General features: G+C 42.5%; 6 protein-coding genes and 1 long non-coding RNA gene across 14 annotated transcripts; 2 read left to right on the top strand and 5 right to left on the bottom strand.

The window, feature by feature from the left end:
• Window positions 12,102–13,077, bottom strand: LOC110432392. The gene is made up of 3 exons (XR_002449841.1): window positions 13,004–13,077; window positions 12,472–12,533; window positions 12,102–12,346 (listed from the first exon to the last, which is right to left on the bottom strand). It is a non-coding gene; the product is annotated as an uncharacterized LOC110432392 (long non-coding RNA).
• On the bottom strand, window positions 13,106–18,256 carry LOC8065471 (polyadenylate-binding protein-interacting protein 8). Its single transcript, XM_021453501.1, has 7 exons — window positions 17,920–18,256; window positions 15,203–15,328; window positions 15,064–15,108; window positions 13,760–13,835; window positions 13,514–13,626; window positions 13,343–13,402; window positions 13,106–13,237 (listed from the first exon to the last, which is right to left on the bottom strand). The coding sequence occupies exons 1-7, from the start codon at window positions 18,139–18,141 to the stop codon at window positions 13,106–13,108; spliced, it is 774 nt and encodes a 257-aa protein (XP_021309176.1). The 5' UTR covers window positions 18,142–18,256.
• On the bottom strand, window positions 39,602–41,586 carry LOC8065470 (cyclin-P3-1). 2 transcript variants are annotated; one of them, XM_002459985.2, is made up of 2 exons: window positions 40,581–41,586; window positions 39,602–40,085 (listed from the first exon to the last, which is right to left on the bottom strand). In XM_002459985.2, the coding sequence occupies exon 1, from the start codon at window positions 41,497–41,499 to the stop codon at window positions 40,819–40,821; it is 681 nt and encodes a 226-aa protein (XP_002460030.2). In that variant the 5' UTR covers window positions 41,500–41,586; the 3' UTR covers window positions 39,602–40,085; window positions 40,581–40,818. The 2 variants fall into 2 exon arrangements, with proteins under 2 accessions (XP_002460030.2, XP_021309914.1); XM_021454239.1 differs by having other exon boundaries at window positions 39,602–39,978.
• LOC8071900 (cyclin-P3-1) lies at window positions 39,602–51,936 on the bottom strand. 5 transcript variants are annotated; one of them, XM_021454236.1, is made up of 2 exons: window positions 50,446–51,936; window positions 39,602–40,065 (listed from the first exon to the last, which is right to left on the bottom strand). In XM_021454236.1, exon 1 carries the CDS (start codon window positions 51,847–51,849, stop codon window positions 51,166–51,168), a length of 684 nt encoding a protein of 227 aa, XP_021309911.1. In that variant the 5' UTR covers window positions 51,850–51,936; the 3' UTR covers window positions 39,602–40,065; window positions 50,446–51,165. The 5 variants fall into 5 exon arrangements, with proteins under 5 accessions (XP_021309911.1, XP_021309910.1, XP_002460029.1 ...); XM_021454235.1 differs by having other exon boundaries at window positions 39,602–40,580; window positions 50,967–51,936; XM_002459984.2 differs by having other exon boundaries at window positions 39,602–40,656; window positions 51,008–51,936.
• On the top strand, window positions 53,720–59,811 carry LOC8071899 (probable protein phosphatase 2C 67). 2 transcript variants are annotated; one of them, XM_002462133.2, is made up of 11 exons: window positions 53,720–53,880; window positions 54,197–54,565; window positions 54,650–54,758; window positions 55,272–55,308; window positions 55,879–55,923; window positions 56,384–56,436; window positions 56,876–57,037; window positions 57,615–57,698; window positions 58,529–58,618; window positions 58,704–58,751; window positions 59,304–59,811. In XM_002462133.2, exons 2-11 carry the CDS (start codon window positions 54,219–54,221, stop codon window positions 59,409–59,411), a joined length of 1,083 nt encoding a protein of 360 aa, XP_002462178.1. In that variant the 5' UTR covers window positions 53,720–53,880; window positions 54,197–54,218; the 3' UTR covers window positions 59,412–59,811. The 2 variants fall into 2 exon arrangements, with proteins under 2 accessions (XP_002462178.1, XP_021309970.1); XM_021454295.1 differs by having other exon boundaries at window positions 53,735–54,101.
• On the top strand, window positions 62,480–64,978 carry LOC8065469 (GDP-fucose transporter 1). 2 transcript variants are annotated; one of them, XM_002462132.2, is made up of 2 exons: window positions 62,480–62,629; window positions 63,572–64,978. In XM_002462132.2, exon 2 carries the CDS (start codon window positions 63,589–63,591, stop codon window positions 64,603–64,605), a length of 1,017 nt encoding a protein of 338 aa, XP_002462177.1. In that variant the 5' UTR covers window positions 62,480–62,629; window positions 63,572–63,588; the 3' UTR covers window positions 64,606–64,978. The 2 variants fall into 2 exon arrangements, with proteins under 2 accessions (XP_002462177.1, XP_021309723.1); XM_021454048.1 differs by lacking the exon at window positions 62,480–62,629 and adding an exon at window positions 62,643–63,035.
• Window positions 65,976–69,967, bottom strand: LOC8065468 (peroxisome biogenesis protein 3-2). Its single transcript, XM_002459983.2, has 7 exons — window positions 69,779–69,967; window positions 69,495–69,659; window positions 68,688–68,887; window positions 68,439–68,569; window positions 68,122–68,249; window positions 67,346–67,585; window positions 65,976–66,706 (listed from the first exon to the last, which is right to left on the bottom strand). The coding sequence occupies exons 1-7, from the start codon at window positions 69,793–69,795 to the stop codon at window positions 66,454–66,456; spliced, it is 1,134 nt and encodes a 377-aa protein (XP_002460028.1). The 5' UTR covers window positions 69,796–69,967; the 3' UTR covers window positions 65,976–66,453.

Here is a 70,347-nt window from a genome sequence, read left to right as displayed (position 1 = left end):
TAAATCTGGGCCAGAGGATGCTAAGTCTGTTAAGCGCGCCCAGGTCACACCTAGAGACTCCTTCTCTTCCTGCTGGAAGTTTAGGACTTCTCTACAAAGACGAGCTACGTGGGAAATGGGGAAGTATGTTAAATAGAACTTGGCTTGTAGCTTCTCCCATTCTCCTCCTACACTACCTACGTAGCGAGTGTACCACCATTTGACTTTTCCCATCAAAGAGAATGGAAAGAGCTTCCACTTAAGGGTGACTCGCCACATCCCTTGGATGTGAATGTACAAACAAAGTTGTTCGAAATCATGTAGGTGGGTATAGGGATTCTCATCTCCTTCTCCCAAAAAGGGATTCTCTTGAACCATCGCTATGAGACTTGGGCGAAGCTCATAGTGACAGGCCAAAATGGCCTTGGATGAACTCGGTGGCTCCAACTCAACGGCCGATGGAGCAGCGTAATCGAACAGGGTAGTTTGATCCATTTTAAGTGTGTATAATAAGATTCTAATCAAACAAAGATAAACTAACAATTTTTATCCTAGTTAAAATAGCTATTGTTCTCCAGCAACGGCACCAGAAAGCTTGTTGGGTAGTCACAAGCAACGACGCCAGAAAGCTTGTACACCAGAAGTGGCAAACGGTTGTACCACAAGCATACGGTAGTCAATGTAGCCATCACGAGGAGTATTCCAGGTATCGTGATTTCCACGGGGAATGTGAAGTAAACTAATTAGGTTTAAGATCGCTAGGATGTGATCAAATGGTAAAGGTTGGGTATAGAGATGTCTAACTACCACTAATATCTGGTCGTGATACTCTACGTAAAGTGAGGTTTACCACCTCCTCCCTTACTGGGGGCAATGTCTGAAACGGTAGATCGAGTTAAAGAGGTTTTCCACCTCCTCCCCTACCGAGGCAGCACACTACTTAGCTCGTCTTTCACCATAGTTAACTTGCCTAACACACTAACAAGGAACTTTCTGCCTAGAGAGGACTGTTACTCGCTCTAGGTGTCTTGCAATGCGACAAGCAACCCATAGTGATAAGATTTAGTCCAGACACAACATCTACACTATCTTACTACTCTAAGCGTGGCCAATGCTTTGAGTAATTTACCAAAGTAAAATGGTGTGCACAGTAAGAAGATTTATACGCAAATAACTAGACCAAGAACTAGACTAGAATATTAAATGCTATAAAGACTCGAATGTAAGACTTACAAGAAGTCTTGCATCCGCTGAGGCGCACCTTAGAGAAGACTCCTGATAGGTCAGGACTCCTCCTTGGAACTCCTCACTCTCTTCCCTTTATTCTCACTCTAAAGCTACAAAGTGTGGTCTTTCTTCCTAAGATACATGTCTAATGTGAAGGACTAGGGGGTATTTATAGGGGGAGATGGAGTAGGGGCTACTCCATTGCCACGCCATCGATCCAGGAGACTTCTATCATGCGCCGTAGGATCAAACCGACCTCTAAACCACCATTGCATCAAGGGCTGAAGAATTCCAACACATGTTTAGTATGTTGGATGTCGGTAAGAGCAAACTGACCTTGGGCGCCACATGCAGGGGTCACCCAATCCCTAGCTCTAACAGGTGGGCCCACCCAAGCCTTCGAGAAGACTGCCAATGTTAGTGGAGTGAAGTGGATGTGTGGGTCCCATAATATGAGGATCGGTCGATCCCACTTTGTTGTGGTGGTGCCACAGGCTTCCTTCTCCTGTTGTTCCCACTTGTCATCTAGAGTGTCATTTGTTGATTTGCTTCAATTATTGTGTTGTGGGCCCATTGATCCTTGTACTTTGCTCCTTGATCATTGATTTGAGTTGTACATGTAATTGAAAGGTTAGGACTTAGCTTGGGGAGTTTGGCATTGAGAGTGCCAGCTTGGCACTGGCGACGCCCATAGGGTTACGGTCGGGCGACCCCCTCATTGTGGGGCCAGGGTGTAAGCCTTGCTCCATTTCTCTTGATCTATACTTCTATGATGTTGAAATTTGTGTAGCGAACTTGTAGTCTTGCTACTTCTTTCACTTTGAGCTCTAAGATCCCGGAAAGTACCTGATTGAACACCTGCATCCATAATGACATGTACATGTGAAACCATGTTATTTGTACCTATGTCACTACTTGTCTAGTGGATTTTTCCCCTAGTATGAGTGAAATATTGATAGTTATGATGGTGAAAAACAAAGCATAAATACTGTCAACAATGCTATAGTGACGTAATGACCTATCGTCATACTAAATACGTCAAAAAGTGACACATCTCTTGTAGTGCTCCATTGGCACACCTTGAGCTCCCAAGTTACTTCATTGTTTTTCCCATCAATCCTTGAGAGAAAAGGTGCCAAAACTTGATTAGAGAGCAGCTCCATTGATTCCCCAACTCTAAAGAGTATTTGGTTTATGTTTTGGCCGGTGCTCCTTGCCAAGCTTGTGGCAGCCTCGGGAGGTTTGTAACCATCTCCTGCAGTGAGTAAAATCACCCCTCACTCAAAGAGCTCACCCTCTTGACTATAGAATGCGGTAGGGTTGAAAAGCCCTAGGCTCAGTGGCAAACCTCAACAACGTGGACCTAGGCAAGCCTTATTGGCGAGCTAAACCATGGGATAAATCATTGTGTCACTTGTGCTTGTTGAGCTTCACTTGTTCTTGTGGTGATTTGTAGGGTTTGAGCTTGATCTAATTGTGTGTGGTGTTCCTACCAATTTCTGCACTTGATATGTGATCTACTAACTTGCAGGAAGCTAAGTAATTTACCCGATCTAAATTTTGCTGAGGAGTTTTAGATCTATGGGCTAACCTCATTTGTAGGTGTGGCAATGTCGCAGGGGCAGATCGACAATGCCGTGGTGGAATTTGACATTTTCCTAAGCTAATTTTTTAAGCCTATTCATCCCCCTCTAGGCACTCTGGAGATCCTACAGCTTAGCAATGCATTCGGTGTCTGTGGCGGATCTGGCCTCAAAGAAGCGCTCGATCAGCGGTTCCGGTCTGGCTACGGAGGAGCATGCCGGCGGTGGATTCGGCATGGAGGAGCACTCCAGCAGGGAGGAGTGCACCAGTTCTGGGTTTGGGGAGTGGCGACGCTTAGGGCCAGGCTACATGCTTTTTTCTTTTCTTTTTGTTTTTTTATTGATTTACCGAGGTGGGCATTTGACTCCCCGTTGACGATCCTTAATGCTCACATTTAACCGTCAACTAATCATGGAAAAGGATCCAAATGCAACCAACACCCAGACTTAGGGTTTTATCTGATAGAATTCCCCGAGTTTTGGTGTTTGTCTATTTCTACAGGGGGTTATCAGGAAATACGGAGGAAAGGCCCACACGTCGGGTTTACATAGAGATATTAACGTGCCGCGCAATTTTCTATCATCTAGAAGACTCCAGAAGCCACGGGAATGAACGGGAAGCCAAGAGGGCTCAGGGACAGGGCGCCCGCCCTACTCCCTTGGGCGCCCGCCCAGCTACAGTGTCCAATTCGGACCCGTTTCGCGGACCACGCTCCACCGACCTAAAGGATCAAGGAAAACCGTGCGATTAATTTCGGTTTGATCCGACGGCCCAGATTCATCTGAAAAGACTATATAAGCAAGGCCCCCTGGCCCCTAGAGATCATACCTCTTCTACAGAATCAAAGCTAGGGTTTCAATTCTTCATCCAAGTAGAGAGGATCCCTCTAGTTCCTCTAGTTCTAGTTCTAGTTCCTCTAGTTCTAGTTCTAGTTAGTTCTAGTTGTAATCTAGAAAATAGGGAGAGAGAAGAGGAGAGCGGAGGAGGAGCCGGATCTGTTGGATCTTCCTCAACATTATACTTCTGCAGCAACTGGTTCGTTCTTCATCATTCTCCAAGTTCTTCAATTCATAATTCCTGAGTTCTTTAATTAATTTTATTTACATTCAAGTTATTTATTGGATTCCCACTTGCATCAAGTGCTCTAATCTTTATAACGCTATAGTAGTAATTAATAGATTAGACGTGGTGTTTAGTCTTGCAATTACCTGGAATTGCACCCAATCCTGCGGATTGTTGTGGTAGCCATAGGGTAGTGACAGCCCTAACGGTCGACGTATTCCACCTCGTTCGGATCGGTGTTTGTAGGACCGTAGTCAGACCTTCCTAGCCCCCTTCTCATCTCTTTCTGTGGTTAGTGCTCTGATGTCCCGAAATAGATAATCTTGAAGTAATTCTTGATTCTTAGATCAACTAGAGAACTCTCAGGAAACTTTCTCTCTTCCCACCAAAAATAATTATATAGTTATCCTTGGGCGATCTTGGATCTTAATTAGTACACTCACGTTCTCTGTGGAAAATCGATACTCTGGAATACTCCCAGGTGAAAGCTACATCGGTATCCATGCGCTTGCGGATTTTTCTGTTTGCGTTTAAAATACCCAACAGGCTTTCTGGCGCCGTTGCCGGGGAACGGTAGCTGTGCTAGTTTCGAACCAAGTCGTCCGTGTATCCTTTTTCTTTTCCTTTTTTACCACACTCACCTTACCATTTTCGCCACACCACATGGATTTCACTCTAAGCATTAATGAGCATGGAATTTATTTCATAGCCACTTCATTTACTCCATGCTCATATGCAACATCTTCCCAATCTTTTGGTCTCTCCAACATCACCACATTCGAGATCTCCAACCCCCTCATCCTTTATATTTTTAAAAACTTTAAAAGGGCGGTTGTCGATACATATGTCTATAATAAATATTGCAGATCTCGTTGAGTTGATCTTGATATAGGTCAGCGTTGGAGGGGAAACCACTTCGCAGGCATAAATTGATGGTTTCCCAAGGACAAGCTTAGTGTCCTAAAATAAGCACTGATCAGATCGCAACATGAGCTTTTAATTATTTACAACATTACCTTGTGTATTGAGCATATAAGGATAATTGTAAAAAAATCCCTTTGGGTATTCTTGTCATTAACCTTTCCAGGATTGGAGCAAGAAGATCGGATGAATGACAAGCACAGGGTATGTCCAACCAATCATCATACAACATTGAATTAAATTCATCCAAACTTGAATTTTGCAAAATTCAAGCTTGGGGGAGTACTTTACATAAAAATATCATTTGCCATGTTGCTATGTTGGTTATCCCTACCTTTGGGACATGCTCAATTTGTTAAATACTAATCATTTTACTTCATCTCCACTTGAGTAGATCTCTATAAATGCTCTCATGCTACCTTTATTTGCTTTAGTATATGTCTAGGTTTGGAGCAGTTTCATTTATCTCTTAATTAAGCATGGTGCTTAGTTTAGGAATGATGATCTTACTTCCAAGGGATTTTAAATTAAGCATGGTGCTTAGGTTAAAATGCCCTCCAAAATCAAATTAGACATGGTGTCTAGGTTGATTTTTGAGCCGATAGTATGCTATAATAGATATGGGATATTTTGTTGGACTAACCTCTGCAGGAAAACTTTCAATATCGACCTGGGTAGTCCTGAGATAAACTCACATTGGAGACAAAGAGAGAGACACACGAAGATTAACAATTTACACAAGGAAGGCATAGCTCACAAGAGATGATCCATGGAGGGTGCTACAAACACGATGCACAACCGCTAAGAAAGGAAAGCTTCCACAAGGTGATACTGTACCATCACTCTTCAAGAAAGGTAACATCTTAAGGTACTTGACTATCATTTTTTTAAAGTTTCTCCTTGGTTCTAGCGTTCACATGAATAAAGAGACAAACATGTATGATTTATAACTCTAAATTAACCAACCCAATCAATTCAACATGTTTAGTCCTTCCACCTTTGTGATTCTACACTCCTAATCATATGAGCTAAAATGTTGCACACTCAATCTTTGGAAGATATAAAAAACATAAGTATAGATAGATTATCTTCCCATTTGGTTGAGCGATCTGATCTGACAAATGCTTTAAATGCTACACTCATGATCTTATTATCCTTCAACTTTGTCTTGCTCACTATGCTTAAGGTTAGAGAAGAACAAATACACTTTTGGTTCTGTTGGTGTTTTCCACCAACAGGGCCCATGCACTTGATCTCTGCCTTGTCTCTATGAGCAGGTACACTACGAGCAAAATATGAAGGAGTTTTACAACTCCTAGACTCCACCAAGTGAAGAACCTCGATCTACGAACACAAACACACTAGAGATACTGGACACTCAGGCAATCACTGCCCTGAGATGCTTGAGGATGTAACTACTGGAGTAACCCCGTTGTGGAAGTAATTACTGACCTTCTGCCGGTCAAGAGAGGCGATCCAGGACGCACCGTCATCCCGATCTCCATCGGCATGGTGAACTTCCCAGAAGCACTCTGCGACTTTGGCTCCAGCGTCAATATTATGCCCAAGCTTGCAGATCGGACACTAAGTTTCCCAAAGGGAATATTGAAGAACCTCTGCATCCGAGTTGGTACCTTGTACGCCCCAGCAGACTTCGTGGTGATAGAGACTAGTACTGATGAGAGAGCACCCATCATCCTAGGGAGGCCATTCCTGAACAACTCAGGAGCTGTCATCTACGCTAGTGCTACCAAGATCAGTTTCTACATTAAAGGGAGAAAGGAGACGTTTTCCTTCAAGAACAAGACTACATAAATCCCAAAGCAATCCCGACATGAACCAAGGAAGAGGACCAACTGGAGGAACTGGAACAAGCAAATGTGGACCGAGTCAGCTAAGATGGTCACTGTAGTTCAAGGAGGTCAAGATCGTCGACTTAAGTCACCGTTCCTGACCAAAAAGGATTTTTAGGTTATTGACATGGGAAAAGACAAGTACGATCCACCCATCATCCTTGGGAGACCATTCCTCAGCACCGCTAAAACAATCATCTACATTGAAACTGGAGAAGTCCATATGCACTTCCCCTCTGAGAAGACGACGCAACCGCAACCAGAGGAGGCAAATCATCAAGGACAGATAGCAGACTATGAAGGAGAAGTTGTAAGGTCTGAAGACATACAGCTTGAACAGAACTGTCCTGAGGAGACCGTAGCACCAAGTCAGGTGTGGAGAGAGAAGATAGTTATACACGAAGAGGAGGCGCCGCCAGAACCACCGACTACGCAATCCAGTGAATCTCAGGACGACTGAGAAAACGGAGAGTCCCGTTCAGAGGACTTAAAAACACCGAACGTCTTGCCAAGAGGTAAACTTCGTAGTTATCCTTTTTTCTTTCAATTAGTTAAAATAGTTTTCTTAGTTAATCAGGTTCATATCATCTTGAAAAGAAAATAAAAATGTTAAAAATAGTAAGCCCCATGTGAGTATGCTCATGGCATAAAACCCATGAGTACATTCACTGTGGTGGCGTAAAAATAAAATAAATATATTCTTGTCCTATAAAAATAAAATTATAAAAATAAATTTATGATCCTACTAAAGAGAGTAACATTTATTGAGGAGGCTCAACATGATAAAGGCTAGATATTTATGCTAACACTTAACCAGTTCCACAAAGCTTTGTTGTCTATTTGAGATCCACAGGATTCAAGGATCAAAGAAAACTAGCAGACGGAGGACATTCTAATCGCTGTCAAGGTGCTGCCGACTTTCAAATACACCTCTGCCACCTGCTAGCTACATCAGAAGAAATTGTGTCAAAATCCAGCTTGGGGGAGAGCAACCCCCATTTATCCAGCTAAGTATTCTACTCACGTTTATACTTTACTCAAATAATAAAAAGATGCATAATCATGAAAACCCAAATAAAGATTTATTCTTATATATATATATATATATATATATCTTTGCTTAGTTTGCTAAATAAATAAATAAAGTTTGCTATGAACCCTCATGATAAGCTCTCACATGGAAATGATGAATAGTTGCTCTGCCATGACTAGTTCTCAAAATTGAAATCTCTCTCAAATTTAGGCATGACTGTTATTAATTAAGATTTGCTCTAAACCTAAACTTGTGGGAAGAGTACTTGATATGGAAAAGTTGAGCTGCTATTTATCTGTTCCTAGAGATGCTAGAATTCTGAAGAATTTTATCTTTAAAAATCTTTAAAATATCACGTGACGAGTTCCTGTATGATCAGAGTTTAAATTCCTACCACAGCTATATATACATGCTTGCTAGACTTTGAGCCACACATTTACTTTTTACTGCTTATGAGCATTGAGTGTGGTCAAGCTGTGTAGACCCTTAGGAGCTTGTCATGTGGTTAAAATCAAGATTCACTTGCACGTTCACTCACACATGCTGCTTCTACTCCGGAAGTACGCATCCACATATATCCACCCATTTCCATCTCCAGAACCACCCAAAAATATTCTACTCCTAATCCGGGAGAGAATAGCCAAAAACATTCTCCTATTTCTGTTTTCCCCTGTGAAATAAATGCTCAAGTTATTTCGGTTAGTACCACCTGCTATATTATTTTAGGAGATGAGTGCTCTAAAAAAAGAGGAGAAAAAAATATACGAGGAAATAAAAAGGGGCAAGTGCCCGGAACCTCGAAAGAAAAGAAAAAGTGAGACGAGAGGTAAAAATGGACAAGTGTTCGACAGTAGAATTAGGGGTACAAGATACCCACATGAGAGAAAAGAAAAAGAAAATATAGAGTATCTCATTCTCCTCAAAAAGTTTCAAAAGAGTAAGAAAGGTATGTATCCCTCAAAAGAGCACAAGTAGAATTAGACTTTCACCATTGTTATCATCATCATACACCATTCATTCGCCACACATGCACATCTTGGTTTGACTTATTGACTTGTTCTTCGGGATCCATGGTTTGACTATGCAATAAATGTCTTGTAAGTATGTATTAGCTGTCTCCCACCTATGAGCTCCAGATATCAAAAACCTTATTAGAGTAGGATGAGAGAGAAGGCAATGTCACTATGCCTCATACCAAAAATACCACATACTTTGAGAGAAGGCATACACCATTACTGCCTTGGTAAGGATCCAAAAATACCACAAAAGAGAGACTAGAGAGAGTCATACAAGGAATCTCTAAGTTTTATTTAAAAATCTACAAAAACTCCAGAGCTATAGTTAATCGAAGAACAAGAGACATGGCGCTTGACTAGACCGTTCTATCTTTTAACTGCTCAAGACACAAGTGACGGTTGCAAGCCCTATGGTGGAAGGTAATATGAGTAGGTTTAAATCTTAACAGTTTACCCTAACCCAGAGATGAGATCTTGTTTGAACGCATGTGTACCTTTAAGGAATGAAACCACTGCAGAAACTCTTGAGTTCATCTTTGCTCAGGGACGAGCAAAGGTTAAGCTTGGGGGAGCTTGTTGACGATCCTTAATGCTCACATTTAACCGTCAACTAATCATGAAAAAGGATCCAAATGCAACCAACACCCAGACTTAGGGTTTTATCCGATAGAATTCCCCGAGTTTTGGTGTTTGTCTATTTCTGCAGGGGGTTATCAGGAAATACGGAGGAAAGGCCCACACGTCGGGTTTACATAGAGATATTAACGTGCCGCGTAATTTTCTATCATCTAGAAGACTCTAGAAGCCACGGAAATGAACGGGAAGCCGAGAGGGCTCAGGGATAGGGCGCCCGCCCTACTCCCTTGGGCGCCCGCCCAGCTACAGTGTCCAATTCGGACCCGTTTCGCGGACCACGCTCCATCGACCTAAAGGATCAAGGAAAACCATGCGATTAATTTCGGTTTGATCCGACGGCCCAGATTCATCTGAAAACACTATATAAGCAAGGCCCCCTGGCCCCTAGAGATCATACCTCTTCTACAGAATCAAAGCTAGGGTTTCAATTCTTCATGCAAGTAGAGAGGATCCCTCTAGTTCCTCTAGTTCTAGTTCTAGTTCTAGTTCTAGTTAGTTCTAGTTGTAATCTAGAAAATAGGGAGAGAGAAGAGGAGAGCGGAGGAGGAGCCAGATCTGTCGGATCTTCCTCAACATTATACTTCTGCAGCAACTGGTTCGTTCTTCATCATTCTCCAAGTTCTTCAATTCATAATTCCTGAGTTCTTTAATTACTTTTATTTACATTCAAGTTATTTATTGGATTCCCACTTGCATCAAGTGCTCTAGTCTTTATAACGCTATAGTAGTAATTAATAGATTAGACGTGGTGTTTAGTCTTGCAATTACCTAGAATTGCACCCAATCCTGCGGATTGTTGTGGTAGCCATAGGGTAGTGATAGCCCTAACGGTCGACGTATTCCACCTCGCTCGGATCGGTGTTTGTAAGACCGTAGTCAGACCTTCCTAGCCCCCTTCTCATCTCTTTCTGTGGTTAGTGCTCTGATGTCCCGAAATAGATAATCTTGAAGTAATTCTTGATTCTTAGATCAACTAGAGAACTCTTAGGAAACTTCCTCTCTTCCCACCAAAAATAATTATATAGTTATCCTTGGGCGATCTTGGATCTTAATTAGTACACTCACGTTCTCTGTGGAAAATCGATACTCTGGAATACTTTCGGGTAAAAGCTACATCGGTATCCGTACGCTTGCGGATTTTTCTGTTTGCGTTTAAAATACCCAACACTCACCACGATAAGTAATGATTAACCATGACCTTTAGATAGTGGCAGACGTTTTGCCTGCCTGGGTTAACTCATTTCGCCCGTCTCGGTTAAAGTTTCTGTAGCAGCAGTGTCAAGCATTATTTTTCGGTGTGGCACCAAAAAGCTCCGGTGTGCTTTGCTTCCTTGACTCTCAAACTCGTGTACTATGTTGAAACTCTGGTACATCTCTTTAGTTCGGCAATATGTAGAGAACCAGTGATTTCTATAGGTTTTCAGTAAGAAAAAAAAAACCCTTATTAGATTCTCCTATGCAAAGCTCCAGCCATGCTTTTGAAATTTGGTGCCACTAACTCGGTTACTATTTGACTCCGGTGCATGCACTCTGGTGATGCATTGGAGTACGGACTTCCACTATTAAAACTTTTCAAATCTGCTAACTCAAGTTGAACTCCTATAAGATGATCATCACCTTTAGTCGTCCTTAGTATTTTAAAAAAACATTTTGAAAGGTTTGTGCTTTACTTTTCAAATTGGCACTCAATTCTAAATGTAATTAATTTGTTAGACCACACAAGTGACACATGTCTATTGTAATGCAAGTTTTTTCTCATAATAGTACAACTATCTATCCTATCAATCTAGCTATTTCACATCCTCTAATCACCTTGACCGGCTAAAACTAACCCTATTGTTAAACCTTTTTCCCTGAAGTTCTTACCATACTTCCTTGCCATCTTGACCAGGACATCCATGTAACTCGAAGCATCCATGTCGACTAAAATTTTGACCTTCACATATAACATGACATGTTGGTCTACATGATAATCAGTGATTATGTTACCTAACCAACTACAATCATATCTTTATGTTCTTTTACATGCTTATCCATCTAAACCTCGTGCGCCAAGTTGATGAGGGACCTCGGGTTGGATCATCTCTCAACCAGTCATCCCAGCCCACTCCTAACTTTGGGGGGGGGGCAACTATGGCCTTAGTGAGTATAGGTCCATTTATTCATCAGTCATCAAAGTTATATCTTGCTGATTTAGCAAATTTGATGTTACCCTAATTTCATGGAGGCCAAATAAACCGCCAAGGAACTGGTTCATGAGGCCTATAGCTAGCTGCTACGGAAATTGAGTTTCATTTTGCTCTACCCTTCTCAAACCACTAATAGTGTCATTATAGCCTGCTACTACCCACTATAGGCTGCACTTTCGTCTCTAGTGGTCATAGCGGCACCTCTCCCAGAGCTGCTATAGCACCACTAAAATACTTCACCTGCAGGGGTAAAGCCACCCTTGGGCATTGCTGTAAGAGAGAAGACCTTCTCACATCTCACATAGGCCAAGAAAACCCTCGAATCTTGCCCACCCTGACACTCTGGGGCACCATTGTCCAGTGAGAATCGGGTTTGGTCTTTTGACATGTGCTTTGGTCATAGGACAAATGTAACTCCAGCCAGAAGTTTAATCTCACGAGAAGTCGAACTCATAACCTGAGGAGTGTTTTGCCGAGGCCACCTAACTAGTTCAAGTAGGCACCCTAGTAGACCATTATTTAAAACAATGGTTAGACCTTTCCATAGCTAGATGTTTTAGTATATACATATATATAGTATATATGATAATGTTCTGAAATATTGTTCCTCTTTCTGGGTATTAAGTTAAACCAAAAGTCTAAAGAGTGCACATGACTCATGAGTCAACCACACGCAACTGATAATCAGTAGATAACACACCATGGTGGAGCTACTATATGCCACCCTCTGGTAACAGTTTCCGCACTCCAGCTTAATAGCTACAGTATCCACCAATGGTCGTCCCTTCCAGCGCAGTTGGGCTCCCAAAGCAATAGTTCCTTATTGGGCTCTTGGATGGGCACATCCTGCAAAAACCAGCAAGTAGCACAGAATAGCCAATCAACAATCTGGCACATATGCAATAGCAGTGTGAATGTGTTCCTAAGGAGAAACAAAGCAAAAACATGAAAGGTAGCTAGAGGAGCAAAACCTGATAGGAATGCCATCCACGTAAATGCCGCCGGACATAAGAGCAGCAATAGCACCATCAACCTGTAGTTAAAACACATGTTGAAAAATCATCAACCTGGTAGTTAAAACACGCATGTAGGAAATTTGCACCAACGCTAATTATAGTCTTACATATATGCACGTAGAGGAACCAAAATGACTCAGGAAGAAAATCATTTATATCTGCAAGTTTTAATGGGTCGGAGGTGTTGGGAGGTGTTTAATAGCTTATAATATTAAACTATTGGTGTGGATGCATGGTAACAAACTAACATCAGTTGTATCTTGATTAATCTCATATTATAATGACTATAAACAATTTTAAAAAGGATCCATACATAATCATAGCATACTGGCTCACAGCAGAGAGCATAGGAAACAAACTGAGTAAAGAATACAAACAGAAACCCATAAGCGAGTCATGTAGGTTGTACTATTGTCATTAGTTCATAAAGTAAATTCGGTGCAGAAAAAAGTTTAACTGAGATGAACTTTGAGACTATATTAGGTACCTCAGCAAACTCAATAAAAGCTATGTTTGTGGAGCGCTCTCCATTATCCAGAAGCTTAAGGCGGCAAACCTGTGATGCATTGAAATATAGATTCTAAATAATTCATTTGTATAATCCTTGAAGATAAACACAGAAAGGGTACGTGGCATTTGCAGAATTGATAAATGAGGTAACGAATTGCTGTGCCTTGCCAAAATACGCCTCACAAAAAGCTTTCAGATTACTACTTGTGACCTGTAAAAATTAACAAGGAATAAGTAAATATAAGAATTGAAGATAAAAATAATGGGCATGTGAATCCTAATTTAGGTGAAACTAATGAAAATCTAGCATACATACAATTTTGCTGATACTGGTGCAATATATAGTCCTCAAGCACGTCTCCCACTCGGCTTCAGACTATACATACAGAAGAGTAAAACAAGTAACATTATCGATCCGTACATTATTAGGCATTGCAACATCTTTAGGGTGTAAATCGAAGCTTGGCAAGAAAACCTTATGACTAACCTGAGGAAGGAACTTGGGGTTAATAGGGCAGATTGCAGTCCTTGAGCGTGAAACGCTCACAGCAGATATGCCAATAATGGATCCATCAAGATCTAATGACGCAAGTGCTTCGTCTGAAACGTTTCGAAACATTATGACTTCTGGATTTTGCTTTACAAATAAATTGTTTGTGCTAACCAAAGATTGATACTTTTTATGAATAATACCAAATTATGACAAATTTTGAGTCAGAAATGGGTAACTAACCTTCGTGTCGAAGCTCTACAAATCCAAACCTGAGACCACCAGAAGTAGGGTGTCCACAAATGCGGCAATCCACCACCTGTTGGCAAAACATGTATAGTATTCTGTCATGAGATGTACAGGGGACACAAATTCTCCATATTTTACAACTTCTGTGTGGTCAATAATAATAATACTGATTGCATATTAATTCTCTTTCTTAAAGTACTACTCGGTGGCTTCCTTTGATACCATGGAAACTAATAAGCATCATAAACAATCCTCTCAGAGTTTTAATGTAAGTGATGGCCAGAAAAAATGCAATGGAAAACACATCATGAAATAATACAAAAAGGATTTAATCTTTAATGTGTCTTATCCGATACGGTCCTTGTTTACTACATATTTATGGCAGCAAATATATGGTTCTCATCAATGTCATCATATTGTCCTGCATAATGGCTATGCCTGCCCTCTTCCGGATTATACACTTTTGGCTTTGTAAATTTTGAGTTAATCAAACTGTGCTCAAATGTGCCAATGTGACAAAAATGCTTTGAATACATGCATCTGCAATCCAAATATTTCTATTGCTAAGATTATAACTTGATGCTTCCATGCAAAATAAAATTATTGTGTCTGCCAAATAATTGTGCATTGGATAAACGACAAAAAGAACCCTTTCGTATGTAAATCAAAGGTCGATTTTACTCTGTTGAATCCCCCCCCCCCACCCCCCACCCCACACACACACACTACCACCAAACACCTATTTCAGCATTATTCATGCACAGTATAAAATGAAGTGCTTAGCTAACATACGTGAACACAAATTAAAATGATAACTTCAGTCTTAAGTCGACAAGCTATAGCAATTAATTTGATCAAATAGGCCAATATAGAACACCTTAAACAAAAGATGATGCTTGGCATGATTTCATCATATCTATATATTGTCTCATAGAAACAATGCTTGTTGATTGAAAAAGAAATTTGAGTGGATTGAAATATTTTTGTACTAATTCCCATGGCACCAGAAACTCCACATCTATCTCTTTGATATGTAGAAAAAAAAAGCAGCACCTTGTGCTTGCATTCATCTTACGATTCCAAACAATGTAACTCTAAAAAATGACAAACAAGCCATAATAAACTATTATTTATGTCTTAACTCATTTATTACGCAAATGCAACTTGAGATGATATCATGTAGGGAAAGTTATTTCTCTACCTGCAGATATATATGTAGCACATTGCAACAAAGAATATGCATACAAGCTAATAACTAAACATATCAAAGAGAAAGCATATAGGTGAAAAGGACATACAGTCCCAAATAACCGAAACATACAAGCCAGCGTTTCCTCGGTGACCTGAACCAAAGACAAGAATGACAAACATATTAAATTGACTAAAAGTATACCAAAACATATATTTATAATACTCAACTTGCTACTAGAGACTTACAGTGTGATCAATATATTTGACAAAGATTGTTCTTTTCACAGTTTCATCCCATTGAGACCTGTGAGACTTGAAAAATGCATTCCGTGGTGAGTTTGCATCCTGCCGACTATTGCTTGCGGGTCTTCTCTGTAAAAATATAATTTATGATCACATAAGATAAAGAAGCATTCAATAAAAGGCGACAAAGATGTATCTTTCTAGATTGGTATATCATAAAATCATCCTATGTGATAATACTGAAATCCACATAAGGAGGACACAATTTGGAACTGATTAGGACTGCATAGTTCTTTAGAAAAAAAGATAATAAAGAACCGAAACTGGAAGACATATGTCAAAGGCTAGAGCAATACTACTATTACTACTGTTCAACACTGGACACAATTCCTTGTATATATTGAGTGATCCAAAATCTGGAAGCTAGTATGCCCTCAGAAAATGCAAGTTCCTCATAACAACAGCCTCTCCCTACCCTGTAAAATACAAGACATCAAGGTATTTCTCTCAACAGAAGATGCCCCTTGAGTTTTAGCCTAGATGAAGATAATGGACACTTGTATGTCATTTTATTTATGAATGCTTGGTAAGAAAAAAAAAAGTGATGCCAGAGAAGGACATGTATCCTCAGAAAATTGCATTTGTACTTCCTTTGAAAGCCCTTTTATAAGATACTAATGTGCAAAGCTTCATAGTTTTTCTTGCACAGTAATAAGCTTTGTGTTATAGAGCAGCATCATTAATCTTTGTTTTTGAGTATTTTTTCTTATATTTCCCAAGCATACTCATACAATTTACCCCCAAAGTTGATGAACTCAACAATTACGTTTAATCAAGTAACACAAATATTGCATACAACAAAACTGAGAAATGTCTACCAGAAACTATTAAAAATTAATAATTAGAACTAGGACAAAGTAAATTCCAAGTTCTTATATTAACTAGTAACATTATTCTAATGATGAAATAATGGTTCTAGGTTGAATATATATTTTTTGAAAAAAAAATTGTGTGAGATCTGTAATGATAATAATATAGATGAACCATAACATGTTACTTATGTAATAGAGAATAAACAGATTTTGTAAGATAAGAATTATATGCTACACAAATTCAACAGTCCCCCCCCCCCCCACACACACACACACACAAACCAAATATCGGTGTCTCACTCTGCGTCCCATTACAAGCACCCACCGGTCTTGGACCTACACCATCCGAGAGTGTACTGGAATTAAGAATTTAAGATGAGATTGTGAGATAGTCTCAGATCTCTAGGGATGATTCGTTCTGAACCCATAAATTAGCACAAGAGGTGAGGGACGCCCTTTCTATTTAACTTTGGTAAAATTTCACCTATACACACAACGAATGAAGGACTAATCCAACCGTTCCGCCATACAGATAGTCCTCTTATTAGGCACTGTTTGAGAGAGGTAGGGTTTCTCCTCCAAAATTAAATGGCTCCTGAGAATCTTGTGCATTTGTACATGGAGCCTTTTTTTCCCCTACCTCTCCCTCAAAAATAAACTGGAAGCCAGCTCCAGGTCCTCTCGAGCCAGGGCTGAGAGAATCCATCGCAATTGGGCTCTTTAGTTTTACGAACCCTCTCTGCCACTAATAATAGGTGGTATGGATATATAACCCGTGTTATGTGGAGAGAACTCACAAGAAAATCGAATAAGCCAAGAGAATATTGCTCTTTGGAACCAAAAAGTCTCTAGCTAGCTTAACTCCTGGAATTTGTACAGGAAGTCGAGCGAGAGAGAACATAAACTTGTTCTGGTACTGGGAAGAGCTCCTGGATAATTTGTACAGGCTTTCTGATGAAGGTAGTTTTTTTTGGACAAGTCGGTAGTTTCTTTTGAAATGATGGAAGAGAAACATTGATAGCCAACAATGCACTTAGATCGAGAGAGGATCAGGAGAATTGAGTGTGGCTGCGGCTGGCACAGTGGCACGGTATATCTTCCATTTGTCAGGCAGGGGCTCTGAGGACCGAGAGAGCCTGCAGTGCGCTATCTTGCTTTGTGCCGGAGGCCTGGAGAGTCTGGAACCTGTGCGCTACCTTCCTATATATGTTGGACAGATTCACAGATCATGTTTAGTCTAAATGGAATTATGGAAATCTGGGGATCAACAAGTCCGTGTCAGAAGCAAGGGGAAATAAAAAGCGAGAGGAACCAAGCACAAAGTAATAATAATTTTGAGAAACAATCTAGTAACCAGGCAAAATGTATCAGAATTCAGAGATGCAGCAGCCAGGAACATATCTTTGTGCCCAACCTCAGCTTCGTGCCAAAGGGAAACCCTAAAGACTTTCCTCCATAGAACGAAACAAGTGTAGCCCTACTACTGGTACTGCCCTAGAGAAGAAGAGGGACTCAGAAGCAGGAAGCAACAAGATCGAGCATTCGAGCTCGAGCCCCCTTGAATTCTGCCGCCAACGCTAGCTAAAGAACGACGGGCCTGAATCTGAATCCCCCGATCGGATCGGAAGAGTGATATATGAATATGGTGATCCACCCAGAAAAGGAAAGCGTAGAAAGCACCAAAAGAAGAAAACAGCTGGATCGATCGATCGATCGAATTAATCAGCGCGCAGAGGAAATGAAACCAGCAAGGAAGCGATGAGGAAGACGACGCGAGCAAGATAGATCTAGGAAACAAGCAAAGCGACGAAGGCAATCAAGCGGTCATGCGTGCGCGTACGTGCTTACCGCTGCTCTCCCCGTGCCGGAGTTGTTTGGGCGGGCTATGACCACACCGCGGGCGGCGGCGGCCGCCGCCGCTTTCCCCCAGCTGGTGGGGATGAACTCTGGCGCGTCGACCGAGAGCTGCTTCCTGCTGCCCCCAAGGCGCCACCACGGGAGGAACTCCCTGGCGTCAGGGTTCAGCGCGTCCGCCCTCCTCGCCGCCGTCACGATGCTCACCTGCGCCATGGCTCTCGCGCTCGTCGCTCGTCGTCGTCGCTGGTGATGGTGGTGGTGGTGGTGGCGGCCGCCGCGCGCTGGACTCGTGAGCCACGGACGACTGCGGGCAGTGGTGTGTTTGCGTGCGGACGATCTGCTGCTGGTCCCGGTCCCGGCAGGAAATAGAGATGGAAAGCGAGGAAGCAATGCAGGAACGCCCTAGCCAGCCAGCCACAGTGTGCGTTGTCTCTAGCAGTAGCAGCCCTGGACGTCGTCACACTGAAGCCTGCGGCCACTACCGACGCTGGTAACTTGTAGAACAACTCACTGACAGTGGGGTAGGGATAGTGTTGGGACCGGATGTCAGCCAGTGCTGGGTTCATGCGAGGGTGTGATTTGTGAGTGGTGGCCACTGACAGAAACCGTCTCCCTGGAACAGGGCGCGCGCCCATTATATTATTTGCCTGGGCCCACTAGTCAGTGAGAAGGGCACAGTAGTAGACTGGTTTCAATGCCTGCCTAAGAATAAATAACATGGACACCTTTTTTTGTGTGTCCGTTATTACTCCATATATTACCATGGTGATTCAAAATCAACTGTGCGGTCAAATGTCTATATGTACATATTTTGTATGTATCTCTTTGAATTGAAAGAATAATGGGATTTTTGTGATTCCCCTTGTCATGTGGCAATCACTAAAACTTGATGTTTCGTATTTCCTATTCGAGGTTTAATATGTACATTCCGACGTCACATCTAAAACTTACAGTTCTCAAGACCATTCCACTGGCATAATTCTAAATTTCAATTCTCGCATTAATTGAACGGCTAGAATATATGATTGCATCATATAGTCATAGAGAAATATGAGTGTGGCATTATACAAATGAATGACAATAATTTCACGCATATGAACACTATTCAAGGTTATTTTTGTCGAAGTTGCTTCGTACTGGATGTGTGTAATTTCACTGGCCTTACAAGTACTAACAACGTTCATTACTAGATTCCCACACATAAACAAAGAAAAATGAGTAGTATGTCGTGTTATATAACTGAATGACGTAATGCATCAATGATATCCACATTTATTTTTTTCCAAAGTCGCTTCGTTATGGATGTACTTTACAAGTGCTAACAATGATTACTAGATCCCCACGCAAAATTGGACAGATGAGTATGTCGTTATATAAAACATGCATCGCGCAATGCAACAACAATAGTCACATTTATTCTGTCGAAGTTACCTCACTATGGCGCATCAAGCCAATTAGCATATTCTCGCACAAAAATAGAGAAATTAGTATGTCTTTATATTACTGAACAAGCATAATGTTATGCACCAAGGACGTGTGTTACTTCATTATGGATGTGTGTTACTAAGAACGGATATATTATACTTAGCTAGATTTGCCCTTGGTTTGGGCAGCAAGGGACTCCTCACCCTTGCAATAATGCTTGCGCAATAATCCTCTCTACTCATATATAACTCTTTCCTCTCCATCCCTATATCTCAACCTGCTTCCATAATTTGCTCAACCCGTCTCCTTTCCCCACCTATCTATGACAATAAGTTGTTTCTATTTTGTATCCCATCGAGTCACAAGCAAGCATGGTGGAATGAATCATCTCACCATACCATGGATGAGCCTCTCTAGTTCACAAACGCAGTTGGCTTGGACAAGTGCATGGTGAGTTTAAAATTGAAAGTTTTTAACTTGAGCCAAAAGTTTTAAATGATTTTGAGCTATGATTTTTCATTTTATCCATTGAAAGTTTTGAAGATTTAGTTGCATGTCCATGGAATTTGATCCTTTAGTGTAGGGTGCTATACATATATTAGATCTAAAATTGTTCTAATGGGGAACCAGAACAGATGTTCCCCTTAATCTAGTGATCCATGAGATCAACAGTCTTGTTTTGGTTAGTGTACTTTGCTTAAAGTGGTTAGGCCATATGTTATGTGACATACTCATATTGGACATCCTTGCCATGTTTCAAATGATGAAGCCAACTATACAATTTTTTTAGTATTGCTATAAGTAAAGATCACACTACGAATTTGTGGAGCATTTATGTCATCATGCACATGTACAATTGAAGCATCCTTATAGATGATGCCATACGATTTGAGACATCCACTATGGTGCACACCAATTAGCATCAGAAGATGCATGCTAATATTTGTTTTTTAGAAAGGCAAGAGATTTGTCGTGTGTTTTGTTAGATGATGGTTTCCAGGTTAGATCTGCAAAGCTTGTAGATCAAATAATCGAGCCATCACCACTTGTTAGGTTATTGGCCACAAGGACCTTTTTACAGAGTAAAATCCATGCAAAGCAATGACATTTCGGTTCTATTTTAGCTTTCCAAATCCTCATGATTTTGATTTTACTAAAGGTTCCTTCAAATTGAATTTCATAAGCATTTTGCGTCCTATATTCTCCATCTTCAGTCTAGCTTCATCAAATCTCATCCTCTACTGATTTTCCATTGATCAAGGAAGAGGACCAAAAAAGGATAGTCTTGTCTTCTTACCTTATTATTATTGTTGATGCATTGAAGAGGGCTCAGTTCTGATTGTCACATGGCACTTCAAGATTGTTTCATGCTCTATCTTTTTGCTTTTAATGGAACCACAATCATCTAGGTCATAGGGCTCTTGCGAAACGCTCTAGGTCAGTTATGCCAAGACCATCCTTTTCTTTTGGGGGACAGGTTATGAGCCAATTGACTAGAGGTTGATCCTTATCCTTTTATCTAGAGTTTCTCTGCAGTATGCACCATACGGAACTTCTCCTTATGTAGACAATCTTTTTGATAAGCCACTTTTGCGTTGGGAAGACTATTAGATGGTAGATAGGCTATGATGAAAGGACCATCTTCACAAGTGTTTCATGGCTAGACATGGAGAGGTGCCTTGATTTTTTTCTGTTGGCTACACATCTACCTTACAAAGCTTCCAGGTGTGTGGAGAGGGAGGCCAAAATATTTTTTGGGGAAGCTACTGATCTTACCAAGGAAATTTTTGATGAGTGGAGTGATCAAGTCATTGTCCATTTAATCGGGAATATTTGGTTATTCACATATACATTTTTATCCCTGAGCATTCCTTGGAAATTCTAAAATAAATTGTATGCAGCTGAGTTCAGTAGTATTTTGGATTTGCAAAGATGGTTGTATCATATGCATAAAGCAAGCATATTAGATTTCTAGCTCTTGGAAGAACCGGTTGTAACACTCCCCATAGGCCACCAATCAATGATATGTTGGAGTGGGTCCATTGCAAGGATGAAAAGCAGAGGGGACAATAGGTCTCCCTGCCACAATCCATGTGCATGCTTGATATTCTATTTGGGCTGTCTGTTGATGAGAATTCTTGATGAAGATATAGATAGAATGGGCGAAAACAGTTTCTCAACTTCAAGCTAATACCCAATGTTGAAAGGGTCTAAATCTCGATGGTGTTGTGTGCACCATCGAGCTAGACATGGCCAACCCCAATCCCAATAAATCAGCGAACAACACTTTTAGTTTCAGGTGCCAAAGTGTTTAAACCGCTAGTAATGTTTTACTTTTCATGAAAGGAGATTCTATTTACACTAGCAATGTTTTACTTGGTCTAAACCGCTACTTCAGGTGCCAAAGTGTCTAAAGCTTGATGGTGCCAAAGAAAAGTGAACATAGACAGGGTCTATTTGGTATAGCTTATAAGGACATAGCCAACCCAAGCCAGCAGAAGTAGCGGTTTTAGCTTAAGATTCTGCACCAAGTCGACACAAAAAGTTGAGGCATTCTAAATCTCACAACACACTAAATGACTAGCAGATTCAGATTCAGTAGATAAGCTCAAGCGAATAGGCTACATCTTTTCTTCTTCCGCAAAAATGTTGCTTGTTGACGGTCCTTAAGTATCAAATTTAACTATCAAATAAACAAAGAAAAGGATCCAAATGAAATCAACATCGAGACTTAGGGTTTTATCTGACAAAACTCCACGAGTTTTGGTGTTTGTCTATTTCTGCAGGGGGTTATCAGGAAATAAGGAACAAAGGCCCACACGTCGGGATTACATAGAGATATCAACGTGCCGCGCAATTATCTTACATCTAGAAGACTCCAGAAGCCACGAGACCGAAGCGGAGGCGAATCGGGGCCAGAGACAGGGCGCCCGCCCAAGTCCTTAGGGCGCCCGCCCACCTCCTGTGGCCAATCACGCTCAATCTCGCGGATTATGCTCCACCAACCTAAAGGATCAAGAATAACCGTTCAATCAATGTCGGTTTGATCCGACGGCCCAGGTTCACTTGAGGGGACTATAAAACCAGACCCCCTGGCCCCTGGAGGAGGCACCCCTTGATCATTATTCATTATTCATAGACAGAGCAAAAGCTAGGGTTTAGAGATGAGAGCTCTCCTCTCTTCTCTAAACTAGAGTAGATCTAGATAGTAGCGAGATGGAGAGCGAAGGAGGATTAGAGGAGAGGCCGGCCTGTCGGTTCTTCCTCCGGTTGTACTTCGCCATGATCAAGCTCTAATCAAGCTTGCTCATGGGATGACTCTGGTAATCTACTTCTAATTCATTATGCAATTATTAATCATGTATGTTCTGGTTCACAACTCTTTTGAGTACTTCTAATCTATAGGACCCTATAGGTTAGAGTTGTAGTATAGGTGTAAGCGTGGTGCTTAGACCTAGATTACTTGTGGATATCCCCTGACTAGCTGGATCGTGTGGTAGGCCGCGTAGGTGACAGTTACGTTGGTCCCCTGTAGTCCACCTCTCGTTAGCAGGACGGGTAGGGTTTATCGGCCTATGGATAAGCATCCTTTGTGGTGTACTCTTATCACGTGGTTCGTCCCAGACATAGACATACCCCTTTGAAGTAGAGAAACCATAGTTATCCTCTCTATTCTGCTACCATCGCCCATATACTAGAATTGCTCTACTCTCTATTCCCATATTATCACTCACTGTTATCTTACCTTTAATATTGTTCTTATTCGATTCTATCATCTTTCCTATTTACACCTATCTATCTATCTTGGTTAAGTTAGAGCGTAGTTGGTTCTCCCGTTTCCCTGTGGATACGATAAAACCTTTAACCGGGTAAAAGCTTCAACGGTATCCGTGCGCTTGCGGATCATCTGTGTGCGTATAAATACCATAGTACACTCTAGTGCCATGCTGGGGATGACAACCTAGTATTCAAGTGGTGTTAGCAAGTGTCAACAAGCATTTTTGGCGCCGTTGCCGGGGAAACGGTTGCTGAGTTGACTACGAACTAGTTTAATCATTTTATAAAAAAAAATAATAATAAAAATATTTTCCTTTTATTCTTTGCCTCATCTCTGCTATTCTTTCTTCTTATCTAATCCTTGATCTCTGGTCTATTATGAATTCAAACATGTCTATCTATGAATTTCATAGACCTATGGGCACACATCTCGAACCACCAAAATCTTCAAAGCCTATCGTAGCATCTAGTTTTGAGATAGACCCCGAATACATAGAATTTATTCAAAAACAACCTTTCTCAGAAAAAGGTGAGGAAAACCCATACACACACCTAAGAGAGTTTTATCGAGTCTGTGACCTCCTTCGCATAGAAGGCATGTCCGATGAGACCCTTAAATGGAAGCTCTTTCCGTTCTCTTTAACGGGAAAAGCTAGACATTGGTATAAACTCAAAGTAGGGAGTGTTCATGGAGATTGAAAGGAGTTATATAGTAGTTTTCTTTCTAAATATTTTCCAATCTCCAAAGTGGTGGAACTTCGGCGTGAGATTCTTTCTTTTAGACAACTGGAAGAAGAATCTCTTGGCAAATCATGGGACCGCTTTATTAACCTTACTCTCACTGGCCCAAAACTTTCTATTCCACAAGAAGTTCTTCTAATTCACTTTTTTGAGGGCCTTAGTAGGGAAAATAAGCAAACCCTTCATGCGGCCTCTGGAGGATCTTTCCACCACCTATCCGCTAGTGAAGCTTGGAATTTGATTGATTTAATGAGCGGAAAGTCTCCTAGCTTTTATATCCCTGAGAAAGAGAAAGAACCAGTTCCTAGACAAGAAGAAGAAGTTTCGATAGCCAGATCACAACCACTTCAATCCCAAACTTTAGCTATCGATCCTAAACCATCAATACCCCAAAATTCTCCAAGGGAGGAAGGAATTCCGACCGTAAATCTTTTAGATGCTGATGGTTTAGACTTCTGGTTCTATAAGAGACCTTCAAGCAGGGATAATTCAAATCATTGCAATAATGTTTCTCTTAGAGAATGTCCTGGTTCCTATCATGAAGAAGTCGAGGATGACATATCAAGTGAAGGAGAGCTAAGCCATATAGACAATTCTATCTACTCCCCTTCCATGTTCACAAGTTCTAAATCCATCCTTGACCTTAGAGATCCCTCTTATCCCTCTTCTTTTCAGTCTCATGATGATCTTAGCAATTCGCCAGGACGACCAAACCATAGGAGTCATGAAGACCATAAGGATGGCATGTCAAGTAATGCCATAGAAGGAGAGCTAAGCCATATAGAAAATTCTAACACCTCCCCTATTTTGATCACAAGTTCTAAATGGCTAGAATGTGTAGAATGGATGGATAAGGAAGAAGCCTTAATGGGTTCTGACTTTGGCTCAATTTCAAATGGTGAGTTCTTGACTCCCTTTGAAGATGAGATTCATCCAACTATAGAAGAGGACATAGGTGAGACCAATCCAGGAGAAACTCCGAACATTCAGATTGGAGACGAAGATAACATTAATGAGCATGGAATTTATTTCATACCCACTTCATTTACTCCATGCTCATATGCAACATCTTCCCAATCTATTGGTCTCTCCGACATCACCACACTTGAGATCTCCAACCCCCTCTTCCTTTCTATTTATAAAAACTTTAAAAGGGCGGTTGTCGATGCATATGTCTATAATAAATATTACAGATCTCGTTGAGTTGATCTAGATATAGGTTGGCGTCGGAGGGGAAACCACTTCGCCAACATAAACTGATGGTTTCCCAAGGACAAGCTTAGTGTCTTAAAATAAGCATTGATCAGATCGTAACATGAGCCTTTAATTATTTGCAACATTACCTTGTGTATTGAGCACATAAGGATAATTGTAAAAAAATATTCCTTCGGGTATTCTTGTCACTAACCTTTCTAGGATTGGAGCAAGAAGATCGGATGAATGACAAGCACAAGGTATGTCCAACCAATCATCATACAACATTGAATTAAATTCATCCAAACTTGAATTTTGTAAAATTCAAGCTTAGGGGAGTACTTTACATAAAAACATCCTTTGCCATGTTGCTATGCTGGTTGTCCCTACCTTTGAGACATGCTCAATTTGTTAAATACTAATCACACTACTTCATCTCCACTTGAGTAGATCTCTATAAATGTTGTCATGCTACCTTTGTCTATTTACTAGCAAGTGTTGGTTTGGAAGTACTCGTCATACTTCCATTGGCATTTAAATTAAGTACGGTGCTTAGGTTAAGGAGCCTTCCTTAATCTGATTAGACATGGAGTCTAGTTTGGTTATTGAACTAAAAAAAACTGCTTGAGTAGATATTGGTATATTTTGTCAGACTAACCCCTGCAGAAAAACTTTCAATATCAATTTGGGAAGTCCTGAGATAAACTCACATCAGAGACGAAGAGAGTGACACATGAAGTTTAACAATTTGCACAAGAAGAACATAGCTCATTCATCATAGAGAGATGATCCATGGAGGGTGCCACAACCACGATGCACAACCGCTAAGAAAGGAAAGCTTCTACAAGGTGATACTGTACCATCACTCTTCAAGCAAGGTAACATCTTAAGGTACTTGACTATCACTTTTATAAGCTTCTCCTTGGTTCTAGCGTTCATATAAATAAAAGAGACAAACATGTATGATTTACAACTCTAGATTAACCAACCTAACGGATTCAACATGTTTAGTCCTTTAATCCTTGTTCTTAGTACTACCTCCATGATCCCACACTCCTAATCATATGAGCTAAAATGTTACACATTCAATCATTAAGAGATATAAAGAAAAAGACATATACATAGATAGATTATCTTTCCATAAGGCTGAGCGATCTGATCTGACAAATGTTATAAGTGCTACACTCATGAACTTATCATCCATCAACTTTGTCTTGCTCACTATGCTTAAGGTTAGAGAAGAACAAATACACTTTTGGTTTTGTTGGTGTTTTCCACCAACAGGGCCCATGCACTTGATCTCTGCCTTGTCTCTATGAGCAGGTACACTACGAGCACAAACACATTGAGCAAGATACTGCTAACACCGCACTTCGAACTGCTGGGCAAACGAAGAACATGGGTGACACCGTATTAAAAGGTGCAGACGTCAAGGTCCGCACCTGAATCAAATGACGCACCTGAAGAATGAACACGGTGAGAAGTCTTGTCAAGAAGACTTAAAACATTGAACCCTCGCCAAAAGGTAAGATTGGTAGTTATCCATATTTATCCTTTCTGTATTCCCTTTTCCCTTTAATTATTTACTTGCCTTAAATAGATTATTAGTTAATCATGCTATCTTGAAAAGAAAATAAAAATGTTAAAAAAACTAAGCCCCATGTGAGTATACGAGTGGCATAAAACCCATAAGTACCTTCACTGTGGTAGCATAAAAATAAAATAAATATTTCTTTTCTACTTTATAAAATAAAAATATAAAAACAGGGAGTAATATTTATTGAGGAAGCTCAATGTGATGAAGGCTAAATATTTATGCTAACACTTAATTAGTTCCACAAGCTTTGTTGTCTATTTGAGCTCCACAGAATTTAAGAATCAAGAAGACTAGCAGACGGAGGACATTCTAATCGCTGTCAGAATGCTGCTGACTTTCAAATACACCTCTGCCACCTGCTAGCTACATCAAGAGAAATTACGTCAAAATTCAGCTTGGGGTAGAGCACCCCCATTTATCTCGCTAAGTATTTCTACCTATCTTTATACTTATATTATATTAGAATATTAAAATACATAAACTATGAAAAACCAAATAAAGATTTTGTGCTTATATATATATCTTTTGCTTAGTGTGTTTAATAAATAAATAAAGTAGCTATGCTAATCTGAATCTTAATAATAAAACTCTAGCATGGATATGATGAATAGTTGCTCTACCTAATTTGCAAATTTGAAGTTCTCTCTCAAGTTTAGACATAACTGTTATAATTTAAAGCTTGCTCTAGATCTAAACTTGTGGGATGAAAACTTGATCTGAAATCTAAGTTGTTAACGGATATGATATGGGAAGGTTGAGCTGCTGTTTATCTATTCCTAGAGATGCTAGAATTCTGGAGAATTTTATCTTTAAAAATCTTTAAAATATTGCATGATGAGTTCCTGTATGATGAAAGTTTAAATTCCTACCACAGCCATATATACATGCTTGCTAGACTTTGAGCCACACATTTATTTACTGCTTATGAGCATTGAGTGTGGTCAAGCTGTGTAGACCCTTAGGAGCTTGTCATGTGGTTAAATCAAGATTCACTTGCACGTTCACTCATATATGCTACTTCTACTCCGGAAGTACCATCCACATATCCATCCATTTCCAGTTTCACCCAAAATCATTCTACTCCTAATCCGGGAGAGAATAGCCAAAAACATTTTCCTATCCCTGTTATTCCTTGTGAAATAAATGCTCAAGTTATCTTACTACTACCACTTGCTATATTATCTCAAGAGATGAGTGCTCTGAAAAAAAAAGAATAAAAAAAAGAAAAGAAAAAAAATAAATAAACGAGGAAATAAAAAGGGGCAAGTGCCCGGAACCTCGAAAGAAAAGAAAAAGAGTGAGACGAGAGGTAAAAATGGACAAGTGTCCGACAGTAGAATTAGGGGTACATGATACCCATCTGAGAGAAAAGAAAAAGAAGAGCATCTCATTCTCCTCATAAAGTTTCAAAAAGCAAGGAAGGTATGTATCCCTTCAAAAGAGCAAAAGTAGAATTAGACTTTCACCATTGTTATCACCATCATCACTATACACCATTCATTCGCCACACATGCACATCTTGATTTGGCTTATTGATTTGTCTCTTTGGATCCATGGTTTGACTATACAATAAATGTCTTGTAAGTATGTATACTTTATCTCCCACCTATGAGCTCCAGATATTAAAGCCTTATTAGAGTAGGGTGAGAGAGAAGGCAATGTCACTATGCCTTATACCACAAATACCACATATTTTGAGAGAAGGCATATACCATCACTGTCTTGGTAAGGATCCAGAAATACCACAAAAGAGAGATATGAGAGAGTCATACAAAGGAATCTCTGAGTTTTATTTGAAAATCTGCAAAAACTCCAGAGCTATAGCTGATCAAGAATAAGCGACATGGCACTTGACTGGACTGTTCTATCTTTTAACCACTCAAGACAGAAGTGACGGTTACAAGTCCCATAGTGAAAGGTAAAGTAAGTAAGTTTTAAGTCTTGACAGTTTACTCTAACTCAGAGATGAGACCTCATTTAAAAGCATGTGTACCGTCAATTTTTAAAGATATTGCAACAACTTATGATCCATAGCTGAGTCTATCCTTGCTCAGGGACGAGCAAGAGGTAAGCTTGGGGGAGTTTGTTGACGGTTCTTAAGTATCAAATTTAACTATCAAATAAACAAAGAAAAGGATCCAAATGAAATCAACATCGAGACTTAGGGTTTTATCTGACAGAATTCCACGAGTTTTGGTGTTTGTCTATTTCTGCAGGGGGTTATCAGGAAATAAGGAAGAAAGGCCCACATGTCGGGATTACGTAAAGATATTAACATGCCGCGCAATTATCTTACATCTAGAAGACTCCAGAAGCCACGAGACCGAAGCGGAGGCGAATCGGGGCCAGAGACAGGGCGCCCGCCCTGTCCTACTCCTGTGGCCAATCACGCTCAATCTCGCGGATTATGCTCCACCGACCTAAAGGATCAAGAATAACCGTTCAATCAATGTCGGTTTGATCCGACGGCCCAGGTTCACTTGAGGGGACTATAAAACCAGACCCCGTGGCCCCTGGAGGAGGCACCCCTTGATCATTATTCATTATTCATAGACAGAGCAAAAGCTAGGGTTTAGAGATGAGAGCTCTCCTCTCTTCTCTAAACTAGAGTAGATCTAGATAGTAGCGAGATGGAGAGCGAAGGAGGATTAGAGGAGAGGCCGGCCTGTCGGTTCTTCCTCCGGTTGTACTTCGCCATGATCAAGCTCTAATCAAGCTTGCTCATGGGATGACTCTGGTAATCTACTTCTAATTCATTATGCAATTATTAATCATGTATGTTCTGGTTCACAACTCTTTTGAGTACTTCTAATCTATAGGACCCTATAGGTTAGAGTTGTAGTATAGGTGTAAGCGTGGTGCTTAGACCTAGATTACTTGTGGATATCCCCTGACTAGCTGGATCGTGTGGTAGGCCGCGTAGGTGACAGTTACGTTGGTCCTCTGTAGTCCACCTCTCGTTAGCAGGACGGGTAGGGTTTATCGGCCTATGGATAAGCATCCTTTGTGGTGTACTCTTATCACGTGGTTCGTCCCAGACATAGACATACCCCTTTGAAGTAGAGAAACCATAGTTATCCTCTCTATTCTGCTACCATCGCCCATATACTAGAATTGCTCTACTCTCTATTCTCATATTATCACTCACTGTTATCTTACCTTTAATATTGTTCTTATTCGATTCTATCATCTTTCCTATTTACACCTATCTATCTATCTTGGTTAAGTTAGAGCGTAGTTGGTTCTCCCGTTTCCCTGTGGATACGATAAAACCTTTAACCGGGTAAAAGCTTCAACGGTATCCGTGCGCTTGCGGATCATCTGTGTGCGTATAAATACCATAGTACACTCTAGTGTCATGCTGGGGATGACAACCTAGTATTCAAGTGGTGTTAGCAAGTGTCAACATTGCTTTCATCATCTTTTGTTGCACTGCCTTTGGCACAATAGCATCCACTTTTGGCTCCAACGCGTGAAACCACTACTCGAAATTACATGGACACTGCATGATGCTAACATGGAAGTCTAAGGGCATATGGACACGATATCATGAGGGCTGCTCCAAGTGTGGCATCAGGGCTGCTCTAAGCTGCTTATACATAGAATACTCCTTCCGTCCAAAAAAGAATGTAATTATGGAAAACATGCCAGTTAAATTAGCTCAACGACTTTGACCAAGTTTATAGTAAATATATTAATATTTATGTCTTGAAATAAATTTGTTATAAAAATATATTCTATGACTAATCTATTACTTATTTTGTCTAATGAGTGTTAGTAAATTTTTATTATAATTTTAATCAAAATTAAAACGGTTTGACTTCTCAAAGTATGATAATTGTATTCTTTTGTGGACATAGGGAGTAACCTAAAAACTCGAAGCCAACTAACATATTTTCTCCAGCTTAATTTTTATGGATATGCTTCTCCCTGATCCTTTTTACTAAAAATCAGGAGTTGGATCAAAATGGTTGATCCTGACCGTGTTTTTTTTATATCTCACAAACGAATTCGAGTTTGGATAAGATATTTTACAAGATTGTGTACCATCATATCATCTACATGTGTGATTTTTTTTTGTTTAGACGACTTTTTTGCTATGGTTTGCACGAGTTTTCACGAAGGTTGTGGTTTCCACCACATCCTCTCCACAGTTCTCATGGAATTTCCCCTGACAAAGGACTTATTGAGTATTCTTGACGATATACTTCCCTTTAAGAAAATATATCTCTGAGATATAGTTGTTCTGGAATTATTTTATCCATCTGTCCTTACTTGTCTACATGACAAAGAAGCATATATCTTAGAAATAAAAAGAGAATCCAAAGGCTAGCGCTAGGAAAAAAAAGGTAATTAACTGATGTGAATTGGAAGAAAAAGTAACTATATATATACACTAAGAACCATAGCGTCACTACATATACACGCGCGCGCAAATAATAAGCTTCCAAGCAAATATATATATAAACGAAGTCTCAGACCCAAATATTGTCATGTAATTTATTTCATCACTAGTCAGTTCATGCTTAGGTGCAGTGTCTTAAATCATAGAGCAATTTCTTTGCATCAAATGTGTTGTATCATGCTGGTATAAATAAATGCTTAGTGAATTTGTACGTAGTATCACTAATTAATTCCAAATACTTAGTACGCCGTCAAAATTTAAAATACATTTACTAACTCAAATCTGGCAGGCATGTTGCACCTTAACTCTCCAGCCAATTGAGACACTATTGATTTTAGAGACACGACAAAAAAGGGTCTGATTTCCACATAATATATGGACATAATAATAATGTGAGCCAGCAAAGTTTACTTACAAAACAGTATCAAAACATAGGTTTTTGCCTTTCATGGATAGCCTTTTGTATTTAGAATTGTCATCTAAGTCAAACTTTTTAGAGTCTTTTGTAGATTCTGGTGTGCTGGTTACTGTCCATGATAAGTGAGGCCTAGTTCTTCCTCCATGAAGAGGACGATGAAACCAGACCACTTTTCCCTTATATAAAAAAATGATATTATCATTGACTAGCACTACTACTGAAAGCATTTGTAGAGACTAGGATGGGTTTGTAGATGTGGTTGCTCACCTTTGTGTCAATAGAAATATGTTACGAGTGGAATGCAAAGTACGAGAGAACAGAGGGGAAGTGATTGAACTCGGTGTCATTCTTTATTCATGGATCGGTATTTATATAAGTCGAGGGGGGAGGGGAAACACTCCCCCAAGTAATCACGAAGCCCACGATGAGTCATGGGGGATACCACGGAGGTGGAACCGGTCTTCACGGGCACGTACGGGGTCGTGGGGGAAGTCTCGGTCTTCGAGCAGTTAGGATAGATCTCCCGGGAGAGAATCCGAGGAGATGAGATCACCCCGGATAAAATATCCATAGCACTCTCCGTTGATCGAATCGCTTGTTGAGATCAATGAATCATATTGCTCCTCTAAAAATTCCTGTAGGATAAAAACGAGGAAAAATACGTATGTATATGTGCTATAGTAAAACTCCTTAAAACCGCTTGGGAAAAGAAGGAGAAAGTTATAACACTTCATGATTGTCTCATTGTAAACTAATATGAGAAAACCTTTACAGGAGAAAACTCATGTTGTAGTGTAGAGGACAAGGAACATGACACTCATGTGTTAATATTATCTCATTAAAAACTTCTTATGAGAAACCTTGTAAGGAGAGAAAAGAGTATAATATGATAGTTGATTGATCCAACTGGAGATGTATCTCACGCAGCTTGCATCCGTTGAGCATTTGTGAAAAACTGAGCCATAAGGTTTCTAGTGAGGTTTCTGTTATTTTTGTCCTTTGCTCAATAGATGGGGTTAAAATCGCAAAAGAGGAGCCATCTGGCCTGATCACTCGTCGGTAGTGACCTCAGCTCTTCAAGGAAGGCAGGTTAATTGGTGTCTCTGGATGGCCATACACAGAAGTAACTCTAAAACCTGTGCCACACTTTTTTTTTGTTGATTTTCTTTATTTCCTTTTTTATTTCTTGAGCTTCTCTAGGAAGGTTTTGGGATGTAGTTTGAGTTCTGTGTTTCTTGTAATCTCCTTGATTACATTATCCTTTGGACCTTTTTCCTTTCAATACATATCCAGTAGAGGCCCCTTGGGTCTCTCCTGTTTGGCTCAAAAAAAAATACAGGATGCCCACACCACACGCGTGCACAATGGGCCGCTGGCAGACTTCTGTTGCTACCAGAGCAGCCATCTTTTCGCTAAGTGGGTTTAGTTGCTTACAAGTTGTTGTTACCTGATCACACCTCTATACATCCAGTATTCTACGTTTCACAGCTTTAGAAGGCTCTACCAGTAACAGTTGAGGTTTCTTCTGATCTCCCTCTTACATCTGCAGCTGATGCTTTTCGCTTTCTTGTCAAAGTACTTCAGCGTGGTCTTAAGCCTTTGGCAACCGCCTTGTTGCGCAAGTTCTCATCCAGTGGTCATCTCTGTTGGTCACCAGACGGCGGTTTACGCCGGCGGCGAGCTGCTGTGTAGCGAGGTGGATGAACAAGCAGAAGATGAACTGGACACAATGAATTTGTGTTGCAAAGCGCAACGTTTTCTGATGCATGTATTGATATATATAGGAAACAACCAGAGACCATGCCGCCTATGGCGCACATGACGCGAGAACTGTGCGTGTCCATCCCCACGCTCCACGACGTCCGGCCATGGCGGCATGCAGCTATCTACTGCTACTCTAGGCGCACGAATACCACAATCCGGCTTCTGTGCGCATGCATGAATGATAAATATGCTGTCTATCTATAGCACATAGGAGTAAGTCTGACAAATCTCCTCCTACTCCTAGTGTGCCTGCTTTACAAGACGAACACCAAGTCTGGAACGCAGCTCGCAGAAACGCTCCCGTCCCAATGCCTTGGTGAGAATGTCCGCTAATTGCTCCTCCGTCTTTATGGACTGGAGCTGAACCCTGTTCTCCTCGACACACTCGCGAATATAGTGGAATTTGACATCAATGTGTTTACTGCGATCGTGGAACACAGGGTTTCGGCTAAGTGCGATGGCGGACTCATTGTCAATCTTCAGTGAAAATGTGCTTGCCTCCTCCCCTTTGAGCTCTGCAAGAAGACGGGCAAGCCAGACACCCTGACATGCTGCAGTGGCTGCTGCTATATACTCTGCTTCACAGGAGGATAAGGCCACCACTCGCTGCTTCTGGGACTGCCAGGTGATGATGTTCCCGCCAAGGAAGAAGCTAACTCCGGTTGTGCTCTTGCGGGTATCGACGTCGCCGGCCATGTCACTGTCGCTGTAGCCGACAAGTCGAGCTTCCTTCCTCCTCTGATAATGACAGCCAAAATGCAGGGTACCAGCGACATACCTGAGTACCCTCTTGACTGCTGTCATGTGCTCGGTGGTGGGCTTCTCCATGAAGCGGCTGATGTAGCCCACCGCGTACGCAAGGTCCGGCCTGGAGTTCACCAGGTAGCGCAGAGAGCCAACGATGTTGCGGTACCTGGTTGGATCAACTGTTGGAGCCGAACTCTGTTTGCTGAGCTTCAGGCGTGGCTCCATGGGTGTGTGACTGGAATTGCAACCGGCCAAGCCAGCAGACTCCAGGATCTTGGTGGCGTAGGCACTTTGACAGACAGTGATCCCGGCCTCACTCTGGGTTACCTCCAGTCCCAGATAGTAGTGTAGGAGGCCGAGGTCACTCATCTGAAACGTCGACTTCATCTCCTCCATGAACTTGCTAATGTCGTTGTTGCCGCCCGTGATCACCAGGTCATCAACATAGACCCCGACGACCAGGCGACGATCCCCGAAGCCGCGCAGGTACACGGCGTGCTCGGATGTGCTTCTCTGGAAACCGAGTTCGATCAAGGAGGAGTCGAGTTTGGCATACCAAGCACGGGGGGCTTGACGCAGGCCATAGAGCGCCTTCACCAAATGCAGCACTTTGTTCTCATGGCCGCGCAGCACGAAGCCGGGAGGTTGTTGGACGTAGACTTGTTCCTGGAGTACGCCGTTCAGGAACGCGGACTTGACGTCCATGTGGTGCACTGCCCAGCCTTGTGACGCGGCGTGAGCGAGCAGCAACCACACGGACTCAAGCCGTGCCACCGGCGCGAAGACCTCTTCAAAATCGATCCCCTGTTGTTGCACGTACCCTTTGGCGACAAGTCGAGCCTTGTGCTTGGTGATCACCCCAGCGGCGTCCTTCTTGGTCTTGTAGACCCATTTCAAACCGATCGGCTTCACGCCCCGGGGAGAGTCGACAAGTTCCCAGGTGCCGCTGGCTTCAATGGAGGTCATCTCGTCCTGCATAGCGTGGCGCCAGTGATCATGCTTCAGTGCCTCCTCGAACGAAGATGGCTCGGCGTCGCTTGCCAGCAGGATGTGCTCCTCCAGGTTCCTGTTAACGAAGATTGGCCGATGATGTTGTCGACGCGCCTGAATCGAAGCGGGGCTTCGTCGTCATGGTCTGCGTCCAGCTGTTCGCTGAGACTGGAGCCCGGAGGTGACGCGAACTCGATGGCTTGTTGGTGTCCCGGGCTAGGCGTCATGGCAGCAGCAGTACTTGGTGGAGGCGATGCTGCGGCCATGTCCCTGGGCGCTGATGACGTCGACGCAGGGGAAGCAGGTGAAGCATATCTCGAGGGCGCAGATGTTGTAGTTGTGGTGATAACTGCAGGCCCCCGAGGTCGGCTTCTTCGATGATGAAGTCACCAGGATGGACGTCGTGATCGGCGGTCCATGCCCACTGCACCGCCTCATCGAAGATGATGTCGCGGCTGATGTGCACACGCCGCGTCAGGGGGTTGTACGCGCGATACGCCTTGGAGCCTGGTTCGTAGCCGACGAAGATCATGCGCTTGTTGCGGTCGTCCAGCTTCTTCGGGTTCGGTGTGGTCGCCTTGACGTGGGCGACGCATCCGAATGTGCGGAGGTGATGAACGGCCGGCGTGCTCCCAGTCCACAGCTCGTACGGCGTTGCCCCCTGGTTGGCCTTGCACGACGTTCGGTTCAGGAGGTAGACAGCCGTGGTGACTGCCTCCCCCCAGAACACGCCGGGGAGCCCCTTGTTCTTCATCATGCTGCGCGCCGTGCCCACGACAGTCTGGTTGCGACGCTCAACGACACCGTTTTGTTGAGGTGTATACGGTGTCGTGAGCTCGCGACGGACGCCGAGGTGCGCGCAGTAGTCGGTGAAGTCGGCCGCGGCGAACTCGCCCCCGCGATCGGTACGCAGGGCGAGGAGCTTTTTCCCGGACTTGCGTTCCGCCGCAGCTTGGACGTTCTTGATGGCGGCGGCTGCGGCGTCCTTGCTTGGCAACAGTACGATCCACATGTAGCGTGAGTAATCATCGACGAGCAATAAAAAGTACCGGTTGCTGCTTGGTGTCGCCGGTGTGATGGGGCCGCAGAGGTCGCCGTGAAGGAGCTGCAGCGGTTCCGTCAAGCGTCTGAGTGCCTTCTGCGGGAATGGCGTCCGGCGCTGCTTCCCGGCGAGGCATGCTTCGCAGAGTTGATCCACCTGCTTGATTGTGGGCATGCCACGAACCAGCTCGTCGCGGGCCATCTTGCGGAGCGCGGTGAAGTTGGCGTGCCCGAACCGGTCGTGCCAGGTCCACGCCTCGTCGTTGGTGCGCGCGGCCAGGCAGATCGGACGTGCAATTGTGACGATGAGCACGTACAGCCTGCCTGGGCTCCTCGGGACCTTGGCGAGCAGACGCCGTTCCTCATCGCGGATGTGCATGAGTCCGTGCTCCACGAGCACCTGGTACCCAGTTTCGTCGAGCTGGCCGACAGAGACGATGTTGGCAGTGAGGCGCGGCAGGTAGTAGACGTTGGAGAGCGTCTGGTGCTCCCCGTTCTTGCAGGTGAAGAGGACGGTGCCGCTGCCTTCGATCTGCGCGGTGGAGCCGTCGCCGAATCTGACAGAGCCGTGGATGCCCGTGTCGAGGTGAGCGAAGGCGGCTCTGGACCCGGACATGTGGTTGGAGGCGCCAGAGTCTAGGATCCATCGCGTCGGATCCGGATCGGGCGTCCCGTCGAAGGCAGCGAAGACCTTCTGCTCGTTGAGGTGGACGACAGAGATCGAGTTGGGCGGCGGCGGCGGCTGCTTGTTGGGGAAGACCGGCGAAGGAGTGGGATGTTGTGCTCCTTCCTGGGCTGAGACGATGGCCATCATGAGTGTGCCCTACTCCTCTTGGGTCACGTGAGCCTGATGGGCCGGCTCCTCCTTCTTCTTGGTCCGACAGTCACTGGCCCAATGACCCTTCTTGCCGCAGCGAGGGCACGAGTCGTCTGGTGGAGGACGCGATGAGCTTGAGCCGCCGTTGCCGCGTCCACGGCCTCTGCCGCAGCCTTTTCCGCGACCGCGGGAGCCCGAGCCGCCGCGCCCTGACTCGCCGGACTTCTTCTTGTATTTCTCCACCCACTGCTCCTCCGTGAGGAGCAGCTTCCCGCTTGCAGTGTGTGCAGGAGCGGGCTCGACGTCGTCAGCAGCTTTGAGGCGGCCGGTGACCTCCTCAATGGAGAGCTGAGAGATGTCAAGCGGTGTTTCGATGGAGATGACGAGTTGTTTATACCGTGGGCGGACGACGCGCAGGTACTTGGCCACCACCTTCTCGTCCGGCTCCGGGTCGCCTAGCGTCGCCAGGCGCTGCACGATGCCGGTCATGCGCAGGGCAAAGTCCTCAATGGCCTCGCCGTCGCAGAGAGCGATGGACTCGTACTCGGCGCGCAGATTCTGAGCGGTTGCCTTCCGCACCCGGTTGTCGCCGATGCGCAGGGTCTTGATGGCCTCCCAGGCCTCCCTGGTGGACTCCTTGGCCAGGAGGATGGGGATCAACTCCCGGGGCACACCGCTGCAGATGGCGTCCATCGCGGCGCGGTCATCGTCGAAGTCGACGTCGTCGTACTCGATGGCGTCCCACAGGTGGCGCGCCTGCATCTTCAACTTCATGCGCAGTGACCACTCGTGGTAGTTGTTCTTCGTCAGCTGCGGCCTGTTGCCGCCGCCGCTGCCTTCCCGGACAATGCGCTCGACGACGACTTCGCGTGGGTGTCGGGTGCGCGAGCGACGTGGTGCCCGGGAGCGACGCGGGGAACGGCGCGGTGAGCGGCGTGGTGGAGAGCGACTGGGAGACGGAGAGCGTTGTCGTGGAGGCTTGCTGCCGGAGCCGCTCCCCTTGTCCTTCGTCGACGGTGACGTGCGTCCGCGCGGCTTCGACGACATGACGTCGCAGGTCCCTCTCTCTCTAGCTCCGATGCCACTTGTTGGTCACCAGACGGCGGTTTACGCCGGCGGCGAGCTGCTGTGTAGCGAGGTGGATGAAGAAGATGAACTGGACACAGTGAATTTGTGTTGCAAAGCGTAACGTTTTCAGAGACCATGCCGCCTATGGCGCACACGACGCGAGAACTGTGTGTGTCCATCCCCACGCTCCACGACGTCCGGCCATGGCAGCATGCAGCTATCTACTGCTACTCTAGGCGCACGAATACCACAATCCGGCTTCTGTGCGCATGCATGAATGATAAATATGTTGTCTAACAATCTCGGCCCTCTTCTATGGCGACCTGGGAGTTCACGACAGACCAAAGGCCTATTGGTTCCTCTTCTAAATTTTAGCCAGCTAAATTTTAATTATTTTAGTAGCTAAAATTCTAAACATTATCCAAAAATAGCTAAAATAATTTTAATGACTAAAATTTAGCAAGAGAAATCAAATACGACATATGTAAAACAAGCAACAAGATGAATCGATTGAATTGAATTAGTTAATATTTCAGCTTTTAAATCCTGTGATTGGACATCACGGCGGGTGGGAGCGTGTAAATATACGCAGGATACGCATCAGAACTACGTTGTATGTATAAGTATCGGATACGCGTCAGTACTACGCCACGTAGGTTGGGCCAATTTGGGCCTATCTGCCATACTTGGCCCAATTTCTGGAGAGGAACAGAAAACCAAGAAGAATTTTTTGGAAAAAAGAATAAGCATGTAACTACATACGATTTTCAAAAAAAAAAGGTAACTACGTATGAAACGCTATAAGTTAATTATAAGTAGTTTAAAAAATAATTAAAATGTAGGCTTTTTAAAGTATAAACCGTGTAACATTACTAGTGTAAAGAGAATTTCGTTCCATGAAAAAACATTCATTGCAAAAGTTCTCTGTGTTTTTTGCAAATTTCCCTAACATTTTGAATTTATAGTTACGAGTTGAAATGTGAAATGTCTCTTGTTGTCTAGACCTCATAGATTGGCACTCTTAAGGTGTCAAAATAAAATAAAAAAGAACCCTCAATGTAATACCATTATTAATTTCAAAATAATTTCATTTCATGAAAATAAAAAATTCAAACTTAAATTGCTAAAGTTAGTTGTGTTTTATAAAATTTCCCATGAAGATCCGTGAATGAAATCCACTGATAATGGCAACATCATATCACAGGACATGAAGCTACACCTTTTTCTATTTCCTTTATTTTCTTACCAACACTGCTGAAGGAGTTGGCAATGGAGCCGCAAGGTGGGTCCGTGACCTCCATCTCATCAGAGGTGATGTCCTTATGTTGCTCCCATGTTTTATTTTAGTGTTAACTTTACTGTAAGTAACACTTGGCTTCCTAATTCTCGATGAAGTTTGTTAACTCTTTGTGAAAGCTCTGTATTATCCCTATGCAGCATGAAGACCACCAAAAAAATTCCAGCTGCTATTACAATGGTTCGATGCACTTCAAAGGTTCCTATATATATCTTTCAAGGTGCTAAAAATTAGTGGTTAGTGACTGACATGAAAATTAGTGGTTACTGACTAACATGAACCTATCACTGTCCTTGCCAGCAGCACAACTGCACAAGGCAGTTCTTTCTCAGCAGCAGGAAGCGAAAACCATAGGGAGGAACAGTCAGCAAGGACAACAGAAGTACTTTGCATTGACCAATGTTTCCCTTTCCATTAGTAATAATAACCAAACAATCAGAGTTTTGCGTTACATTAATTCAGATCACGGCAGCACAGCATCGATTCCATTGGTGCTTGCGTTTACAGAATCCTAACTCCTAACCAAAAACAAATAAGATTTGAGGACTATTTGACTCCGCTTTGAGATTTGTGGACTACTTGTCTCCACTTCAGGCTCTAGCAACGAGCGGCGGATGGAAAGGAAGCACCTCTTGGACTCTTGACTCCAATGGACTCGCCACACCTTGTGGACTGCACTTTAGCCTCCGGCCATGAGCATTCACCATCTTCTGCTCACAGCCCTCTGCCTACAGCACCAGCACCATCTTCTGCTCACAGCCCTCTCTGCCTACAGAAAAATGAAGACAAAGTAGAAGAAGCAACCAAAACAAGAAAAATCCAAAATTGAATTGAATGGAGACTGAAACGAAGACACCTTTTGGACTCACATCGGCTCTGACCACGAGCATCCACCAAGAGCAAATTGAAGACAGATGAAATAAAAGAAGCAACCAAAACAATAATAAGAATAGACTGAATTGAATTCGTTAATATTTCAGTTTCAAATCCTAATTCGGCAGGTGGTGGCAGGAAAGCACATCACAGAGGGTGGTGGCAAGCAAGCACAGATGCGGCGGTGCAACTCAATAAGAATCACACATGAATCTGGTAGCATCCTAATCACCTGATATACCTCACTAACGAAGAGGACCACAGCATTATGCATTTCTATTATTTGACATCTGACAGGACATTAAACTCTTTCAGTGACTCGATATATAGTAGCTAAAATACCAGAACCTCTAAACCTTCAGAACCTACAGAGTTCACAACACAAAATACAGTATTGTAACTGTGCCCTTCCCATTGACTTCAAATCTTAAGAAACCTACAGAAACTAATAAACTCTTTCATTCAAAAAGCAAACAGTGGCTCGAATCGTTAGACAACCTTTGACAGGCCCTGGCGACGAGCAACGAGAACTCCACTTCAGGCCCTGGCGACGAGCAGCTGGCCAAAAATTCACCTTGTGGACTGTGCCCCCCAGCCTCCAGCCACGAGATGGCACCGTCTTCTTCTCAAAGCCCTGTGCCTACAGCAAAATCAAGACAGACCAAGTAAAGCAACGAAGCAGCAAAAACAACAAGAATCGACTGAATTGAATTCGTTAAAAATTTCAGTTTCGAATCTAATTGGACATCACGGCGGGTGGTGGCAGGCAAGCGCGGACGCGGCGGTGCTCCTCCTCCTCGTCTCCGGCCACGGCGTCCGCCCGCCTCTTCCTGCTAGCGCAGCTCCCGCGCGGCAGCAGGGGCACCTTCTCCAGGACCCCGCAGAAGCACTTAAACTCGTGGCTGTCCACGAACAAGCGGGAGCTGATCGCGCGCAAGAACCGCTCCTCTAGGCCCGCGATCTCGCCGGTGCCGATCGCGCGGTCTGAGGCCGCCTCGAACGTGGCGGGCCAGTTCTTGGGGGAGTGGCCGCCGAGTAACAGCGCGACGGCCACCAGCCGGTGCGCGGTGGACGGCTCCACCACGATCCCGGCCACCCGCGCCGCGTGGCTGCCGATGAATCGCGTCAGATAAACGCCAGCGAGCACGAAACACGTCCCGTCGACGCGGATCACGTGCCCGGTGGCGGCCTCCGACCGAACCAGAAGATAGATGCGCTCGAGGAATTCGCGAATCGGAAGCTTGGGAGCCGATCGCCCGCGGAAGGCGCGGACGAGATCGCTCCCGGCTGGTTGGGAGGCGGCGGCGGCGTTGAGGCGGGAATCCTCCTCTACGAGCGCCGCGAGGAGGGTGAGAGATCGAGGAATCCCCCGGTCGTCCTCGCACAGGACGATGGCGGCGGCGGCGGCGGCGGCCATTGCGAGAGCGAGAGCGAGGGTTTCGGCGACTGGATCGGATCGGATCAGATCAGATGTGGCGCGAAACAGAGGAGGGAGGGAAACGGCGAGGTGGGAGCGTATAAATATACGCAGGATACGCGTCACAACTACGCTGTACGTATACGGTACGATACGCGTCAGTACTACGCTCGCTGGCGCGCAGGTTGGGCCAGTTTGTGTGGGCCTTTCTACGATACTTGGCCCAATTTCTGAACGGGAACGAAAAAAACACTTAGAATTTTCTGAAATCTTTTTTTTAAAAAAAACGGCATGTAACTACATCTGAAACCCTATGAGTTAAGTGGATTAAAAAACTAATAAAACAGTATATTTGTAAAAATATAGCCCCATTGTAATATTATGAGTGTCAAGATAATTCCATTCCAGAAGAAACTTCCATTGCTAAAGTTCTTTTTGTTTTTTTTTCCAAATTTTCCCTAATATTTTGAGTTTATAGTTCCAAGTTGAAATGGCTCTCGTTGTTTGGACCCCGTATATTGGTAGTCTTACGGTGTCAAAATTTAGTGAACCATTAATGTAATAACATTATTAATTTCAATAGAATTTCATTTTATGAAAATAAATTCAAAGTTATGTATTGCTAAAGTTACTTGTGTTTCTTTTTTTTTCAAACCCCCTTGTTTTTCTTTTCAATTCTAGAAAGCGATTTGGGCGAAGTTGTGGGCCTATCTGCGGTACTTGTACTTGGCCCATTGCTAGAGAGGAAAATAAGGAGAATTCTCAAAATAATAGAAGATGTAAAGTATATTAAAAAGTTTGAGGCACTAAAACTAAAAACAAACAATCAATGTAGTAACATTATTAATTTGTGATAAAAAAAAGTAACATTATTTATTTCAAGATAATTTTATTTAACCAAAATAATCAAAATAAGGCACTAAAATTAAAAACAAACGAATCCCCAATTCGTGTGAGGAAGAGGGGATGGTAGAGACCCGAGGGAGGGTGGAAAACAGAGAGCTCGGGCGACTCCCTGCTCCGACCATCTTCCAGTCACCGTCCGGCGAAGAGCTTGGATTCCAGGGGGTAAAAAGTTGGAGGTTCGACTCGGAGGACGACGCGGCAACTTCTGACCGATCAGTTTTCCTTTTCTCCTTCCTTCCCTGCTTCGTTTCCGGTCTGGTGTGGCATGGTTGCCATGGCGAAGGAGGTGAAGCTCTATGACATTTGTGATGATCCGGCGAAGTTTTTCTGTCCTGCGAATTCGGCTTTCCTCTGCGGTGATTGTGACGAGCAAATTCATGGGGCGAATTTGCTTGCTCGCAAACATCAACGATTGATAGTTGATCTGATGGGGGATTCTCATAGTTCTTATGGAGAGATGAATTCACCGAACAGTACTCCTAACATAGATTCAGTGACTAAGGGGGTGATGCCAAAATCAATTAGAAATTTCAGTATGGCAATGAGTGCTCCACCAGCTCTAGGGGATTCGTGGGAAGGAAACTGGGAGAGACGTAGTCAATGGAGGGCGAAAAACATCCCTCTCAGTTGGAATGACCAGACTCATGGAGAGTCAGAAGAATGGCCTCAGCTTGGTTCAGTGCCTATCGTAGTCCCAAAAAGTAGGAGGATAATCCCTGCCACTGGTGTGCTGGAGCAGAGTCAGCTGATTTATAAGCCTACTACAACAGGGGGAAAATGAGAGCTAATCGTTTGCTTGCTGAAGAGATTCGTCAACAGATTTTTACATCTGAAAATGACAAAATGTTAGCGGATCTTGAGGGAGCTTATCAGCAATTGGAGTCCTCCATGGAGAAAATGATGGAAGTACAATGGGGGAGTGCTTCTAGCAAACATGATTTGTCCCTTCGGGGGAGAAGGGAGGAAGAAGTCGACTGCCAGGTAGTGGATGTGCGGTTTGACCATTCCTGGGTGCCTGATGGGCCGGGCCCTGGACCGGGCTGGTCTTGGATCCCTAAAGGAAATCTAACTTTGGATACCTATTACCCATTACGGCAAGGAGAGATAAGGAGATTTGATCATCTAGCCAGGAGAGTTCAGCGTCTCCCACCTCCTGTGCCGCTATCGCGTTCTTTCGTCAGAGCTGTGGGGAAAGACATGGCGAACCGCGGTTTGGATCGGCCGATGAAGAGAAGACAGGAGGACTGGAGTCTGGAGACAAGAGGGTTGGATTGAGGAGGACGACCTTCTCAAGGAAGATTTCAAGCGAGAACAAGATCTCCAGAGGCAATTGCAACGTGCAGCAAGAAATCTAGGTGAGGGTTCTGTAGGAAGACGTTTGGAGGTTACTGGGAATAGGGTTGCTGGCTTTGGAGATCGTGGTCAGGAGTGGTTTTCTATGAGCAAGGGTGCCTTGGTTAACCGACAGGAAGGAAATCAAGTGCAACAGGGGGGTTGGAACCAGAACTTAGGTGGGAGATTTCAAGGGCAACAGGGAGGATGGGCTCAATCTGAGCATCGGCATGAGAAAGATGTTGTGCGGGAGTGTGGTTTGGTTATCAGTGAAGTCAAGGGGAAATCTTATGAAGGTTATCGCTCTAACCCTAATCAAGATATTAGGTGTCTAATCAAGATATTAGGTGTTTTAGATGTTTGGGCACTGGTCATCATCAGATTGACTGTACAAATGATCCTGTATGCTACAAATGCAAGGAAAAAGGACATATGGCAGTAGACTGCAAATCATATGAAGCAAGAAAGCTCAAGTTTGGGTTTGGGATTCCAGGTCAAGGTTTTTATGCCTTAAACTTCCTAGATTCCAAAATCAAGACTCACCAAGCTACTGGAATGCTAACCATCCTACAAGGAGAAGCCTCTGAAGGAAAAATTGACAAGGATTGAAGAATTTGGTCAGAGAAAAGTGGGATTTCAAAGTGAAGCACAAGCATGCATTATTTATAATAATTCATACAAAGATTTAAGCAATAAATCAAGTACAAATCACATATCAGTCAAACAGTCTCCAAAAATCATGAAATAATTACTAGAGCATACTACTACCATACAAAGCATGTTATAAAATTTTCATTGCATTTGGAGCATTACACAGAAAGATATGAATTTCCTTTGCTTAATCAAGATTAATTCATAACGATTATTTTTCACAGAAAACATGGTACAACTTATATTTTTAATAAAAACTAGCCATCTCAGAGAAAGTCGTGCTCAGAAATAGGAGATACGAATTCTGCAAGATTGAGAAAAATCTAGAAATTTGAATAAAGATGAGGAGGGAAAGGATGAGTCACTGACACACGGGACCCACGCGTCAACGTCACCCCGACAGAGCACGGTGGCTCGCCGTTGATTTCTCGTTGACGGTGAGGATTCCAGCAAAACCAAGGGCACCAGAGTGATCCCCACGACCATGCACTTCGATTGGACCTCTTCTTCCCATGGCGGAGTCACCGGAGGGTGCTCGCCGTCGGCCATGGCGGCTCGGCGGAGATGCCCGACATTACACCGGCATTCTCAGGCCGGTAGAGCATGCGCTAGGGCTTCCTACGGCACCAGTGAACTATGGTGAAGCTTCCTAGGTAGGTGACTTAGCTAGGGACGGTGTGGTTAGGGCTGGCCACGAGAGCCAGGAACGCCGGCGAGATCACGGCGGCGCTACGCGTCATGTCCGGCGGCGGTGGGTGCAGTAGAGCGTCCCAAGTGTGGCGTGGGAGCTCCGCCAAACCCTAAGCTACCCAGAGAAGCAAGAAGAAAGAGAAGAGTGGCTCTGTGGAGCTCGGCATTGACTTCGTCGGAGAAAAACCCCGTCCCGGCGAACTTTGGGAAAAAAGCGAAATGTGAGCTCACCGAGGCTTCACACGGCCGGCTTAGAGGTGGAAGAGGAAGAGCGGTCCACGGCGAAGCTGCCGGCACAATATGGTGGACGGGGATGTAGTGTAACACGTGAGCAAGCTCGCCAGAGTTGCTCGACAAAGGTGGAGACGCCGCTGCCGCTGCTAGCGCGCTGAAAGGGCGAGGAAGCAAATGACAACGACCAGGAGAGGCCGGGGTGTCGCCGTGGAGGTCATGTGGACACACTGCGCTGACGAGCGGGCCCAACGGTGACGTACGAATGCCAAATGGCAGCCAAACGCTGCCGCTGGTCGGCCACGTCGACGACTGAAGCTCGCCGTCCGAGTTGCCATCAGTGACTGACAGAGCCACTTCATCACTGATTATCTCTCAAACCAGTGCGAGTTAGGAGATGGTGTAGTTGACAAACTTGGAGAACTAAACGAGATCTGCAGCTTTGTCAATTGGAGCAAGAGCCAATTTGGCCTTGATGAAAAGATACAAAGCTCCAAACTTCCTTCGAGCAAACTGTTCGTGCAGAAGACTTAGAAAATTTCCCAAGTGCCCAAACAACATCCAAAATTGACTTATGAGCCATTTTTGAGCATGTTGTGATCATTTTCATGAGATGGCCTTAAAACAACTTTTGATCCTTATAAAATTTGATACAACTTTGCTTTAGAGAGTTTTGCCATGCAAATAATTTATGAAGCACTTTTTAAAAGCCTAAGCAAAAGAGGTCTAGGGGTCACCCTAGGCCAAACCATGACTTAGAAGCATAATTAGAGCAAATGACCAACATGAACATTGATCCCTAGGACATGTTAAGCACAGATACACTATCTACCAAGGTTATAAGCACACTGTAGCACAAGGTACACAAGATCACAGGCATAGCAAGCATAAATTAGGCAGAAAAGCACACATAACACATAAATTGATATGCTCCACATGGCATGATGCTCATGAAATGATATGTTTATGATTATTCTCATATCATGCAAGAAATAAAATGCAACCATAACACTGCAACATTCATTTTCATATTCCTATGCACATTGGATGATAGATCCTGCTCCTCACAACAATGACTGAGATCGGTGAAGCGTAAATCCCAAGTCCTACTCCTCACAACAATGATGGGCGGCCCAATTCCATAAACTTGACTTCGTATTGATGGCCATTAACCTCCAAATCTGACCATCAACTCCTCCATAAAATGACAAAATGAACCAAGCTCTCAAGATATGTCTCCACTCAAATTTGCTTATTTGAGGTTGCATTTGGGTGAGATTGGAGCTGATCTAATGCATTTGTATTAGGAGTTTGCATCTAGTGGCACTAGTGATTGTTGAGGCTATGAGAGATTCTTGTTACCTTTTGATAGTGGCCACCATTAGATGGCTTGGAGCAGTTGTGATCCTTTGAAGCACTTAATTGGAGATTCTGAGGTTCTCGAGATTCGATTATAAAAGATTATTGTGCTCATCCCCACCGATAAAGGTAAAGAGCAACTCTAGTGGATTCAAGGTTGTTTGTGTACCTGCCTTAGGTTGTCTCCAATAGGATATCAATTTGGAAATCCAAACACAAATGGGTGTCTAACACAATACCTATAGCCTTCAACAGAGTATCCATACAGAAGACCCATTTTGGGTATCAAGAGAGGCATAACCCAAATTTCGGTATCCTCTCTTCTTAAGACCCATTTGTAGAGAGGGTTGTCTTTTAGGTCTTGTTGTTAGAGAAGACTAAAAATAGTTATAGAACCTTTTAACTGTAGCACTACCAAAGTACAAATAGGTCTATGACGATTATTAGAGATAGCCTTATGATCGAGCCGTTGGAGCCTACCTTGATTGAACTAGCGGAGGGGCAGTGTAGCTTAGTTGCTTTACCTTTACTGGCTGAAATTGTGTGGGAGCTTTTTGGTTGCCTAGCTAGTTTTTTTATAACATAATTTAATTAAAATAGACTAATTACTTTTTTGATTCACTTGTTACTTAGGAATGCGACATACGTGTTGCACGTATATGAAACACTAGGTAGGTATATGAACTTTAAGATAGCTAAAAACGACTGGTTTTTAATTTTTAACATAATTATCATCAAGCTTTATACATGATAAAGCCACTAAAAAATTATTTCTGATATCTATTGTTATTGGTGTACAATTTTAACCTTATAATGTGATAGGTTTATACACATCTTGACATTAGAATGATTTTTTTTTTGAAGAATCAGGAGGAGCCAGAGGCTCCTACTGCAAATATATTAGAAAACAAAAAACACAATGTACAGCGGCAGGGCAGAGTAGAGTAAAGTAAAGTAAAGTAAAGTAAAGTAAAGTAAAGTTACAGGTGGGTTCAAGGAACAGCAAAAGAGAAGAAGAAAGCCCAGCAGGTTATAAATTTGATAAAATCCATGACTCTAGCAAAGGTGTCACTCTTTCCTTTGTTCTTAGTAGCAGCAAGGAGACTTCTTCAACAATGTAGAACTTGCAGGCAGCAACTGATGGAGCAGTGTTTCTGAAGACGGTGTCATTCCTCACCATCCAAATCCCCCAACACCAGATGATGAAGATTAGAATGATAGTTGTCATTTTTGTTTAGCCATGGAAAAAAAGGACATGACGACAATTCACATAAAAGAAAGGGTGCAGCCATGCGCAAGAACAAGGAAGGAGCTGCATGCCCACCCATGTCTCGCATGATTAGAGGGATTTGAGAATAGTTTTCCTTCTTAAACTAATTAATTAATTCTAGAAAACCAAAAAAACCAATAGCTCAGATTTATTTGAAATGGTACCTCCTAGGAAGTAAGAAGTGTACCGTAGCATTGCCCCTTGAAAATGGATTTGCAACGCTGAATTGAAGCCGGAATATTTCTGAATATGACATCGTTCCTGTCTGTCCAGATGGCCAACACATGGTGATCACTATTTCCATGAAGAAGGGTAACTTGAGCTGATCTCTGAAACTTGTGAAGACTTGTAGCAGATCGGAGTGAGCTGGTGGTAACAAATTCAGAGTGTTCCAACGAGGCAAAGGCAAAAGAGCAATCAACAAACAAATTCAGATCGTTGCCTAGCTAGTTGTTAGCTTTTGCCAATAGTTTTGTGTAGGGGTGCTCTTGTTAGACAAGGCCTGCAATGACTAGTGCTTATTAGTGCCACCTGATTGTCTAACAAGCTTTGATTGTGTTACCTTGTAGAATTTTCTAATAAATTAGCATTCGACCTGTCTTTACACCTCCAAAACCTCCTGCTCAGCAAAAGGGGCGTCCAGGGAGCCTAGTTCATGCTGGCTGAAGTTCAGATCCTCTCACTCCCAGTAGAAAGCCCATAGCCCGTGCTGAGGCCCTGAGGGTTGTCCCATGACTCGCATTACGCTAGAAAAATATTCATGTGCCACTTGTTCTTTTTTTCTCATGCGAAATTGCCTAGGCTTGGTCCCTTTGCACCTTGGAATGAAATTTTTCTCCGCTGGGAAATACTTGGAATTTGCCATTTTGTGTCATACAACAGCGATTTGCTCCATTCTTTCAGTCGCCGTGCAGTGCTTGAAAGCCTGTAGTTGAGACAGTGGAAAGGTTCAGAATGTGGATTATGCTATGTCAAGGCCATTTGGATTACTTGCTGAAAACCCAGCATATGAATCCAGAAGTTTTCAAATTTAAACTGTTTTGCCTTGCCAATCCACTTTGAGAGAAGCAGAGGACAATGATCCGATTGTGCTGTAGAGAGAGGCCCTGTAGGATATTTGCGTCGAAGGATAAATCCCAATCCTCACTGCAGAAAACACGGTCAAGGCGTATGAGAGTTGGGTTGCTTAGATCAATGATCCAACTGGAGATGTATCTCACGCAGCTTGCATTCATTGAGCGTTTGTGAAAAACTGAACCATAAGGTATAGATTGGGTTAAAATCGCAAAAGAGGAGCCATCTGGCCTGATCACTCGGCGGTAGTGACCTCAGCTCTTCCTAATTTCCATTTTGAGTTTGTAGTTACGAGTTGAAATGTGAAATGTCTCTTGTTGTCTAGACCTCATAGATTGGCAGTCTTAAGGTGTCAAAATTAAAAAAAAAGAACCTTCAATGTAATACCATTATTAATTTCAAAAGAATTTCATTTCATGAAAATAATAAATTCAAACTTAAATTGCTAAAGTTATTTGTGTTTTATAAAATCTCCCATGAAGATCCGTGAATGAAATCCAGTGATAATGGCAACATCACAGGACATGAAGCTACACCTTTTTCTGTTTCCTTTATTTTCTTACCAATACTGCTGGAGTTGGAAATGGAGCCGCATGGTGGGTCCGTGACCTCCATCTCATCAGAGGTGATGTCCTTATGTTGCTCCCATGTTTTATTTTAGTGTTAACTTTACTGTAAGTATCACTTGGCTTCCTAATTTTCGATGAAGTTTGTTAAATGTGGAAGGTCTGTATTATCCCTATGCAGCATGAAGACCACCAAAAAAATTCCAGCTGCTATTACAATGGTTCGATGCACTTCAAAGGTTCCTATATATATCTTTCAAGGTGCTAAAAATTAGTGGTTAGTGATTGACATGAAAATTAGTGGTTACTGAGTAACATGAACCTATCACTGTCCTGGCCAGCAGCACAACTGCACAAGGCAGTTCTTTCTCAGCAGCAGGAAGCGAAAACCATAGGGAGGAACAGCAAGGACAGCAGGAGGACTTTGCATTGACCAATGTTTCCCTTTCGATTAGTAATAATAACCAAACAATCAGAGTTTTGCGTTACATTAATTCAGATCACGGCAGCACAGCATCGATTCCATTGATACTTGCATTTACAGAATCCTAACTCCTAACCAAACAACAAATAAGATTTGAGGACTAATTGACTCCGCTTTGAGATTTGTGGACTACTTGTCTCCACTTCAGGTTCCAGCAACGAGCAGCGGATGGAAAGGAAGCACCTCTTGGACTCGACTCTAATGGAATCGCCACACCTTGTGGACTGCACTTTAGCCTCCGGCCATGAGCATTCACCATCTTCTGCTCACAGCCCTGTGCCTACAGCACCAGCACCATCTTCTGCTCACAGCCCTCTGCCTACAGAAAAATGAAGACAAAGTAGAAGAAGCAACCAAAACAAGAAAAATCCAAAATTGAATACCTTTTGGACTCACATCGGCTCTGACCACGAGCATCCACCAAGAGCAAATTGAAGACAGATGAAATAAAAGAAGCAACCAAAACAATAATAAGAATAGACTGAATTGAATTCGTTAATATTTCAGTTCCAAATCCTAATTCGGCAGGTGGTGGCAGGAAAGCACATAACAGAGGGTGGTGGCAAGCAAGCACAGATGCGGCGGTGCAACTCAATAAGAATCACACATGAATCTGGTACTGAAGAACCACATCCTAATCACCTGTTATACCTCACTAACGAAGAGGACCACAGCATCATGCATTTCTATTATTTGACATCTAACAGGACATTATACTCTTTCAGTGACTTGATAGTAGCTAAAATACCAGAACCACCAAACCTTCAGAACCTTCAGAGTTCACAACACAAAACACAGTACTGTAACTGTGCCCTTCCCATTGACTTCAAATCTTAAGAAACCTACAGAAACTAATAAACTCTTTCATTCAAAAAGCAAACAGTGGCTCGAATCGTTAGACAACCTTGACAGGCCCTGGCGACGAGCAGCTGGCCAAAACTTCACCTTGTGGACTGTGCCCCCCAGCCTCCAGCCACGAGATGCCACCGTCTTCTTCTCAAAGCCTTGTGCCTACAGCAAAATCAAGACAGACCAAGTAAAGCAACGAAGCAGCAAAAACAAGAATCGACTGAATTGAATTCGTTAAAATTTCAGTTTCGAATCTAATTGGACATCACGGCGGGTGGTGGCAGGCAAGCGCGGACGCGGCGGTGCTCCTCCTCCTCGTCTCCGGCCACGGCGTCCGCCCGCCTCTTCTTGCTAGCGCAGCTCCCGCGCGGCAGCAGGGGCACCTTCTCCAGGACCCCGCAGAAGCACTTAAACTCGTGGCTGTCCACGAACAAGCGGGAGCTGATCGCGCGCAAGAACCGCTCCTCTAGGCCCGCGATCTCGCCGGTGCCGATCGCACGGTCTGAGGCCGCCTCGAACATGGCGGGCCAGTTCTTGGGGGAGTGGCCGCCGAGTAACAGCGCGACGGCCACCAGCCGGTGCGCGGTGGACGGCTGCACCACGATCCCGGCCACCCGCGCCGCGTGGCTGCCGATGAATCGCGTCAGATAAACGCCAGCGAGCACGAAACACGTCCCGTCGACGCGGATCACGTGCCCGGTGGCGGCCTCCGACCGAACCAGAAGATAGATGCGCTCGAGGAATTCGCGAATCGGAAGCTTGGGAACCGATCGCCCGCGGAAGGCGCGGACGAGATCGCTCCCGGCTGGTTGGGAGGCGGCGGCGGCGTTGAGGCGAGAATCCTCCTCTACGAGCGCCGCGAGGAGGGTGAGAGATCGAGGAATCCCCCGGTCGTCCTCGCACAGGACGATGGCGGCGGCGGCGGCGGCGGCGGCCATTGCGAGAGCGAGAGCGAGGGTTTCGGCGACTGGATCGGATCGGATCAGATCAGATGTGGCGCGAAACAGAGGAGGGAGGGAAACGGCGAGGTGGGAGCGTATAAATATACGCAGGATACGCGTTACAGCTACGCTGTATGTATACGGTAGTCGGTAGGATACGCATCAGTACTACGCTAGCACGCAGATTGGGCCAGTTTGCGTGGGCCTTTCTGCGATACTTGGCCCAATTTCTGAACGGGGAACAGAAAAACAAGGAGAATTTTCTGAAATCTTTTTTTTAAAAAAAAGGGCATGTAACTACATGTGAAACCCTATGTGTTAAGTGGATTAAAAAAACTAATAAAACGGTATATTGGTAAAAATATAGCCCCATTGTAATATTATGAGTGTCAAGATAATTCCATTCCACGAAAAAACTTCCATTGCTAAAGTTCTTTGTGTTTTTTTTTTCCAAATTTTCCCTAATATTTCGAGTTTATAGTTCCAAGTTGAAATGGCTCACGTTGTGTAGACCCCGTACATTGGTAGTCTTACGGTGTCAAAATTTAGTGAACCATTAATGTAATAACATTATTACTTTCAATAGAATTTCATTTTATGAAAATAAATTCAAAGTTATGTATTGCTAAAGTTACTTGTGTTTCTTTTTTTTTCTTTCAAACCCCCTTGTTTTTCTTTTCAATTCTAAAAGCGATTTGGGCCAAGTTGTGGGCCTATCTACGGTACTTGTACTTGGCCCATTGCTAGAGAGAAAAATTAGGAGAATTCTCAAAATAATAGAAGAGAAGATGTAAAGTAGATTAAAAGTTTAAGGCACTAAAATTACAAAATAAACAATCAATGTAGTAACATTATTAATTTCAAGATAATTTTATTTAACCAAAATAATCAAAATAAGGCACTAAAATTTTTAAAAAACAATCAATGTATTAACCAGAATTTCATTTAACCAAAATAACCAGAATATTTTACTAACTTTTTATACATTTTAATTGCCTTGTGAAAATAGCATTCACAAAGCCTATCTTTTTGGCTATATATACTTCCGAATATTTCGTAGTTTGTGCGATAGAACTTGTTCTCTAATTTTAGTTTACGATTAACTTAGAGCATCCCCAACTATTTTACATAATTGGTTTGATAAATGAGGAAATTTGCTAAGTCTCAAAAAAATATGGCAAAAGTGAAAAGAGACAATCTTTAATGGTTTGACATTAATCACTTGGCAAAAAAGAAAAATATGGACCCACAAATTTTTTGCCGAGCTTTTCTCCTTCTCCCGTGTCAGGTGAATGTTCGCGGCAAATTTATTTCCACCGATGCGCCGAGGTCGTGGCGTTTGTGCGTGGCCGCCCGGAGTTTGGCGGCTAGAGTCCTTGCCGGCAAGAACGATCGTCACCATCTTACAGAAGACCACATCGAGGCGCGCGGGAGTATCTGGCGTTGATGGAAGACTGATGGGCAGTTCGAAGGAAAGTCTGGCGGCGGGACATCGCCACACTCGCACGACCTCGACCCGTAGCCGCACGTGGACTTCGCGCCTGTTTCCATACATATATGCCAATTCTTTCCCTCTTTTTCCTAAGTTAACAAAATTGTAAAGCCCAAATGCCAAACCGTTGGATAAATGTTTTTAAAACTTTTTTATAAATATATAAATGCAAAGCCTATTTGTAAAACAGTTGGCACGCTGGGCGTCTTTGGTAAGCCCTTTTGCCAAGTTAACAAAATTGTAAAGCCCAAATGTCAAACGATATGTGTTTTTAAAACTTTTTTATAAATATATAAATACAAAGCCTATTTTGTAAAACAGTTGGCACGCTCGGCGTCTTTGGCAAGCATGAACCAGTCGGCTGAGTAACCTGACATGTGGGTCCCACGTGGCTCCCTGTTTTACTTCTCCCGTATTGCCATGCCCTCCCTCGCCCTTGTTGCTGTCTCCCTCTCGGCCCCTCGTCGCCTTCTTCCTGGCCGCGCCGCCCTTGCTCTGGTCTGGCGGTCTCCCCCTTAGCCGGCGAAGAGCGACAGGTACGCGTTCGTCCCTTCCTTCCCTTCACTTCCCTCTTTGCGAAATCGAGCACCCGAAACCCTAAGTAAGCTATTTGTATTCGGATTCGGATCTGACCCAATTTCCATGGATATATATGTGTATTACATACCCCACTAACTTCGATTTCTGGCAAAACCAATTATCGGATATAAACCATGCCCTATAATGGATGCGCCCATGACTGTGCTGCATGTTTCAGGTGATTTTTTTTTTTGTTTTTCAAAAAAAAAATTGAGTTGCGAAATTTCAGAGCATAGTCTCCTCACTAAGTTCCGCCCCCTGTTTGGATTCTAGGCCCAATAAATAAATAATCACCATGGCTCATCAGAAGCGTGAAGGCAGCTCCACTGATGATGATGGTACATCCAAGCGCCTCAAAGGCACCGACACTGCTTCTGAAACGGGGGGCAGTGTAAAGGCTAGTGTTTCACAGCAAATGGATGCTGAAGCTAGGAGAAACTGCCAGAAGGATAGCCAAGCGCCATCGGCCAAATGCGTTTCGGATGGGGAAGCCGCTGCAAACTCTCAGGTTTCGGGCGAGCGGAAGATGGTACTGACTGCCGTCGAGGCAGATGCGGCCGAGGACAAGGGCTGCAGGCACACTATGGAGGACGCCTGGGTGGTGCTCCCCAATGCTGATGCAGAAACCCCAGGAAGTTTGAGGTGATCATCTTTCCTGTTCATGTTAAGTACCCACGTGCACTGCTGTGCTGATGCGTGTAGTTTGAGGTGTGCTGGATGGTGCAGGTGCGCGCATTTTGCGATTTATGATGGGCATGGTGGTCGCTTGGCGGCAGATTATGCACAGAAGCATTTGCATCAGAATGTCATCGCTGCAGGATTACCACGTGAGTTGGTCTGTTTACCTTTTCTGCTGCTTTTTTGAGTGTTTCCATTAGTTGTTATTGATGCTTTTATTCTGTATTCAACTTCTCTTGTGGGCATTTTTTTTTGCTAAGGTTCCATAGCTTCACATTTTCTTGCTATGCAAAATGTCCATGATTTAAATTGTTGATTTGCCATGCCATTCATAATTAAGATATTCCTAGTTCATTTTAGATTCACCTGTCTTAAATACTGCTATGGGTGAAAACGGTACGGATATTTTTTGACCGTATTCGAGAATCTGTTTAGAGGGGTTTATATCCGTTCATATTCAAGTCCGGATATTCAACATCCAATATTGTATCCATATTTGAATACTCAAATCGTACATTTATGACATTGATATCTAATCATATCCTATCCAGCATGGTTCACACTATCCGTATTCGAATTCGAATCCGGACAGAAATATGAAAACAAATGTAAGATATCCGTTCGTATCCAATCTGTTTTCGTCCCTAAATACTGCCCAATTGTTTTGCAGATGGATGTTAAAGCTGCAAAGAAGGCCGTAATTGAAGGTATTCAGTGCATCAAAGTTAATTATTACTTGCTCCTAGCCTGTCTAGGCACTACTAGTCTCAGTCTGTACTGTAAGAGAGAATATTCTACTTCTAGATTTGCCATGCTCAGAATCTTACTTTTCAAATGGGTTCAATTTTTCGTTTGATTCACTCTCTCACTATTCTTTGATACTTCCAGATTCCATAGTCTATTATTCACATAGTCTATTATTCACATAAGAAACAAACTTGACCTTACGAAAATTATGCTGCTGCATTGATGAGCTTGTGATAGAATTAACAATTTATTTCACTAGCTAGCATTCTAGAATATGATACATAATTTCTGGAGTACTGTAAATGGGGATTTCCACCTTGTATGCTGTCTTAAGGTTTCAAGAGGGATATAATAGACTTAAACCTTTTCTTAATATTTTTGTTTTCTTGTAAGCATTTTGACTCTGTAGCTAATGTCTCTCTGTGCAACTTTGATGCTTCTCTCTTCTTCTTTTTTCCCTTCTTACAGTGTCAATCAAATGTTTGGGATTGGTATTTTGTAAGTTCTCTAATGCTTATTTCTGCCTGCAGGTTTCCGTAGGACTGATGAATCTTTACTGCAAGAAAGTACTAAAGGTAGGAAACAGTTTTTTTTCTGTTCATCTGCGATACCCACTGTGTTCTACACTATCTAGGCACTTATTATATAGATTTGCCCTGCCAGTAGATCTTGGGCCTAGTATAGTGACTACATACATGATAGTACAAGTACCTGGCAAGGCTATCATGTTTGCTTATGTATTTAGTATTCTTCAGAGTTACCTTCTTGTAAGCTGTGACATATTACTGAGAAATGTACTGTGTAGAACTGTAGATCCATCCTAAGGTCATATATCACCTCCTTCAGTAATTAGAAATCATTAATGCATTGTTACGATGGTGCTGTAAGAGACATTTAATTGTGTCCAGTACGTGTTTGGTGTTGCCAAGAAAATTGGTGTGTTCAAAAACACTGCTGTCTAGATTCCAGTAGTTTCCTTTTGGTTACTTTTGTGTCGTGACTATGAATACTCATGTCCTATTATAACATCTGTAGGAAATTGGCAAGATGGTGCGACAGCTGTATGCGTTTGGATCCTAGGACAGACGGTCAGTAAACAGTATCCAGGAAAAGTTTCGATCTTGGGATTTTTTTGTTTGTTTTGTCTTTTAGAACATTGGGGGCTTGTTTTATGCCATTGTTTCTTTCTTCAGTAAATATGTAGGTTTAGTTTCCATTCTGCGTCAGAAAATCTGGAATTTCTTCACTGGGTGCATGATTTTTTTTATCGCCCACGTGCTTTCTTTAAAGTTTGCCATCCCTAATGTTATCTGCTATAAGTTCATATGCAAACATCATAATCCACACATTGGTTTCTTATGTGTAAGAAACTAGATGACACGTCGTGATCCATTTGGTACTTGAATGCTAAGTAATCTAATACGATTAGCATGCTTTCTTATTTACAATTTACAATTTACAACATGGAAGTGTCAAATCAAAGTAAAACCCATTCTACAATGTTTCCTATTGTCTTAAAAAATCTAGGTTGTAGTTGCGAATGCTGGAGATGCTAAAGCAGTATTGGCTCGTTCTGTTTCAACCGAGGGTGAAGGTATGGTTAATGAGACCAAAAGTCAACTAAAGGCTATTGTTTTGACAAGAGAACATAAAGCCATCTTTCCACAGGAGCGCTCCCGAATCCAGAAGGTAATATGTTTTATATGTTCAATTTCATTTCTTTTCTCACTTTTCCTTTGCTGACTTAAGTTCATCAGTTTCATAAGGAACCTCAACAATTTCTGTTATATGTACCGTCACTTGTTGTCACCAATTCCCTAATCCCTACTTTGTTATAGAACTTATAATAGCCAATGTAATTGTGCTGTATCCATTTTATGTTATCATATCGTTTGTATCTAGTTTGACTATGGTAGAGATATGAACTGAAGCACTGAATTCTCTTACCTTGCTGATCATCTTTTCATTTATTTATTTTCAAAATATTGTTACATAAACAGTTGGAGATGAACACTTATGTATCCATTCTGTGTATACCCACCTAGCCTTTATTCTATCACTCAGTTTTATTGCTAGGACTTGTGTAGTACATGCTTTGTAAAGAGTTGCCCCTTCGTTATTTTTCTACGGTCTCATTTTGTTCCCTCTGTTATGGTTATGATATCAGTATGCACTATTTAGTTCAAACTTTTGTTTCGGGAAATTAGATTTTTATTTGTATATCGATACTAACTCATGAGACTTTTCACCTTGTGCTCTTACTAAGGCTGGAGGTTCTGTTGGTTCTAATGGAAGATTACAAGGTCGTATTGAAGTATCAAGGGCATTTGGTGATCGCCAATTTAAGAAGGTTTGCTGATAAAAGCTTATTTGGTCACTACTTGAGTCTGCTCTTTTATCTGTTTATTTGGAAAATATATGGTATTTGGTTACTTAGTTGAATGTACAGCAATGATGCACAGCAATCTTTGCTCTGTATGCTAGACATGTGGCTTCGCTGATTATTTTATTGTATATACTATTAAGAAATAAGAATACTGCTTCTTGAAACTTTTATAGTCAATAATGAGGAATTAAGTTAGCTTAGTGGCTAGGAGGTGAGGATGTGTAATGTAAGCCAGCACACCCTGGTTCCAGTCCTCTTTGGCTTGAATTTGGGTGAGCTACATGTAAAATGCCTTAGTTCTGCCATGGTGGTCTAATATATTTTTCTCTAGGATTTAACCACTAAAGAATTTGGTTATGTAAGTTCCTGAAGATACATAGTTGTAAATAGGATTAGTTGATTTACTGTTTCTTAAAATGTGATTAACTTTTTCGAATATATGATGTGCCTTTGAAAGAAAAAGTCACTTGGTCAGTGCAGCAGAGTCGATGGAAACACAAGAAAATCTTTAACATAAACCCAAAAAATTTCTTGTATCATCAAAATTTTCAATTATCTTTATGGTAATTGTGACATCCAAGAGTCATGTGTTTGTATTAGGACAAGAGGTTCACATGCTGACTTATGCACACTGTAATGATGGACTGTATTATATTAGCAAAAAGAAAGGTTGTCTAGTGAATAATTTTTTTGGGCACTCTTAAAAGGCTCATACTGTAAAGGGGAAAGTGCTGCCATTATTTTCTTTTCATTGTAAATTTTCATTTTTCAGTTTGAACTTCAAAACAATGCAGGTTGGGTTGATTGCAACTCCAGATGTCCACTCCTTTGAACTTACAAAGAAAGATCATTTCATCATTCTAGGGTGCGATGGCTTATGGGGAGTATGTTCATTTCCCTCCCTCTAGTTTGCTCTGCACCAGTTATTGTTTCTAAACCCTGAAATTTGATTTATACCTGTGTACCCAGGTATTTGGGCCAGGCGATGCTGTTGAATTTGTTCAGAATCAGCTGAAGGTTCTTTCCCCAACGATCCAAAATCTATATGTAGTTGTATTTCCCTGTATTTACCAGATAATGTGTTCTTTTTTTTTCCTAAGACATAGTAGAGCTGCATATCTATTATATTAAGAACAGATAATGTGTTCTCTACTATGTTAAAAACCATTTAGCCTATAATCAGAAGACACTGGTAGGAATTCTGTAACCCTATTTAGACAAATTGATATTAGATTCACTTGTTAAAATGTTTACCCAGTATACCATGAGTTTTACATACTGGCTATTTATTACGAAATCTGAATGGCATACTTGAACATAGATGATAGTTACTGTCTATGTTCCAAATTATAAGTCGTTTTCACTTTTCTCAATACATGGATTTTACTTTGTATCTAGGCATAGTGTATATTTAGGTCCATAGCTACGCAAGATGTATCTAGAAAAGTCAAAACGACTTAGAATTTGGAACGGAGGTAGTATTTCTTATAGCTTAGCTCTTTTTTCTGTTTTTCACCCATAGTTCTGCTCTTTGACCCGCATTTTTTATTCAATTTACAAATACTGCAGGAGACCTCATCAGCCACGCTCGCAGTGCGCCGCCTCGTGAAGGAAGCTATTCGCGAGAGGCGATGCAAGGATAACTGCACTGCTGTTTTGGTCGTCTTCAAGCACTAGCGATCGGCCTAATTCCCTTATGCTCTCGTCAGGCCTAGAAAGAATTAGCTGATAAAGAACAATGTTTGAAGTGTAGCTAGTTGGACTTGGAACTCTTGCTTTGTCAGTTTCGATTTGATGTGACCTATTATTACACCATCCATACTCATTTGAAAATACTCCCTGCATTCCAAATTATAACTTGTTTTAGCTTTTCTAGGTACAAAATTTTTTACTACATATCTAGACAGTGTATATCTAGTGCACAGTAAAAATTATGTGCCTAGAAAAGTCAAAAGACCTATAGTTTGAAACAGAGGGAGTAGAAATCAAACTTTTGGAACACTCAGTTTCAAAAAGTTACTGGTACTTGTTTGTCAACTCTGTATACCAGAATTAACCAGGGTTTATATTCCAACTAGAGTTTGGTGTGGACTATCGAGCTATTTTTTTCCTAGTAAAGTAGTAAAAGCTCTTTTACATTGTTCTGAAAAGAAAAGAAAAGAAAATGGTCAAAGGTGCCTTTTTTTTTTTGGGTTCAGATCTCTTAGGGCACTCACAATGCAGACTCTATCATGGAGTCTAAAGTTATTTATTACCTCGAACAATGTGGACTTGGAGTCTAAATAAGACTTAGAGTCTTATTTTTTTCTACCTCTTTCTTCAATAAATATGCTGCCACATCAATAAAATACCATAAATAATATGTAATTAATTGTCTTGGACTCTGTGATAGAGTCTTGCATTGGGAGTGCCCTTATACCGCAAAGTGAAGTTGATGCCCGATCTCAGGGGGAGAGGTAGAGACCAGATCTTTTATACCGCAAAGTGCAGAGTGATCTGACTTGCTTTAAACAAAAGTTGTTCTCAAATCGAGTAGGGCTGCAGTCTCGGTATTCATAAATTGTTCTACTATATGCATGTACTGTATCAGAAAATGGTCATTAGCTCGGAATTCTATGCTGCCACTTGTCAGTTTTCAACGGGGAAAGGATGCTCTAATATACATTTAAGTCTTTGAGACTCGCGTGTACCGAGGTCATTGCGATCAATGAGGCCATGATGCGTAAATTTTGATCAGTCATAGTCAGCGCTCAAAAGGAGTAGCAGTCGTTCGTCCTTGAAGGAAGATAAGGTAGATCGGGAAGAAAGCCTATCTTTTCTTGCTTGAACCGTCTACGCCTCTCCGGTGAGAACTTGTCAATATTTATAGCGTAGGTTGATGCTTATGCTAAAATTCTGTTTGAGAAAAATACTATTCATTCGCTGAAAAGTATTACTAAAGTAGTACAACAGTTTATTAGGAATTATAAAGTATGGAGTTAATCTCCAAAGTTAACATTTCATTGTTGGTTTAATTGAACAACAATCGGTTTCAAAGTAATTTTGACATATGAAACTAATTTAACTACAGTTACTCATGTAGACTTTACTTTTATGAAGATACTTTGACCCGGTGAGTACTCCACGTTGGTTAGGGAAAAAAAAGAAATCCACTGTGCCTACATGATATTCAGAGAGTGTCTGGGACTACTCTGCTTCTGTTATTCTAGCTCAGTATTATCAAACACCCCCAACTCCAGGAACTCCGCTCCAAACAAAGGTGGAGCTGGAAGTCAATCAGGGGCATAATAAATCATGTGCCAGTATCACCTGCTCTACAAACTCCACGGTGAAGTTGCTCCATGGCGAAGTTAGTGGAGCAAAGTTAGAAAAACTGGAGCAAAGCAGTGACAAACACCCCCCTCCCTCCGGGTGGATTTCTTGGATCCGATATTTGCATTGTTAAGAAATTTTGAATCTAGAGCTACACATACGCCAAGAGCATTAGATAAATCATTTGTTTATATTTGAGACCATAATAAGTATAAATATCTAAATCACTTTGATGTAGTTATACACTATACTACACAATTTTTTTCTGCAGGCAAGTGTTTTGGGTTAACGGAGATAGGCAAAGTATTTGCCACCGCTCGCCTTCCTTAACTAATTTAACGTAGGCAGTCGCTTTTGTTCGCTGGTCTAAAAAGTCATGGCTAAAATTACTGTTGTTTCATTTATTGTGAGAAAAAATACTACTAACTGGTAGAAAAAATATGGCTGATAAAACAAGTGAACGTGCTCTAATTGATTGATTGGTTCCTAGACGAGCTTATCTTGTCTTGCCTCGTCGGTTCAAGAGATCAAAAGTCCAAAACCTTACCACTTTACAGGGTCGACATTGGGTCTCATCAAATATACGTTCGGTCTTTGGTTTTCTCAAGATTTTGGCTATCTAATAAAAATGAAGACGGGTATAATTACAGGATCGTACTAAAGACTAAGCAATTAAATTTGGTCATTTCAGTTAACTTTTGGGTCTTAGATCGAACTAATAGAATATTTTTCGAGACATGTTTTGACAGCAGACTTTGGCATTAATTTCTTTATCTTAAAGAATGTTTTGATAGTAAACTATCACAAGATCAATGCAAGATTTGCTCTTCCGCATTAGCAAATAAAGGTAATAAGTTATATATATTAACCACCTATTCCAACACATATCGCCACAACAATTCTCGATTGGCAAGGCAAGACAAACTTTGCTTGAGGCACACGTATGTATACACATATATTCACCCTTAAGTCATTTTTCAGTTTGGGGGCATCATCGATTCATATAAGATCAAAGCCTGCATGCCACAACAAAAAAGAAAGATCGGAATAGGGGAAGGGACACCTATATTATTCATAATAAAAGCCAAGTAAAAATTGTACAAGTATTTCATACTGCCAATGTGAAATAGATTTGAACTAGATAGATAGATAAATATAGATCTTTTGTAGTTAACATGCAAGAGTCTACAAATATAGACTCAACCTAGATATGGGTTTTGAATGAAGCTGTGCCAACCTAGATATGTATTTTGTCTATCGAAAAGGAGTACATAATTGCATGCAAGAAACAGGTATACAGAATTATCAATGGATAGGTCCAAGCACAGAGTATCTATCGCTTTCACATATTAAGTCCCTGTGATGTGATCACATTCAACTTTTTTAATTGGTTTGGATTTGAAGCTTCTTCCTTCTCCTCCTCAAGTCACCATATAAACCAATCAGCTCCCATCCCAGGCCACACACACAAACACACACCACACACACACACAGAGCCAGGCATTGCACTTGCCTTGCACAAGCCCCGGAGGAGCCCCACACCCAGCGGCGGACGGAATGCGGCTGCGCCTGGGACTGCCTCAGTACGCCTCTCTCACTCCCCGGCTCCCCCGTTCCTTCTCCCCGCTCCGTTCGTCAGATTGTCTCTTGGGACGGCCGCACTCGGTCCTCCAGGATCTGCTGAAGGCACGCACTGGCTTTTTCAGTTTCCCTTTCCTTTTCTTGGCAACACGCATATCCAAGAAATCTGCAGAAATCACTAGGCAAATTGGGATTTTGGGCCCAAATCTTTCCTCATACAATTGGTAGCTGATTGGCCGCGTGATTCGAGCGCCAACATTAGCCTCCGCTTGTTGAAATCTTTGTCCGGTGTGGTGGACTCGGTCGTTGAAACCCGTCACCTGATTACTTGGGTTGTTTCCCTTGCTGTTGAGCTTTGTGATGTGAAGCCGCCAATTGTTCATTACATTTTGGAACGTTTACTGTCTGGTGAGCGAAACGATGTATCTTCTATTTGGAGTTTTAGTACTTGGTGTTGTTTCTACATTGGAAGATTTGTCGGTGTTAGTATTCGTATACACATACTTCTATTCATATAAATTGGTGTGTTACACCTTAGTCCGGGTTTGGGCCAGTAGTTTAAGTAAATTCTACTGCTCTAAGGAGCCAGCAAGCACAGTGGATCAATCATCTCTGCCCTAATGTGGCATGAGTTGTAATTTTGTGTTACAAGTAGTGTCAATTAATTATTTTTTGTAGATCTATTGATAAATTGTCTGAAATCTCGGAGAAAATGACTTGAAATCTGGCATTCTGTTGACCATTCCAATTCTCCATGTTGTTGATGTTGTTACCTTGAAATTTTTATAACCAGTTAGCAATTCAATAGTATGTGTGTGTTTCATTGTTATGCGCCTAGGCTTGCTTTATTTTATTTCAGAAGCAAAACAGACTGCTGTGTAGTTGGACTATCTAGGAATTAGTTTTGCTATTTGAATGCTTTGCTAACACTGAACCGATTGCAGGTGAACATTCTGCTCTGATGGCGAAGCAGTATTACGCTACGAGCAGCCTCGTGGTTGGGTACGCTCTGTGCTCGAGTCTGCTCTCAATCATCAACAAGTATGCTGTGACAAAGTTCGGTTACCCTGGCCTCCTAACTGCTCTACAGTACTTGACATCTGCTGGTGGTGTTTGGATCCTTGGAAAGCTCGGCTTTCTCACCCATGACCCCTTCAACTTGGAGACTGCAAAAAAGTTTGCACCGGCTGCTCTTGTCTTCTACCTAGCCATATTCACCAATACAAATCTCCTCCGCCATGCCAATGTAGATACGTTCATAGTTTTCAGATCCTTGACCCCGCTTTTGGTTGCTATTGCCGACACAACTTTCAGGAAGCAACCATGTCCATCAAAGTTCACATTCCTATCCCTTGTGGTCATCTTGGGAGGAGCAGTTGGCTATGTGATGACAGATTCAGCATTCAGCATCACAGCATACTCATGGGCACTTGCATATCTGGTGACCATAACAACTGAAATGGTGTACATCAAGCACATTGTGACAAACCTGGGGCTCAACACCTGGGGCTTTGTGCTTTACAACAACTTTCTTTCCTTGATGCTGGCCCCGATCTTTTGGTTCCTTACAGGGGAGCACAAGTCAGTCTTTGCAGCGATGGAATCAAGGGGCGAAGGCTGGTTTCACCTGGATGCCTTTGTAGCAGTGGCATTGTCATGCGTGTTTGGGTTGCTCATTAGTTTCTTTGGTTTTGCAGCGAGAAGAGCTGTATCAGCAACCGCATTTACCGTCACTGGGGTTGTGAATAAGTTCCTCACCGTGGCTATCAATGTCATGATCTGGGACAAGCATGCAACTGCATATGGTTTGGTTTGCTTACTGTTCACTATTGTCGGTGGAGTACTCTATCAGCAATCAGTTACAGTGAAAGGAAACAGCGCAGCGCAGCGTGAGCTGGTACCCGAACAACCTAAGGAGGGCAATGACAGCAAAGAGTTTGATGAGGAGAAACAAAGCTTAGTTTCTTCAGCTAAATAATACAGTGCACAAATCACTTGCATGTAGGATTCGTTTGCAGATTTATTCTTTGGCCTTTGAATAGGCTGGTTTATGTGTCTGATCCTTGAAACGAATCAAACATGAGGGAATACTAGTGGAAGTAGTACTTCCGTCGAAGGTAGTTCTGCTGTTGTTTTGGATTGCACTAAAACTGCAATACTATGTTCACTACTGATATGTAGGTCTGCTAGTGTAGCTGATAAAAGCAGTTTTTGATATTGCATATTTTCTTTTTCAAAATTTCATTTTATGTGTCTGACAGTTGTTCTACGATAAATATTGCTCTTCAATATTCTTTAGTAAAATGACTTAGCATGGAGTAATTTACAGTGCTTGATGCAGTCCTGTGGCACCCCTCTCGTTGTCATACATTTCAATGCCTATTTTTGTGCAATTATTTTCCCTTTAAAATTAGCAAGTACTTTGTCATATTTGGTCAGAATTGTTAGACAGTACAACATTTATCCTTTCCAATCTTGTACGATGGCTGCTCCCCACGTTTTACATGAAAATGTGCTGTTGGTGGTATGCCCTACTTGCTATCTGAATGAGCATCTTAAGCCAGGAGAATTTCATGCTTAGGAGCAAGAACAAGAAGACGACGAAGTACTATTTCCCGAATTAACAAAAATTAGACGTGCACTTGTATGCACTACATGTTGGATGAAAATTTTCAGGAAATTCAATTCTTTCCGTGGTAAATTTGTGGAATGGAATTAAGCATATGCTTGTAGATATTTACCAGACGTGTGGGCCAGAATATATTGCAGACTGAGTGGAGCGAGGTCACCGCTTACAGTTACAGAGCAGTCCGTAAGACAACAATTATCATTGTGTACGCTCCTGAAAACATAACACAATGCTCCGCCAATCATCCCTAGGTCATCATCTTCTTGCTCCCCATTGTTGATTCTCGTGTCAAACTGAATTGGAACATTTGTAGCCAATGCGATGCTAATCTTACTTAGGACTGGTTACTTAATGGCCCCTTATAGAAAACCAAGAACAGTAATAATCTCCCCTCCACCGAAGATTATTACTGTACTCACTATCTTTCTCCACAACGGTTGAACCAAATTTCAGTACCGAACAGCAACAAAACAAAATTACAAAGTTTGGAAGCATCAGAGAGTTTGGGAAGAAGAGACCTTGCGTGCAGAATTATGCACAGGTAAGGCTTCCCTTCTCTGGGCCCCACCTTTGTGTCAGATCTTTTGGCACTAATGACATGTAAAGTAGCCTAGACTGCAATGGATTGGCTACGCATGTATAGGAACCAGAAGAAATCGTATTCTCAGAATGAACAGATGTTATCAGTTCGTACGAATTCATGACAGTTCACCACAATATAATGCAAGAAACACAGCTGCTTCAAACAATCAGTCAATCCAGTTCTTCCCAAAGCAAAACTGAACAAGAAAAATCATATGCCTGCAGATCGCAAACTGTGGGCTCGAATATTCATTCAACCAACACAAGACTCAACTGACTTGCAATGTATACATTAACCATTTGTGGCCAGTAAAACATTTGAACATCTGCCATCGTGTAAGCTCCCAAAAATATAGCAAAAATAGCAGGCCCAGTGCGTGTGATTCTATCTAGACGTGCGCAACCAAAACTTCAAAGAAAGAAAGAATCCAAATGGAAGGAACTTTACTCAGTTCCTGTTAGCAACAACGGAATATCTCAGTATATACAGGGCAGCAATGGGCTCTCCACGTTTGTTGGTTTCCTGATTTGGAGTCATTTCAACATCCACATATACCACCAGATCTTTGGAGCCAAAATTCAGAAGCAAGTGTTCTTTTCACATCGATGTACAGATTATGCTTCTGGTGGCATGTTTGCGTAGAGGAATGTGTAGAAGAGTTCCACTTCAGGCATACTTCGGATGATCTGAATGTGTTTGTTCTTGTTTGGCTCCTCAAGTAACGGGGAACTCAAATGACCAACTTTGGGCAAGAGCGTCGCTAGGGGCAATCCCGATCCTGGAGTTACAATCTGCACAGCCAGGTCCTCTACCACCACTTCTGCTATCTTCCTTAGTGACCTCTCCATGATATTTCTGAAATCATCACTGCAATAACACAGGTCCAAATGGTTATGTAATTTACTCATGGAGGCAACCACAAACACCAAAAGAATCAACCACATGCAAGCCATTAGCTTCAGACAGAGAAAATAATTATTCTGTGCATGGCACATCCTTACACTAAAAACTTCTCTCACAAGTCGCAACAGAGTAACTGTTATCATCTGCTCATAAATATGTATACAAATATGATATTTTCCAAATCATCATTAATGCACACAAAAAGACTACTCCTAAATACAGAGCACCCTTGTTGCTCCGTTGTAGATTAAATAATAATGTTAATGATACCAGTGAAGTTCAGGATTGTGGTAAATACAACAAAGGAAGTTCATAATAGCATGGCATAGAGAAACTACTGTAGCATCTAATTGTATTAATTTGCTTTACTCTTTCTCATTCTGGATCCCCATATATAGTATACAAAAGCAAAAGTAACAAGTTAGGTCAATACAAGTCACATGGCATATGACAACGATTACAAAGTAATTTATTAGATAATGATAGAAGCATTAATGAATTCAAAGTTAACAACAGATTTGAGCAAAGAAAAACTGCATTGTTGTGATGCAAACCGTGAACTTGCAATAACTGAACAGAGCTTAATGCATAATGCAATATTACCTTGCCAGTACTATTCGTGTCTCAGACATTAGTTGGTCTAGCTTTCTGAAATCATTCAGGAGTGATGAATCATCAAAGCCACTACTGGACACAGCCATCAACTGTGCATAAACAGAGGGATTCTCAGGAACAAGATAATTTATCCATGAGTTATCTTCACAAAGACCCATGAATGTGTCCAATATTTGTATTACTGTTTGCAATACTTGGTCCATGTTCATACGGTCTTTCAGTTGCTTCCTGCAAAATTTTCACATGTCAAAACTCAGTATCAATAAGGGGAAATACACAACCAGGAAAAAAAATTCCAGATAGTAGCCAGACAGTTATTTCTGGGAACCAGCAGAAGCGGCCATACACCTAACTGATTCTGGGTAGTTTTTTTTATATATATAGATTCTGGGCAGATTTTAGCAGATACCGTTATGATACTCAGAATTGTAAACTGTTTAAGACACAAGTTGGATACGATGGAACGAAATCCAAATTGAGAAATGAGGTAGCTGGAAAGCCATTGCAAACCAGCTGGTTGACAGGCAGTTAATGGTACAACTTTCATCATTGGATTTCCAAGAAAAAGGAAATGAGACATTGTAAACAAAACTAGCTAATTTGCACTGAATACAGAAGTGTGGATACTTTTGATGATTCAGTGTGCACGAATTTCAGCATTTAATATGAACAAGCATTATGCTATAAAAAAATAGATGCATATTCCATGATTGGTTGAAATTGCTGGTTACAACTATCATAAGGATAGGAGAAGATATATTTACTCTTTTAGGACTTCTGTTGCTGCACGCTGCATTTGCGTTATGAATGCAGTGATTTTGTCAGTGACAAGATAATCAGCCATTGCAAGGAAGCTCTTGTGTCCATTTTCACTAAAGGTGTCAGATTCTGCCTACAAAAGAAGTGAGACGTTTCCATGTCAGGAAGCAGCTTGAACCCAAGTTAAGTCAGTGTTCTAACATAATTGCAATTATTTAACCATCTAGAGTGCAGGTATCAATAAGTGGAGCAAGAAATAAATGAAAGTCATTCATATGAAAATGCTTGAGCATAGAATGTGGAGCCTGGAGCATAGATCTACCTGCAACTGTGCACCATTGGTACCCCGGGCAATATCTAAGTAGAGATGCCTGCCTAATATGGTGACCTGAACTCTAACGTACAAGCTAAGCAATGTCATTGCCCACATTGAAGAAACTGTCTTTGTGAAACCTAAGAGATTGGAGAAGCCAGAAAAACAATAACATCGTTAGAAATTCATATTTATGATTAGACAATGAATAGACCCAGCAAGTTATGCATAGCACAGATAAGATAAGAAATTGCATACTCTTAATTTTAATCTCCTCCCAAGTATCATACTTCTCCTTTGGTGTCAGTGCACTTGAGTCTACCTTCCCTTGACGTAGCTTGTCCGTCAATTTCGAAATATCCAGTTCACTTGCTACCTTATCACTGAGATGATGCATGGCCAAAGGCAATGTTGTAGTGTCGCAGATCCTCTTCACCTTCTCAAAGTGTGCCTGGAGCCTACAATGAAATAGAAGCATTCAAAAGAATTAGAATGCAAGCTGGTTTACTAAATATGGTGGCACATGCTTATTCTGAAACAGGAGCAGTTTCTATGATTAATACTAGTACAGCAGAAGAAATAAGAAGTGGACCCGATGTTTCTCCAGCAAATATTTGCCCTATCACGTAATTAACATGAACATGTAATGGTGCCAGTTATGACCATTAAAATCCGTGATAATAATGGTCTAAACAACCTAAATAAGGTGGGACGAGAACCTATGTCAGCTGGTCTATCAAAACATGTGAGCTTACTAAAACAAGTGCCAAGTTAGCATCGTTCTGGTCCAATTCAGCTGCGAATTGAATGAACCCTCAACCCAATCGAGCGCAACCAAGACACTAGACAAAATCCATGCGGAGCCCCAGGGCCCAGGCTGAGCTTTGTGAATTGGGGGGCGAAGCGAATTCCCCTCTCAGGGCAGAGGCAGGCAGCGGAGCAATCAAGAACAGGAGCGCGCAGCCCCAAGGGCAAAGGCAATGCAAGAAGTAGCAGCAGTAGAGAGAAACCCAAGCAATCCAGCCTCGGGCGGGAGGAAGGAGGGGGAGTAGAGTAAGCTCTTACTGGTCTTTGACGAGGTCCTCGGCGGCCTGCTCCTCCATGGCGCGCAGCTGCTGGACCCGCACGAGCTGGGCGCGTCGCGCGTCGTAGAAGCGGTAGGCGGCGTACCCCACCCCGGCGACGCCCATGGAGACGAGGATCTTGCGGCGGTGCCGCGCCCAGAACCCCCTGCACGCACGCCACGCCACGCCACGCAGAAAGGGGAGCGCCGTCAGGCAATCCGCCGAACGCTTTGCTGGTAGGCCACGGGAGAGGCGAAATCTACAAACCCCACTAGAATCACTCACCTTGCCGAGGCCAGCATGGCGGCCGGGGATTGAGGTCGCGAGTGGGCGAATCCGGCGACGGCGACGGCGAGGCTGGGTTGGTCTGCCTGCGGCTGCGGTGGTCGGGATCAAGAAGGCATGGAGGACTGGAGGAGGGGCGTTGAGAGTTGAGAGTCCTGGTGGAGACTGGAGAGACCGGATTCCAGACTAGAGCCTCCTTGTACGAATACGATTTCTCCAGAGGGGGTAAACGCAAAATGACCGAGGTCTTGTATGTGGGCCCACCGGTCGACGGGGGGTGCCCTGGCGCGAGGCCCCACTGCCTCTTCTCTCTTCTGCAGTGCCGCAGGTTTGGATGCCCTCGGAATTCAATTTTGAAGGAAAAAAAAAGATGGGACAGATCAATATATATTTGATTTTTTTTAAAAAAAGAATTGGGTGGATCGGTCAATCCTATAATTAAGGGTGTTCATTTAGACGAAAAAACATAGAAAATGAAATTGTCCCCTCCGTGGAATATCCTCTCGCCATTTGTTTTTTTATAAGGCAATAGTTTCACATGGTATAGTCTTTCAAATTACACTATACTT

This window comes from Sorghum bicolor, chromosome 2, assembly GCF_000003195.3.
Source record: "Sorghum bicolor cultivar BTx623 chromosome 2, Sorghum_bicolor_NCBIv3, whole genome shotgun sequence".
Lineage (NCBI taxonomy): Eukaryota > Viridiplantae > Streptophyta > Magnoliopsida > Poales > Poaceae > Sorghum > Sorghum bicolor.
Note: the sequence above shows the minus strand (reverse complement) of the source record. Positions and strands in the feature narration are given on the sequence as shown.

What these genes read in the sequence shown, in the direction of transcription:
- LOC8065471 (XM_021453501.1), bottom strand. Translation starts at nt 18,141, where the DNA reads ATGGCGCAGGTGAGCATCGTGACGGCGGCGAGGAGGGCGGACGCGCTG. An exon ending in CCGGCACGGGGAGAGCAGCG is followed by an intron (nt 15,329 to 17,919) that starts GTAAGCACGTAC and finishes ATATTTTTACAG; the next exon opens with AGAAGACCCGCAAGCAATAG. An exon ending in TCAAATATATTGATCACACT is followed by an intron (nt 15,109 to 15,202) that starts GTAAGTCTCTAG and finishes TCTTTGGTTCAG; the next exon opens with GTCACCGAGGAAACGCTGGC.
- LOC8065470 (XM_002459985.2), bottom strand. Translation starts at nt 41,499, where the DNA reads ATGGCCGCCGCCGCCGCCGCCGCCATCGTCCTGTGCGAGGACGACCGG.
- LOC8071900 (XM_021454236.1), bottom strand. Translation starts at nt 51,849, where the DNA reads ATGGCCGCCGCCGCCGCCGCCGCCGCCATCGTCCTGTGCGAGGACGAC.
- LOC8071899 (XM_002462133.2), top strand. Translation starts at nt 54,219, where the DNA reads ATGGCTCATCAGAAGCGTGAAGGCAGCTCCACTGATGATGATGGTACA. An exon ending in GAAACCCCAGGAAGTTTGAG is followed by an intron (nt 54,566 to 54,649) that starts GTGATCATCTTT and finishes TGGATGGTGCAG; the next exon opens with GTGCGCGCATTTTGCGATTT. An exon ending in TTGTTCAGAATCAGCTGAAG is followed by an intron (nt 58,752 to 59,303) that starts GTTCTTTCCCCA and finishes CAAATACTGCAG; the next exon opens with GAGACCTCATCAGCCACGCT.
- LOC8065469 (XM_002462132.2), top strand. Translation starts at nt 63,589, where the DNA reads ATGGCGAAGCAGTATTACGCTACGAGCAGCCTCGTGGTTGGGTACGCT.
- LOC8065468 (XM_002459983.2), bottom strand. An exon ending in GGAGGAGATTAAAATTAAGA is followed by an intron (nt 68,570 to 68,687) that starts GTATGCAATTTC and finishes CCAATCTCTTAG; the next exon opens with GTTTCACAAAGACAGTTTCT. An exon ending in GCAACAGAAGTCCTAAAAGA is followed by an intron (nt 67,586 to 68,121) that starts GTAAATATATCT and finishes AAAATTTTGCAG; the next exon opens with GAAGCAACTGAAAGACCGTA.